Raw genomic sequence first — 72089 nt, forward strand, 5'->3', positions numbered from 1 at the left:
CATTTCCAAATGCCCCTTTGGGAGGAGGACAAAATAATCTTTGGGTGAGAGCTACTATTATAAAGTGATAAGAAGATAAAGCCCAAAGTTAGATATTCACTGAAAGAAGTTCTATGACTCTGCAACCTCACTGAAGCATCAATTTGTTTTTATGCATTATCTTAAAGTTTCTCCCAAGTTTCATATTTTCTCAATGAAATAATTTCTTCAAGTATAAATAACACTCCAGAGACAAGATATATTTATTTTACTGCCCAATTATTTTCTTAAAAAAGCTTAATGTTGGACAAAATAAAACAAACTTTTAGTACCATAGAAACCTTTCAACATGTACAATGACGTATTATTACTATGTACAACTTCAAAAACAAATGCTTCCAGCTCCAAGTAAACTGATGTTGAACATCCTGCCTATATTTCAGCTGTACAAAATTTCCTGGATGGCCAATGGTCTCCTTGGCTTGGAAAAAATTATATAAATAAGACCTTCAATGAGTTGGGAATCATAAAAATGCTATCTGAAATTCAGTCATCTGGATCTTGGGAAGTTTGCAATAGCTGTAAGAGTTCAACAAGCAAAATAAAACCCTGTGGATATTTAAACTTCAGTTGTCCAAGACGTCTTGTAGGTTCACAGTTGGTCTATCAAAAATAAAAGCTATTCCTATCGTGGCAAACAAAACTTGGTATCTGGTTCAAATACCATTTTTCACCAGCTCATGAACTCCATTCTCATCGATGATTAGAGGTGCATGGAATTCTTTATCTGCCACATAACTTTCTAATCCCTAAAAAGAAGATTGAAATGAAACACGATTAGAAAATTTGCACTTGTCATGCAATGCTGGACTTGCTATAATGATGATTTAAAGCACAAATGCCAAAAAAGGTTGAGATGCAGAATATAAAAGTCAAAATCCATTTAACAGACATTTTAGAGTAGACTTAATGACTGACTTGTAAAAGCATAAAACAAAAATATAAAAAGAAAATTACTCTGATCATTTCTACAGTTAATAAGATGATAAACATTTTTCCTATAATCATCTCTCATAGAGTTAACTTTTTTTTTTTTTTTTTTGAGACGGAGTAGTCTCACCCCTCTGCTCACTGCAACCCCCACCTCCCTGCTTCAAGCAATTCTCATGCCTCAGCCTCCTGAGTAGGTGGGACTACAGGCGCCTGCCATCACACCCATCTAATTTTTTGTATTTTTTAGTAGAAACAGGGCTTCATCATGTTGGCCAGGCTGGTCTCGAACTCCTAACCTCAAATGATCTACCTGCCTTGGCCTCCCAAAGCGCTGGGATTACACACATGAGCCACCGCAAGTGGCCAATAGAGTTAACTTTCTAAGCAAGAAAGCTGTCTCCAATGCTACAACAAAGCAATACGAAGATCTCCAGGAAAAATATTACATAAGTAAAAGAGTAGAGACCTCTAAATCCCCAAGTTTTAAAAGTGACAGTACTAAGTACTTGAACAAACTAAACTCCTTGAAAGAAAACTTACATTGCATTTAAAAAAGGCCAGGTGATTTATCTAAAAAACAAGGCTGATTATATATTTTTCAAAAGCCTACTGCATTTCAGTGAGTAGGTGAAATGGACTAGATACTGTAGATGTCTGTTAATGGCAACTAACCCACTTATGGGATAGATGCAAAGCCATAACACTAATTCTCAAAGAGAAGAATTCAGAACAAATGCAGCTTCTCAACTTGTTCCCAGGAAGAGCTCCCCAGGACAGGACCATCAGAAAATGCTGCATCTTCTCTAAGGACATCCCTACTTAAACATAAAACAATGCCAGAATTCTACTTTTTAAAAAAGTTTTATTTCTTTTTTTGTAATTTTTTTTTTCTTTATAAAGACAAGGTCTCACTATATTGCTCAGGCTGGTCTCAAACTCCTGAGCTCAAGCAATCCTCTTGCCTCAGCCTCCCAAAGTACTGGGATTACAGGAGCGAGCCACTGTGCCCAACCTTATTTCATTTTTAATTGACAATAATTGTATATATTTTTGAGATACAATGTGATGATTCAATGCATGTATACAGTGTCGAATAATCAAATAAAGTCAATTAACATATCTATCACCTCAAATACTTATCCTTTCTTTGTGGTGAGAACATTTAAAATCCACTTTTTCATTATTTTGAAATATACAAAGCTTTGTAAAAGAATAGAGGAAAAAGTAAAGCAGACTTACTTCTCCAGCATAGGAGATAAGAGGAGAGATTTCACACTGGATTGGTACATCATTGGCATCCTTCAAGCTAAGAAAAAAACAAGTATGTGTTAAAGATTTTTCTTCCCATGTTACTTGCCAGAGCAAAAGTACAAACCATAACTTTCCTCTGAGAAGTTTGCAGATAACAATTCTTCCATTTAAACAAATGGAACAGATGCTACCCTGATGATCACTAAATTCCCTGAGGATTAAGTTAATATGAAATTCTCAGGTCAGAAGGACACTATTTGGGGCAAGTGCCAATAATTACTGGTAGCTCTTTACAGCACTTCACTAGTTTTTACACACTGTCCCCTTACATACATCTCATTTTTTACCATTTCCAAGTTTCAATTTGATAAAAAGGTGACTACTTACTAGGTATATACTATATGCCAAGCCCAGTGCTAGGTGCTCTGAAGCCTTCATATTGCATTTTAATCTTCACCACTACCTTGGTACTATTAATGTTGACAAACATTCTAAAGCTGTACTATCCAATACAGAAGCCAACAGCTGCACAGGGCTACTTAAATTTAATTAAAATTTTTAAAATTAATTTAAAATTCAGTTTCTCAGTCATAATAATCACACTTCAAGTGTTCAGAAGCCATGAATGGCCAATGACTACAAAATTAGACAACAAAGATATGCAACATTTCCTTCACTGCAGAAAGTTCTATCAGACAGTTAAATTATTTCCCAGTATATTTTTTTTTCTATACAACCCAAATATCCTAGATTAGCTGAGCTAATTTATTCAATATGTTTCAAAGTACTTCTGTTACCAAAAGTCCCTTTTTAAAGAGCTAAGGCAGAATGCACTCAAGCAAAGGCAAGGTCTAAGTCCCTATTTGTTTCATCTAGGTCACAACCTAACATTTATAGCAATTCTGAATTTGTAAGTTATCTAACACAAAAGTAAATAAATTGTCAATGCATTTGCAGTCATCAGACCTCTTTGTTATTTGCCACTTCAAGAATCTTACCAATAAGACACAGGGCACAAAAATATTAGTCTCTTGTCAAACCATAGCTCTTTCTGTGCTTTCCCCAAGTACATAGTTTCAAACTTTGCTGGAGTCAATAAAAATCAGAGGGCTTCTGAGTTTAGCTACAAGTCTACCTTTCTCTAGCATTGAAAGCACTCTCTATCCTACTTCACCTTACTTATCCTGAGACCCTCCACTCAAACCAGACCAGTCACACTCTTGGGATTATTCCAAGTCATTCTCAACTACGGTCCCATAAAAACCATGCTCATCCTCCAAGATTTGGCTCAAGCCCCAATCTTCTCTTGACCACTGCATTTCATAGTGATTGTCTCCATCCAATTATTCATATAAAAAATAAATGTGGCTGGGTGCAGTGGCTCACACCTGCAATCCCAGCACTTTGGGAGGCCGAGGTGGGTGGATCACCTGAGGTCAGGAGTTTGAGACCAGCCTGGCTAACATGGTGAAACCCTGTCTCTAATAAAAGTAGAAAATTAGCCAGGTGTGGTGGCGCGCACCTGTAAAGCCAGCTACTCCGGAGGCTGAGGCAGGAGAATCGCTAGAACCCAAGAGGCAGAGGTTGCAGTGAGCCGAGATTGCACCACTGCACTCCAGCCTGGGTGACAGAGCGAGACTGTCTCAAAAATAAATAAATACATTAATTAATTAACTTAATTAATGTGGCTGGGTGTGGTGGCTCATGCCTATAATCTCAGCACTTTGAGAGGCCGAGGTGGGCAGATCACTTGAGGTCAGGAATTCGAGACCAGCCTGGCCAACATGGTAAAACCCCATCTCTACTAATAATACAAAAAATTAGCTGGGCACGGAGGCAAGCATCTGTAATCCCAGCTACTCAGGAGGCTGAGGCAGGAGAATCGCTTGAGCCCAGGAGGTGAAGGTTGCAATGAGCTGAGATCGCTCCACTGCACTCCAGCCTGGGTGACAGAGCAAGACACTGTCTCAAAAATAATAATAACAATAATAAATAAAAAATAAATGTATTAGACACCTGCTAAGTCACTGCCTCCCAGAGTAATTATTGCTATAGCACACATTTAGCACATAATCACATACTCCCTGAAAATGTTACTTAACTTTTATGTATGTGCATCTTGAACATCCCAGTAGTCTGTAAGAAGTGACTTATTTCTCTTGTATAAGATACTTCAGCACCTAGGATACTAATAGCACCTATAAACCTATGAGCAGGCATACCAATGCTTGTTGTCTGAACAAATAACACTATGAAAATAGATGACAAACTAATGAAGGGAAAAGAAGAGGCATAGTGGGGCACACACCTCTCTACATACGTGCCAGATTCTACCACAAGAGCTCAAGAGGTCTAGTCCAGATCTTCTGGGGCAACTCAAAGTCATACAAAACCAAATGAATTTTGAGTAGGCATGCCAAGGAAAAAATGAGAGCCCACCCCATTAATAAGATGTATATAGCCCAGTCCCACCTAAACCCCTGAAAGATTCAGTGTAGCAGGAACAGAAGGAGGCTGTTAACCCAAGAAACACATATATAGCTGGCCTGAATATATAACTCCATTCTACTACCACAAAGATACCCCAAGAAACTAAGGAGTCAACTTCAGTAAACAAAATTGGACGCCCTTAAGGAGGGAAAACAGAAGCTACCATCACCAAACGTAAAATCTCAGGATACAGGCAAATTAGCCCAATAAACCTACTGCCCCACAATTCTTTAGCCATGCATCCTTTTGGTAGCTAACACTATTCAGTAAGCATTAAGGTGAGAAATAAAAATAATATCGAGTCAAAACTCAGCATGGTTGTTTCCATTCTTTCAGAGTATCTCCTAGCTGCTTCTTCCCTCTTTTACATAATGTACTTCCTTTTCATCTCTCACTATTACATGATGTTCTTCAGTTGTGTAAGGTCGTTCTTTGGTGCTAAGGATTATGCAGGAACTCTTTTTCAGTGCATGGTATTATTTAAAGGCAAACTTTGATTTCACTTTAATTATTCTACAAATGGCTAAAATGAAGTGAACTGGGCGATGGGGGATATTAAATAAAAGAGTAAGAATAATGTTTAAAGCTTTTTGTATCTTAACTAAGATAGCTAGATGCTGTCTTCAGTTATATAACTAACAATCTATTACACTGTTAGGTTAAAAGCTATGGTTCAATGACAAAGAAATTTAGTCAAAGTTTTATTTCTTAAATATAAAAGCAGCTTGCTTTCATATATTAAAAACGGTGGATGAGAGAGAAAGTGACAAAGGGCTCTGCATCCCAGTTCCCAAGGCAGGAGGGACAATAGTCATCTATGGCAGCGGTCCCCAACCCCTGGGCCATGGACCGGTACTACTCTGGGACCTGGATCACACAGCAGGAGATGAGCAGTGGGCAAGTGAGTAAAGCTTCATCTGTATTTACAGACGCTCCCCACCACTCACATTACCGCCTGAGCTCCACCTCCTGTCAGATCAGTGGCCGCAACAGATTCTCATAAGAATGTGAACACTATCGTGAACTGCCCATGTAAGGGATCTAGGTTGTGTGCTCCTTATGAGAATCTAATGCCTGATGATGTCTCCCATCATCCCCAAATGGGACCATCTAGTTGCAGGAAAACAAGCTCAGGGCTCCCACTGATTCTACATTACAGTGAGTTGTATAATTATTTCATTACAATGTAATAATAGAAATAAAGTGTACTATAAATGTAACATGCTTGAATCATCCTGAAACCACCCTCACCACCCCAAGTCTGTGGAAAAATTGTCTTCCACAAAGCCAGTCCCTGGTGCCAAAATAGGTTGGAGACCGCTGATCTACAGCACCTGTAAGAAATCGATCAGATCTTTGAGTCCACTTCCTTGTTTACAGAATCACATCCCAGAAACACTGACACTCACAGGAATTTGGGCAGAGGAATGGCACAGACAGGAAAAAGCACGTGGGTGACACTGATGAAGGTGCTACTCTATTTCTGAGATAACTTCCATCTCCAGATCTTTTGCCCTGCATATATTTCCCAAATTACCTTAAAAGCTTTTTCTTTTTTTTTGTTTTTTTTTGGGGGATGGAGTCTTGCTCTGTCACCATGGCTGGAGCGCAATGGTGCGATCTCAGCTCACTGCAACCTCTGCCTCCCAGGTTCAAGTGATTCTCCCACCTGAGCCTCCTGAGTAGCTGGGATTACAAGCGTGCACCACCACACCAGCTAATTTTTGTATTTTTAGTAGAGATGAGGTTTTGCCATGTTTGCCAGGCTGGTCTCGAACTCCTGACCTCAGGTAATCCGCCTGCCTTGGCTTCCCAAAGTGCTAGGATTACAGGCGTGAGCCACCGCACCCAACCTTAAAAACTTTAACTTTCAAAGTGTAACAATAACATCAAGCTGTCTCTTAAACTATAAAGATAATGGCTTTTCCAAACTCTGTCAGTACTCAGATGGGAGAGGATATGTGTTACTTCTAACTAAAAATGATCTGCCATTAAGATAAAAAGATTCTTTAGAAGCAAGATAGTAACTGACTAAAGTTAATGCAGTGACCAAAACGGAGAGCTATTAGTGTGAGAATAAATGAACAGAACAGTTTTCTCCATATTAAGGACCATCAAATATGACAGGAACAATCAGCCTTTATACTGAGAGCATACACCCAATTCCACAAGACACATCTTCAGAATGGTATTTTTAACCCCGTATAAGCTTATGTTAAAGGTGCAAAATGTGTTCTCCCTGACCTGTAACCTGCTCTGGATCTTACCTATCATCTGAAAATCTGTCAGTTCCAGCTCTAACACCTGTGGTCAGATTCTTTAGTAAAGCATGCTCCCCATTTCCAGCATGCAACAAGATTCTGAGTTAGTGTCATCCAGAGAGATACCTGCCACCAAGTAAGCAGTGCACCCACACCAAAGCTTCAACCATCCTCCCTCCAGACCCCCAAAAGGCAGAGCACTAAACTACGATGCCAGTTAGTATGGAGGGAAGCACAGCCCCATCACCATGCACTGTAGGCAGGCTGGTATATTTACTTGTGATTGACATCAGCTGTGATGGTCTCTGACTTCCCATTTGTAGCACTGCTATGTGGGAATAAATAAGCATTAATGGGAATGGAAGCAAATCAAACAATAACAATGAAATGGAGTTGCAAAATATACTTGATTGAATGGTATGTTTTTATGGTAAATCATAAATTTGTCCCAAGAGACCAAAAGGGGGTAAAAAAATAAAAATAAAAATAAAACTCAATGGCCAAAGATGAAACATGAGGACAATGTGACATGCCAAGAGCAAGCTTGTTGACAATACAGAGCCCAAAAGTGGCCTTGGACTGGGAGATGAAAGCTACCACTGCTGCTTCTTGTAAAACCAGTTATGTACCAGTAAATTCCAATGTTCAGTGTTCTCTAACATTTTATTATTTTTCTTGAGATGCAGTCTCACTCTGTCACCCAAGCCGGAGTGCAGTGGTACAGTCTCAGATTACTGAAACTTCTCCCTCCTGGGTTCAAGCAATTCTCCTGCCTCAGCCACCCAAGTAGCTGGGATACAGGTGTGCGCTACCACGCCCAGCTAATTTTGCATATTTAGTAGAGACAGGTTTTCACCATGTTGGCCAGGCTGGTCTTGAACTTCTAACCTCAGGTAATCTGCCTGCCTTGGTCTCCCAAAATACTGGGATTACAGGCACGAACCACCGTGCCCAGCCCAATATTTTACCATTTATTGAGGCATTCTTGCAGCCAGCCATCTTATCCATTAGGAATATAAATTAAATGGCAGAATGCTCTTTACATAAGTATGGATACACCAGATGATTCAGAAAGGGAAATTTTAGGTGCCAGTGAAGGTTTCATCATAAAATACAAGATTTAGGCTGAGCGCAATAGCTCACACCTGTAATCCCAGCACTTTGGGTAGCCGAGGCGGATGTATTGTTTAAGCCCAGGAGGTGAAGGTTGCAGTGAGCCAAAATCGCGCCACTGCACTCCAGCCTGGGTGACAGAGCAAGACCTTGTCTTAAAAAAAAAAAAAAAAGATTGGATGGACATGGCAGCTCACGCCTGTAATCCCAGCACTTTGGGAGGCCAAAGCGGGCGGATCACCTGAGGTCAGGAGTTCGGGACTAGCCTGACCAACATGGTGAAATCCTGTCTCTACTAAAAATACAAAAATTAGCTGGGCTTTATGGCAGGCGAGTGTAACCCCAGCTACTTGGGAGGCTGAGGCAGAAGAATCACATGAACCCAGGAGGCAGAGGTTGCAGTGGGCAGAGATTATGCCATTGCACTCCAGCCTGGGTGACAAGAGTGAAACTATCTCCAAAAAACAAACAAACAAACAAAAAAACAGATTTAGCTGAAAAGTACTTTATCTTGGATTTAAATAACTACAATACCTTCTTTTTTTAACTTCTCAAAACCAAGGTCATTTCTAAAGTATCAGTGAATGTAATTGACATTTACTTCTCTTCTAGACACCTTCCTCAGTGACCTGAAAGTGCTACAGTGAAAACTGCCATTGGACTACAATTTGTAGGTAGCCTGGGGGTGGTGGGGCTATAAGTGGGTCTCACAGAGAGTACTATTAACAGTAGTGAGGTCGGCCGGGCCCAGTGGCTCACACCTGTAATCCCAGCACTTTGGGAGGCCAAGGCGGACAGATCACAAGGTCAGGAGATCGAGAGCACTCTGGCCAACATGGTGAAAGCCCATCTCTACTAAAAATACAAAAATTAGCTGGGTGTGGAGGCGTGTGCCTGTATAGTCCCTGCTACTCGGGAGGCTGAGGTAGGAGAATCGATTGAACATGGGAGATGGAGGCTGCAGTGAGCTGAGATTGTGCCACTGCACTCCAACCTGATGACAAAGCAAGACTCTGTCTCAAAAAAAAAAAAAAAAAAAAAAGAAAAAAGTGGTGAGGCCACAGATATATGGGCAGCAACAAACAATCCTGTGTGTGTGGCTGAAGGACTTGCCCTGTGGTGTAGTGTGTTACTGATGGGCTTTAACCATATGGCACACCAAAAAATAATATCTTCTGATCATTATTTAGTAGAAGTCTTTTTGCTGTCACAGTGGCAATGTTTCCAAAAAATAAAAATTAAAAAAAGAGAGATTTGAAAGACTCCTCTTCACAAGAAAGTAAAACAATCATTCTCTTTGTAATAGGCAAAGCTACTGTTATTTCACATCAGGAACTGTTCACGCATCAAAACTTTGCTTTTTAAAAAAGATCCAGGAATACAGAGAGAGAGAAAGAAGTCCAAGAGGAAAAGTCCAAGAAAGCATTCATACAAAAGAGAAAAGACACTGACTTACCGTGGAATTGCTGGAAGGCGAGAGCCATTTTCATCTATGAAGTGGCCCCCTGCATTGAGGACCCAGCAATGATGAAGGGACATCAAAGCATGCCTTGCAGTAGTAGGGTTGTCTTTCCCATTCTGACTGTCAGCATTCTTTAGTGGGGAAAACTCATCTTCTCGCAATACTTCATATACCACAAACTTCCTAGAGCGAAACCATATAAAGACCTCTTTATTATGAAACTGCATACACAGCTTCTAACCCTTTAACGTTAGCTAAGGCTTTGGTCTCAACAATAGGCTTTCCTATTCCAATCTGAATGATGAATAAAATATTGCTCACCCTCGGACTAAAGAAAGTTGAAATTTTCTTTTTCAATGCAAAATGAGAAATTATTTCCCCCCCTCAACTATAAAACAGTTCATCCTAAGCCAGAAAGATTAGAAATCTTAATGTACAAACATCACATTAGTATCTGTTCTGGAAAAAAAAAAACAGGCAAAAAAGATGATTTAGAAATGGAAAGATTAATTTCATTTTATTTATTTATGTTTTTTTTTTTTGAGACGGAGTCTCACTCTGTCACCCAGGCTGGAGTGCAGTGGCGCAATCTCAGCTCACTGCAACCTCTCCTCCTAGGTTCAAGAGATTCTCTCACCTCAGCCTCCTGAGTAGCTGGGACTTCAGGCATGCACCACCACACCTGGCTAATTTTTGTACTGTTAGTAGAGACAGGGTTTCACCATGTTGGCCAGGCTGGTATCCAACTCCTTGGCCTCAAGTCATCCACCCGCCTCAGCCTCCCAAACTGCTGGAATTACAGGTGTGAGCCACCATGCATTAACTTTATACAGCTTATTTGTCTTTCTCATTTTTGCACTTGTCAAATTCTGAGACAAGCATCTCAACATCAAATGTGATCTTTATAGAGAGCTATATAATCTAAAAACATGTTTACTGAACATCTATTCACAGGACAGTAAGAAGATATCCTAAATACAAAACGAGACAATTCTTTATCTTAGCCTTTTCAGTTTCTCATCCAAAATAAATGACTTTAACAACTTTACAGGAGACCAAGGCGGGCATAGTGGCTCAAGCCTGTAATCCCAGCACTTTGGGCGGCCGAGATGGGAAGATGCTTGAGGCCACAAGTTTGAGACCCGCCTGCTCAACATAGCAAGACCCCATCTCATTTAACAAATAAATAAATATATATATGAAAAAAAACTTTATAGGAGCCAGAAACTAGTTGATTTAAAAAAAAAAAAAGTTGTACTCATAGGCAACTCAGATCACACTCCTGGTTTTATTCTAGAGAACCATAATGAATCCAGACTACATACTCATAATCAAAATGCCATGTGAGATATGTGCTATCAAATGTTTCCTGAAAACAGTTTCACGCCTAAGGGAGTGAAAAGCAGCATTTTAAGACATTTATTTAACCTTATTGGTACTATTCAAAGCATACTTTGCAAACTGGAAGATGTCAAAGACAAATTTTTCCATCTTTATTCCATTGGGTTTGTCTGGCTTAATTAACTGTCCTTGGGTATCCACATAAGGAATCTTCTTTTGAGCCACATGGTGCTGCAACTGAGGTTCATAAACACTAAGAAGCAGGAGGAGAAAAGATATAATCACGTTCCAGATTTAAAATGCCAGAAAATCTTATAACACTCAGGAGCAAATGTGTCAACAACCAATACTAAGATTTTCAAAGTGAAGAGCATTTAAGTTTCAGTTCATAAATAGTAAATGAATAGCTTTCCCCCAATCATCTCTTTATGTTTAAAAAAAAAATCAAATAACGGTCTCCACTAAAACTGTGTACATGTGCATTTAAACTGTATTCATTACAAATGCCTTAAAACTGTATATGTGTACATTAAAAAATGCATTGTTACTATGGATGAAACAATAACAGCTACAAATGGCATAGAATGGGAAATATTCTGGAACTGAAGTTGATATTCTAAAGTAATGTGTATTAACTTTTTAAAAAGTAGACAGTCATCTTGAATGTCTAAAAGCTAAGTGAAATCGATAGTGAGAATGTCCTTCATTTAAAACTATGGTGGGATAAAATAGCTCTTATTTTATCCTTTGTAGCACTACCCGCTGATTTTCATGCAGGTGTCAAGTAATTTCTTCACTGTTTAGCACACTAGTTTCTAAATGCCAGCCTGGGAATCAGCTGAATTAGAACTTTGTGGGCAGCTTTCTAAAAATATAGATGCCCCAAACCCACCTCCTGAAATTCTAATTCAGTTGGTGTAAGGTGAACATCTGTATTCTTAAAAAGCTCACAGTTGTGGTAAAGAAAGTTTCATTTCTTATGCTTTGCTTCAACAGAACCTAGCACATAGTTGGGGGTGGGAGGGTGAGAAGGGAGAAATGCTTTGGCCTCCCATTAATGCACTGGGGAATGGGCTCCAATGATTCCCACCTTACAATACATCTTACTAAAAACAATCACAAAATGAGATAAATGTCCATTTGATAAGTGATCCTCAGGAAAGATGAATTCTGTGGGATATAGACTTGGGGTGTCTGCATCCCTCTCAAGTGTCTTAGTTTCTGATTAACAATAAATACAATTTTAAAAGGCCCCCATCTTGCCCATACTTGACAACATCTCTCAGAAATGGTACAGTGAAGAAATGGTTGGCAATGTTCCCCGCATTGAACAGCAGTCGTCCATCTGAGCTTCGTTTTTGAGCTGTTGCCAGGGAAATCTCACTATATTCTACCACCTGGTAAACTCCATCCACTCGGCAAACCACTCCAACTGGTTCTGTAGGGTTCGTTTTCTCTACCACCTGTCCACCAAAGAAAGACAACAGTAGAGGAAGAAATCGAATTAAATGTTTCTTTGGAGATTTGCCATTGTCAAAAATGACATTTACAACTTTGCTTACACTGAAAGGTATAAAGCCAAGAAGAATCTTGAACTTTAGACAATCAAGTATCCATCTTTATATACCTTGACAGGCACTTTCCAACCGGAAATGAGGTACATTATTTCCTTCCTACTTATCACCTAACTAAACCTTGGGCTAGAAATTCCATCATATACATATATCTAGCACAGAGTAAATCACACTGGACTGGGAATAATTAAATCAGGAGTCAACATCCCCCATGTACCTTGTACTTTTTATTTAATTTATCCTTAACCACACTCAATTACTTTGATAATAAATAAAATGAAATTTCTCTGGGATTCACAAGACAAAAGACCTAAGTTAGGCATTTTGTCTCTCATTTTGTATTGCCTGATATTTCATCTGAAAATAGCATTTCTTTAATTTTCATTAGTGAATATGGCATTTTCCTTTTTTTCAGGGACCTGAGTAGGAAGTAAAGGGGTTTACAGCAGGCAGGTCCCTAGCCTCCCGCTCCAACTTTAATCAGAAAACCCACCCATATTTATCTGTTTTGTATACTCAATTTTGTTTGAAATAAGTGATTCTATACTTCAAAAAAAATAATTTTGAAAACCAGTGATGTGATAATTTATCAATGGCTCTGGGCTGATGGGGAGCTGAGAAAAGAGGGTACACTAAAATCAGAGGGAAAATGTAAGAATATGTAATTTTTAAAAACCTCACAGGTGATTTTGGTATGCCACCACACTAATCCCACACATCACTGACTTAAGTGTTTAGAAGAAAATTATAAAAGAACTATATGCAATGCACTAACATAAAATCAAGGTTCAGATAAGATAAATATCCAACCGAAGAATCAAACAATAAAAAATATTTGTCAACCTAGGCAACAAGGTGAAATCCTGGCTTCTATTTAAAAAATAAAAAAATTAGCCAGGCGTGGTGGCATGCTGGAGTCTCAGCTACTGAGGAAAGAGGATTACCTGAGTCTGGGGAGGTTGAGGCTACAGTGAAACGTGATTGCGCCACTGCACTCCACTCCAGCCTGGGCAACAGAATAAGACCCTGTCTCAAAAATCCCTATCTATTTGAAGGTATTGTTTTGTTTGTCCAGTCTAATTATCAATTCAGCATGCTTCAAAATATGTTTAAAACTCTGTCCCCAATTTGATAAGTCTATCCTAAGTAGACATGAAATTATATTAATAAAGTTAAAACTTCTCTTCAACAACTGATTTCTTAAAATAAATACAGTTAGTAACAGTCTCATCCAGAAAACTAAAGGCACTATTGAGAACTTCGTTTACACAGCAATTAGAGATATAGGCACTGAGTCCAGCTCAGTGAGGCAGGGCTGCTGGATACGTAAGCCTGCTGTGTGGTTCACTGTTTGCCACCCTGAAAGGAACACAGTTCTTAATGAAAAGAAACTTTCTACCAAGGAAGTAGATTAAACTGAAGGGGAACATTACGCAACAAATTATTTAAATCAATCACGGGCCTATTTACAATTCTTATGTACCAACCCATCACCACCTCTTACTTCATGTACTCTACCTAGAGTAGGTATCTTACTAGGCAGGGAATTTGGGATAGATTTCCCTTATTCTCTCTCTTTTTTTTTTTAATGCACACAGGTTTCTTTTCCAGTCACCACTCCCAACCAGCCATAAAAATAAAAATATGCATATTCACATTTTACATTTCCCAAAGGTTTACTTCTATGGCAACTATTAACCTCTAAATATTTTAAAAGTCTACATTAGAGAAGAAAGCATTTGTAAACTGCATGAAGTGAGAATCCATTTATATTATACAGAAAAGATATAAAGTATAGACCGGGCATGGTAGCTCACACCTATAATCTCAGCACTTTGGGAGGCTGAGGTGGGTGTATCACCTGAGGTCAAGAGTTCAAGACCAGCCTGGCCAACATGGTGAAACCCCATCTCTACTGAAAATAAAAAAAAAAATTAGCCAGGCATCGTGGCAGGCACCGTAATCCCAGAGATTCGGGAGGCTGAGGCAGAAGAATCATTTGAACCTGGGAGGCAGAGATCGCAGTTGGCCAAGATTGCGCCCCACTGCACTCCAGCTGGGGCAACAAGAGAAAGACTCCATCTCCAAAAAAAAAGAAAAAGAAAAGATATTCAGTATAAACTTAAAAGGTTTAATCAATATTTCATAAGTTTAATCCAGAAAAACTGAGTCCAGGGCCGGGCACAGTGGCTCACACCTATAATCCCAGCACTCCGGGAGGCCAAGGCAGGTGGATCACTTGAGGTCAGGAGTTAAGAGACCAGCCTGGCCAACATGGTAAATTAGCCAGGTGTGGTGGCACATGCCCGTAATCCCAGCTACTTGGGAGGCTGAGCAGGAGGATCACTTGAACCCAGTAGGCAGAGGTTGCAGTGAGCTGAAAGAAAAGCTGAGTCCAAAATAACACTTTAACCTCAGAGTTACTATAATTGCTTTACAAAATGATCTTCGATTAACAATGGTTCCTACCTTTTTAACTTTGTACTTTTGCAAACTACCTCATTCTTTCAGTCTTTTCTCATGTTCTTCACTCCATAAAAAGTACTTAATGCACCAAGACAGGGGCCTATTAATGTACTGCAGGCCAGGCATGGTGGTTCACACCTATAATCCCAGCACTTTGGAAGGCTCAGGCAGGCAGATCGCCTGAGCCCAGGATTTCAAGGCCAGCCTGGGCAACATAGCACAACCCCATCTCTACAAAAAATACAAAAATTAGCCAGGCATGGTGCCGGGTGCCTGTAGTCTCAGCTACTCAGGAGGCTGAGGTGAGAGGATCACCTGAACCCAGGAGGTCGAGGCTGCAGTGAAGCCATGATAATGCCACTGCATATCCAGCCTGGGTGGCAGAGTGAGACCCTGTCTCAAAATAAATAAATACAATAAAAATAAAGTACTGCAAATAATTCTACTACCACACTATGAATCATCCCCTAACTTAGGTGTTTTAAAATACATATTTTAATGCTTTGATTTTCTTATTTTAAAAGGGCAGGGGAGCAATTATGTAAACGGCTTCTAACATTTCTAAAAGATTTTAATATATGCCAATGTAGTCATATTTTGGTTCCATCTGAATATTTACTTATTCATTCACTGAATGACTACTACATTACATGCCAGACACAGGACTAAACAGTGAGTGTCTTTGCAAGGAAGACTGGGTCTGAATTTATCCTACAGAGCCCACAGGTAATGGAGAGGAGTGACTTAACACTTGCATCTTTGCGTGATTAGTGTACTCACAAAAGTTAGCACACCAATTTAAAGATTTTTGAACTGTCAGCAAAAACTAATCTAAAGAGTATGGTTCTATAATGTAATATAATGTAAGACTAGGAAGTTGGGAAAGATGAACTCTAATCCTGGCTCTGTTAATGTGATAAAGAACCTTGAGCCCGAGTCTTATAAAGTACTAGAACTCTGGCCGGGTGCAGTGGCTCACGCCTGTAATCTCAGCACTTTGGGAGGCCAAAGCAGGCAGATCATCTGAGGTCAGAAGTTCAAGACCAGCCTGGGCAACATAGTGAAACCCTGTCTCTACTAAAAATACAAAAAGACCCAGAAAAATTAACCAGGCATGGTGCTGCATGCCTGTGGTACCAGCTACTCCAGAGGCTGAGGCAGGAGAATTGCTGAGCCTGGAGGTAGAAGTTGCAGTGAGCCAAGATCGCATCACTGCAATACAGCCTAGGCAACAGAGCCAGACCCTGTCAAATAAATAAATAAATAAATAAACAAACAAAGTACTGGAACTCAGGATTCTCATTTCTGAGATCAAAGGGGTTGACCAGATGATCTCTGGGGTCCCTTCCAGGTTGAACACTCTCTGATTGCATAAAGTTTAAATTGGTTCTGAAGCTCGTAACAGTAAAATTTTAAGTTTCTATTTTAGAAAGAAAGAGTGACACCGGCTGGGCACAGTGGCTCACGCCTGTAATCCCAGCACTTTGGGAGGCTGAGGCGGGTGGATCATGAGGTCAGGCGTTTGAGACCAGCCTGGCCAACATAGTGAAACCCCGTCTGTACTAAAAATACAAAAAAATTAGCTGGGCCTGGTGGTGGGTGCCTATAATCCCAGTTACTTGGGAGGCTGAAGCAGGAGAGAATTGCTTGAACCTGGGAGGCAGAGGTTGCAGTGAGCCAAGATCATGCCACTGCACTCCAGCCCAGGCGACAGTGCAAGACTCCGTCTCAAAAACGAAAAAAAAAAAAAGAGTGACACCAAATGGAAGGCATATGCCTGTGACCCCAGCTACTGGGGAGGGTGAGGCAGGAAAATCACTTGAACCCAGGAGGCAGAGGTTGCAGTGAGCCGAGATCCTGCCACTGCACTCCAGCCTGGATGACACAGTGAGTCTGTGGCTAAAAAAAAAGAAAAAATACAGTTCAGACACTCACAGAGTATTGGAACAGATAGTCTTAAATAAATGAACTAAACCAACTCTTATTTTCAGAGTCCAGAGGAGGCTTATTAGGTCTATCAGCTTAATCTCTCAAAACTTATATCAGTAAATTTAAGATTTCAGCTTCCAATGTGAGTTTGCATAAAATTTCTAGATTAACTTTGAGAGAAATAACTTCTTTAGCAGATCTTCTTTTTAAATACAGATATTTCAAAATAATTTGAAATCGAATTTGTTTTTGCCAGAAGCCTATATGGTTACTGCTTTTGGTAGAAAGGTCTTCCTTTTGCATCACAATTATAAAATTATTCTAATTTTCTTCTAATACCTTTATGGTTTCATTTTTAAATATTTAACTGTGTAATCCACCTAAAACTGATATTTGTATGAGCTTGGACAGAGAGATCTTACTTTATTGTTAGCCAGTTATTTCATTCATTTCCTCCACTGATTTGAAATGCCATCTTTTATAAAATATGTTCTTCTTATACATACACAGATGTGTTTTTGACTGACCTACTCTATTTTCATTAATCTGTCATTCTATTCTGGTTCCAGTACCACACTCTCTAAATTTACAATTCCTTTTAATGCTTGATAGATTGTCTTTGGCCCCCTTTCCTCCCTTATCTTCACCCTTTTTCAACATTTTCCTGGCCACCTTTACATGTTTATTCTAAACTTTGCCATCATTCTGTCAAGTGTCCCCAAAATAGTCTCACTGAGATTTTGACTGGGATTTTATTATACTGTTCTTGATGAAAATGGATACCTTTACAGACTTCTAGTAATGTTTATATCAGTATGTTTAAGGTTTCCAAAGTGTTTTTAAAGGTTTGCATGTTTGCTATTTTATTTCTAGCTATAATATATATATTTTTTGCTACCAGAAAGACATGCCATCATCTATACAACTAAAAACGTGTTGAAAAGTACAATGCCAAGAACAGTCTCATTACGTATCATTACAAACCTCCCTCCAATTTAGTATCAGTCTGTGTGTGGTCATTCAAGCAGTTATTCATCTCTTTAATTGTCCTTATGCCCAACTTGCATATTTCTATCTTATTCAAAAGAACATCATAAGATACCTTGTCACCTAACTTATGAAGTCTAAATCTGTTATTTCTACCACATTCTCCTTACCTACTCCAATAACTTTGTCACAGGAAAAGAGGGGTTAATCTGATTGAACACAATTTGATATTAATGAATCCAACCCAGGTCTAGTGATGACCACTTTCCCAAGTACTTACAAATCCTCCTCACATAGTTTAAACTCTTACCTGTGATAAGTATACAACATTACTTCTAGAATCAAGTCTTGCCAATTTAAGAAAAAAAGTGGGTGTGGGACCCTTTAGTTACTTTAGAGAGATAAATGGTTCTAAAATATTCAAATCACCCTAACAAACTTGATTTGACTTCTGGAATGCATATATGACAGAGAAAGACCATCAAAAGCCTCACCATAGTTGAGGAAAGCATTACCTTTGCTCCACAGTCTGCTCCTTTCTGAATGCAAAATCCAATGAACCGTGGGTCTGCCACCTTTACTAATATGTTGTCAACACAATAGACATGAATGCTCCAAATGCCTCTTTGCTCCATATCCTCCACAATATTCTGGGCTGCAAGTGCCCGATAAAGACCACCATTCCCATCTGAAAAACAAAATAGCCCATTAGTAGCACATCAAAATCCATTATAAAGGTAACACAAAGATTGTTTCCAAACTAGGGTTAAGATCCCTAAAAAACAAAATTCGCTTTACAAAGGCAAGAAAACTGAATATCCATAAGGAAGGAATCAGGTGTCAAAAAAATTAAACCATAGGATTTTGAAGGTTACTTAGCATTAACTATCCAGAGAATAACACTATCACTGTAAGATCAGGCAACCCCAAAAACCATATCTTTCTTTTTTACTCAGCCCCTTTTAGTAATATATTGTATGATATAAAATCATACAATATATTTTATCAGGCAATGATTATTTCATAACATTTCAAGTTTCATTAACATTTGTATGATTCAAGTTAGCTCTGTATTTATAACCCCAACACTGACAATTTCACCCATCTCAAAAATAAAAATACGTATTTTGTATCAAATCATTTGTTAAAAAAACAGATTGATATGAAGGCCTAAGGTGATTTAAACTAGATATAAATAAAGCCTCTTCTTTCTCCATCTATTTATAATGCTGCTTTAATGTACTTTGTCCAATAACAACCTTAACCATAGCTTAAGTGATGAAAAATTAGACAACTTCACAAAATACAGCTAAGAATAGTAACTCTTCCATTAACCAAAAGAATTAAGATGAAATAAAAGCCTACATCTAGAGAGCACCACTGCTAATATTATTAATTTCTTTTCAGCCTTTCCTCCAAGTACAGATTCTCATAAATATAAATCTGTCAGTAGGTCTATTTTTATATATTGAGGTTGTACTCAGGGTCACTGAACGTGGCTACACAGTCAATACACTGTTCAATTCTAGTGGGTCCCATTAACAAACCATGATGTGTATGCACTGGAACTGTGCAAAGCAGTGGCCCTAATCATAGACTGTATGCAGTTTTTCATTTTGCATTCTCTTACTTAACTTGCTGAAATAATGTTTAGCATTTAATGCCACCAATTATTTTAATGCTATTTAAGAATTAATGCTATTTATAAACTATAATTTAGCCTCTCATTTATTAAATAGCATATGGTTTCCAAGTTTTCACTATAATAAACAATGTAGCCATGAACATTGCAGTATACATAAAATATTTGCTATATGGCTGGGCACGGTGGCTCATGCCTGTAATCCCAGCATTTTGAGAGGCCAAGGCAGGTAGATCATTTGAGGTCAGGAGTTTGAGACCAGCCTAGCCAACATGGCAAAACCCCTTCTCTACAAAAAAATACAAAAACTTAGCTGGGCGTGGTGGTGCGTGCCTGTAATCCCAGCTACTCAGGAGGCTGAGGCAAGAGAATCACTTGAACCCAGTAGGCAGAGGTTGCAGTGAGCCGAGATTGCGCCACTGCACTCCAGCCTGGGCAACAGAGTGAGACTCTGTCTCAAAAATTTAAAAAAATAAAAAAATAAAATACTTGTTATAGAGAAAGAATACCCTGAATGCTCCTCAAATTGCTCCATAGAGCAGACACCCACAACAAGCATAAAAGTGTATCCATTACACCAACAGGCATTTTCATCTTTTTAAATTATTTCCAAGCTGCAAAAAACACATATATATTAATGTTTAAATATCCAAATCACCATGTTAAAAAGAAAATCAACATTTGATGATCTATGTTGTTATCCTTTCTAGTCACCATTAAATAAGGATGATTACAAACCTGGAGCCATAGAAACTTTGTTCTTCTCTTCCAAAATAATTTTCCCATCAAAACTCATGGCGGGGAGCATTCCTTGCTGAAAAAAGATTACATTCTCTTTTTTTAAACCAAAGTACTTGTGCTTGGTGAAGAACTCCTTTGTAGATTCCATTGTTCTGCCACTGGTCATTATATACCTTACAAGAGAAAATCAGATTTTCTAAGCAATCATGCTAGGTGGACTAGGGCAAAATAAAGTTTCGTCTATTTCCTAAGCTAAAGATACCTTTGAAAGCACTTGCTTATTATTTTGACTTCCTTCATATTTTTCCTGGGTAAGACACATTCATTCATTAGCTGTTACCCAAGGGGAATTTCTTTCAGTAATTTCATCAACTCTTAGGTATGAAATAAATCTACTTACAATATTAAACATACTAAACATACCTCCTTCAAGAGAACCTATAAAATGGCTTAAGTAAACATTTTAGAACTCTGTGAAAGTGTATTTTAAATTTGAAATGCCTATTCTGAATAAACAGGAAGAAAAGGGTAACTGTAATACAGTTTAATGATCTCTTGGGGTTCTTTTTATTGAAATTTGAAATGCAATCTGGGCTCTGCTAACCCTCCATTTAAAAATCATAAAAGTATAATTATACTTTCTGTTGTCACAAAAATCCAACCCATGCTAGTGTGGCAAAAAAGAAAAAAATTATTTCTAAAACTATAATTAGTGACTCTGGTAGCTTTTGCCCTTACTAGAATGTAAACTACATATAAGAAGGGATTTTTGTCTGTTTGGGTTACTGACTTATCCTCAACACCTAGAAACAGATACTCAATTAATATTTGTTAAATGAATAAACCAAATGGTATAATTTCATACCACAGGAGGTATCTGTCTATTTAACAAATTTTCCTGGATATTTTGAACTTTAGGTACAAAAGGTTTGGATATATTTAGAAGATGACAGAAGTGGCTAAACTTCTCTGCATAAGAACAGAAATTCTGAGTTGTGAAGAGATGGAAGAAAGAGAGAGAAGAAAATTCAACATGATAGTAGGAGGCCAGGGCTGTAAGTAGAATGTTGGCCACTTAGAACACAGACATTCCTCCAAATTCCCCACAGGAATCAAGATGAACAAACCAGCTCACAGCAGGCCAGTACTCGTGGTGAGAAGAGCTAGAAAAGCTACGAAAATTACAAAAAGCAGTTTTTTAAAGGCATCAGAGAGCTTCAGAGGCAAAATAGATTGGAACTATAAGTCCAGAGACAGAATCTTTCAAAAGGGAACTGAGGCTATACAGTTGCCTTGTCCTGAGGGCATCTGCTGACTTGGGGTACAGGCTAGTGGTGAATATGGCTTGGACCAAAGGCTGCTGCTAGGGGACAGAAACTAGTAGAGCTTTTGTTGATCACATGGGACTGAAATAACAAGATAGGGACTTGGGGGACCTCAAACACACAGCTGATTTTCCCCTCAAAACATGCTAACTTCCAAAACTGCTCGGGGAAAGAGATTAAAGAGCTGAACCAAAAACTTATAAAAAGCAGAGCAGGATCTTCTGTAATCTCTTGGTTCTTAGGAAACTAACACTGGCTGGACACAGTGGCTCACACCTGTAATCCCAGCATTTTGGGAGGTCGAGGTGGGCAGATCACTTGAGCTCAGGAATTTGAGACCAGAACCCTGTCTCTACAAAAAATACAAAAAAAATAGCCGGGCGCGGTGGCTCATGCCTGTAATCTCAGCACTTTGAGAGGCTGAGGCAGGCAGATCACGAGGTCAGGAGTTCAAGACCAGTTTGACCAACAAGGTGAAACTCCATCTCTACTAAAAATACAAAAATTAGCCAGGTGTGGTGGTGCACACCTGTAATGCCAGCTACTCAGGAGGCTGAGGCAGGAGAACCGCTTGAACCCGGGAGACAGGGGTTGCAGTGAGCCAAAATCGCACCACTGCACTCCAGCCTGGGGACAGAGCAAGACTCCCCCTCAAAAAAAAAAAAAAAAAATTAGCCAGGCATGGTGGCAGGTGCCTGTATTCCCAGCTACTGGGGAGGCTGAGGTGGGAGGATGGCTTGAGACCAGAAGGCAAAGGTGACAGTCAGCTAAGACTACACTACTGCACTCCAGCCTGGGTGACTAAGACAGACCCTGTCTCAAAAAAAAAAAAAAGGGAAGGAACTAACACTGACCAAGGTGGAGGCCCTGAGAACCTGAGAATACAGCATACTAGTAGAGGCTGAGGACACAAGTATGGCCCATAGCACAGAAGTCAATGCAGCTTTCACCTGGTGTGAATGTGGAAGAGGCACATGGGTGTGGGAGAGCTAAATAACCTGGTACTTGAAAATATGAGTTTCTAGATGCAGAGAGCTCACTGAGTACTTTAAGGTACTCAGTTAGGAATGTAAAAGTTGGCAGTGAGTATATATTGCTTATTAAGTCAATAGTAGTCATCTATCAAGCAATAATATATAGTACTTTTAACATATATAGTAAATTATACCTCCCAAGAAAATCAACAGTAACAAGAAATATGTCTGTGAGTGAATAAAGTATATATGCATTTTGAATATTATAAAACAATATATGTTCAGACATACTCCAATAATGAGACATATCTTACCATGGAATAATGCATTTGTTGCCATAATATTTTTCAGCAACCTGTTGTAGCTTCAGGATACGCTCTGCTTGAATCTGAAAAAGTGTCTTACGGGATGGCAAACCAACATCATACATCCCCTTAGGATATGCAACGCCGAGTCTTGTCCCCTGCCCACCAGCTAGAAGAAGAACTGCTACTTTATTCTGAGAAATCTGGAAAAGTCCTAGAAAAGAAAACACTTGTATCACAAAACCTCTACAATTCAACACTTTAGTATTAAATATACATAGGTAGCAGCAAAGACTCATCAAAAGCGAAGTAAGGCTATACAGCTGCCTTGTCCTGAGGTCATTTGCTGATTTGAGGTACAGGCTAGTGGTGGGGAATCTGGCTTGGACAAAAGCCTGCTTGCTGCTTTTATTGATCACACGGGACTGAAATAACAAGACAGGGGCTTATTGACATAAGGCACAGAGAACACAGAATCTACACAGAATTGTGGATGACTACCTTGCTAATAAAAACATTTCTATTATTAAAAAAATTAAATTTATATAACCCAACCGAACACCAAACAATGAACGATGCATTTTAATGAACTAAATATTTTTTGCTGATAATGTCAGGAGGTAAGAACCGAGAGATATAATAAATGTTTCGCAAAAACTTGATGACTAATTCATGTGGCAAGTCGAGAAAAACATAGAATAAAGAAAATACCAAAGTTTCAGGATGAATGATGACACTATCAAATTACCTCCAGCCTATAATAAATAATCAATGAGCATACAAATATAGCAGGTAAGCTACATAAAGAAAATAAATCTTCAGTTAGGAAAGTAGTAAAGTAGAACGGGTGAGAACTCAGGCTCTGAAGTTAGGATTTCTAGTTTGAAACCCAACTCAACAGAATGAGCTTGGGGTATCACCTGCAAACGGCATCAGAAGTCTTTGTAGGGTGATGGAAATGTGCTTATGTTGATTGGGATGGTAGTTATATGAGTATACATTTGTTAAAACATAAAATTGGCTGGGCACAGTGGCTCAATCCAGCACTTTGGGAGGGCGCGGCAGGTGGATCACCTGAGGTCAGGAGTTCGAGAGCAGTCTGGCCAACATGGCGAAACCTGTCTCTACTAAAGATACAAAAACTAGCCGGGAATAGTGGCACACACCTGTAGGGTGAAACGGGAGAATTGCTTGAACCCAGAAGGCAGAGGCTGCAGTGAGCCGAGATCGCGCCACTGCACTCCAGCCTGGGTGACAGAGCGAGACTCAAAAAAAAAAAACAAAATACAAAAACGTAAAACTACGAGACAGGGAGATCACGTGAAGCCAGGAGTTCAAGACCAGACCAGGCTGGCCAACATGGTGAAATCCCATCTCTACTAAAAATACAAAAATTAGCCAGGCATGGTGGTGCATGCCTGTAATCCCAGCTACTCAGGAGGCTGAGGCATGAGAATTGCTTGAACCTAGGAGGCAGAGGTTGCAGTGAGCTAAGACTGCACCACTGCACTCCAGCCTGGGTGACAGTAAAACTCTATCTCAAAAACAAAACAAAACCAAAAGGCACAACTAGTGCATTTTATTATATGTAAATACATATTAATTTATTAAAATGCCTTTTGTAGGCTGGGCACAGTGGCTCACACCTGTAATCCCAGCACTTTGGGAGGCCAAGGTGGGAGGATTACCTGAAGTCAGGAGTTCAAGACTAGCCTGACCAACATGGCGAAACCCCATCTCTACTAAAAATACAAAAATTAGCCAGGCACAGTGGCAAGCACCTGTAATCCCAGCTACTCAGGAGGCTGAGGCAGGAGAATCACTTGAACCCGGGAGGCGGAGGTTGCAGTGAGCCGAGGTCGTGCCACTGCACTCTAGCCTGGACGACAGAGCGGGACTCTAAAGTCTCAAAAATAAATAAACAAAATGCCTTTTTAAAAAATTGGCCATCTATACCAGCTAAGAAGAATATAAGACTCAGACTGTCTTCATTACTGATTTATTTCTTTGGTCTGGAAGCCTGTCAATTTTTGCCAGTTGAATATTCAGCAATAAGTAGTCATCAAGCATAATGTTTGAATAAAAATGTTACTCTTCGAACCAAAATAAATTCAAGATGATTTGAGATCCAAATGCAAATAAATGTAACCATAAAAGCTACAAAAGAGCTCTCAGTCAGAATTAAAAAAAAAAAATCTTGCCATAATCCATTCTTAAGACCCATCTTATCATTCAAAAGTGGACAGTCTCAGTACCACAAGGCAGAGTAGCTTGTGAGACGAGACTATGTGGAAATTGGGTCTCTGGTAAGCTAGAAAAACTATAAAATTAAAGCCATGGTAAACAGTTTTGTTCTTGTTTTCTGAGTTTCATACTTTCATTAGAATTCTTAGAAATTTTGTGAACAAACCTGGCCACTGGCCACAATTGTAGGCTAAGCCAGACGACGCAGTCAGTGATGGCAACTATCAATTATTTTAAAATCCTTAGGTAATGTGGGTTTATTTCATTTACCAACTTTGTGCTTTATTTGTTTTTGACATATTGGGTTTTCTTAAAGCTAATACACTAGTAGGTCAACAACATAAAGAAAAATAAACCCGGCCAGGTGCAGTGGCTCACACCTGTAATCTCAACACTTTGGAAGGCCACGGTGGGCGAATCACCTGAGGTCAGGAGTTCAAGACCAGCCTGGCCAACATGGTGAAACCCCGTCTCTACTAAAAATACAAAAATTAGCTGGGTGTGGTGGTGCATGCCTGTAATCCCAGCTGCTCAGGAGGCTGAGGTAGACGAATTGCTTGAACCCGGGAGGCGGAGGCTGCAGTGAGCCAAGATCATGCCACTGCACTCCAGCTTGGGCAACGGAGTGAGACTCCATCTCAAAAAAAAAAAAAAAGAAAGAAAAGAAAAAAATAAACCCATTATAAATTTAGAGCCAGTTCGGACTCTATTCTTCCTTTATTAGTAAGTATAGTCCAAGAACATTATTCAGCAATCACTCCAGCTATTTCTTCTTTTTTTTTTTTTGAGACAGATCCTCACACCGTCACCCAGGCTGGAGTGCAGTGGCACAACCTTGACTTACTGCAACCTCTGCCTCCTGGGTTCAAGTGATCCTCCCACCTCAGCCTCCCATATAGCTGAGACTACAGGTGCATACCAACACACTTAGCTAATTTTTGTATTTTCAGTAGAGACAGGGGTCTCACCATGTTGCCCAGGCTGGTCTTGAACTCCTGGGCTCAAGTGATCTGCCCACCTCAGCCTCCCAAAGTGCTGGGATTACAGACATGAGCCACCCTGCCCGGCCTATTCCAGCTATTTTTTCAATTTAAAAACCCAACAGCACATTATATATTTTCATAATTTTCACCTTTGATATGAAGCTGACCTTAGCTATCTGAGAGTTAAATCTTCTTTCTTCCTTCCCTAAAACCAGAATTGTCCTCATTAACTCCATAGCATTTAATTGTACCTCATCAGAATTTGAAAATAAGAACATAAAATCAGGTGTACCAAAATAGAACCCAAAATAGTAACTATAATCTAAGAGGCAGTAACTGTGTAATTTTCACCACTTTAGAGATAATAAACTCAGAGAAGTTAAGAGTCTCGCCCAGGGTCACATAGCTAGTAAATGTGAATCAGGATTAGGACCTGACTCCAGGGCCTCTTCACCACCACACCACCCTGCCACCAAAGGTTGTGCTGCCTTTCTTTTTAGTCTATCTTACCCACCATCCTAAATGAAAAAGCTGTTGAGCAAGAAGAGCCAACATTCTCCAAAACTTCCCAAACACTGAAATTTTTAACAGCCATTCTGAGTTTGTATTTGCCTTAAGCAAGATCCATAACCACTATATAACAAAAACTGAGATGAAGAAATTTAAAGGGAACAGGGAACCTTTCAAGACATTTGAAAACTGTTTTATATTTGGTTATTCCTTGAATTATATCAAATAAACTATGGCTTCTAGAAAATAAATTTAATTCTGCTGTCACCTACAAAGCACTGTTTTAAAATACAAGTCCACAATCTCTTACCTAAATCCATGGGTCAGATTTGTTTCAGAATGCATAACTCTTCAAAATTTATAAAAGGACTATAGTACATATATAATATGCTATATTATAATTATATATGTCCCCAGCAGATCTGAAACAGCACCCTATAATCACATTAAGTGGGATAAATAAAGTTGACAAATAGTCTCATGTCTATTCAGGTCAGGTTTTGTACCATTTTAGAAATGCAGATAAAGAACTGCTGTCTGAACACTTGCATACCATCAAAGGTGTTAGAATAAAAAATATTTCTGAACGTTTTCAAAAAAAGCGCCAAATATCTACATTTTGGACACAGAGATCTTTGTTCTTTTTATACAGTACATTTCCTTCATATGGCACATGTGTTTTAAGTTGTTTTACTCTTAACATGGTGCTAACCTTCTTCCTGACTTCTTACTTTCACTCTCAGTCCCAGGTAAGTTATTTCCCTCAGCTAACTGACCTGAAAAAGGTAAAAGCTACACTCCCACAGCCAGCTCCATGTCTCAGCCCCTGCTCACCTGATGGCATTCAACATCAATTCGGTGCTTTCTATAGGTCTAACCAGGTATCAAAATAGCCCTGTATAAACTTTTCTCTTCCCTAGATGGGTTCCCTAAATTACTGCTTCATTCCTACTCTCCAATTGTTTCACACTTAAAGTTTTGCTAACCAGCAGCTCACAGTGGCCCCATTCTTTATTCAGATAAATGGCATGTGTTTGTTTCCTAAACTCCTGTTCACTCTTCAGTGCTTCTTTCCATCTCCGAACCTGATAACCAGTCCAGTCACCAATTAACAGTGGCACTGAGATGATGCCAACCAGATGTACACTACCAGGTAGATATCCATTTACATCTCATCTCTATTTAACCACAACTGTTATAATGAATTATAACACAATCCACATATATTTGCAATAAAAAGGTTTTTCATTAACTTCTTCCTGTTTACACATCTCACTTATGAGCAAACAGCGAAAAACAAGAGAAAAGGCAGCAGTCCCTGGAGAATCAAGGCCAGCTGTAATTCACAAATGAAATACAGCTACAGCTATTGTTCACAGTATCAAATTGTGTGTACACTGGCTGAAGTACTCAGTACTCATCTACTTCAGCTGTTACTACGATAAAGTTGCAATGTTCATCAAAAGTATATAACACATAAATTAGTATTTGTTTTATGATGACAGATAAAATGCTGTTTTGAATTAAGTGGACCAATAAAATTCAAAAAGCTTTTTGGTTATACAGCAATTATACATTATTTCAAACTGCTTTTGTCATAACATAAATTTTATATGGGCAGCACAGCACCTACCTGAAAAATGTTAACTAAATATAAATGTATTTAAACCCATGTGACAATCAGGAAATTATAAATTTCTATCCTAAAGCTACCTCTGCAGAAATACTGAAAAACACTGAAAAGTTCAACACTGTATCACCCTATCTCTCCATGATAAGACATAAGGGTTAATAATTTTCCTACACAAAGGAACTCAACACAGGCAAAACTGAAATTGAAATTTTAAAAAGCGGCCAGGTGCAGTGGCTCACACCTGTAATCCCAGCACTTGGGAGGCAGCTCACACCTGTAATCCCAACACTTGGGAGGCCAAGGCAGGCAAATCACTTGAGGTCAGGAGTTCAAGACCAGCTGGGCCAACTTGTTGAAACCTTGTCTCTACTAAAAATACAAAAATTGGCTGGGTGTGGTGGCAGGCGCCTATAATCCCAGCTACTGGGGAGGCTGAGACAGGAGAATCGCTTGAACCTGGGAGGCAGAGGTTGCAGTGAGCCGAGATCGTGCCATTGCACTCCAGCCTGGGCAACAGAGTGAGACTCTGTCTCAAAAAAAAAAAAAAAATCAGAAGTTGGAAAAAAAAAAAAAATTAAGCCAGACTGACACATTTCCAGGGCTGGAGTATCTCTCTCCTCGGAGAGTCACGCACTGTAGGCCCAAGAGAATCTAAGCACTTTTTCTGATAACATTCACAAGAAACAGAGAGAAAAGTTTACAGTGGCCTGTCAGAGGTCAAATGCTTCCTGGATAACTTCCTTCTTAGACTAGTTCCTCCTATACACTTTAACAAGGAAGATAGCACAGGTCCTTTTGAAGTAAAGCACTGTCAGAACTTTCATTTAAATTATCAGAACTCCAGGACGAGTGGAGTTGGGTAAACAGGCTATTCAACTGGTAGGAATAAAGGAAAGCTATCCAAGAAAGTTAGAGAGAATAATTTAAGTCTTTAATTTTTAATCACGTTATAGCTGAAACTACAATATTTCCCCAAAATAGTAAGCACAAAAGGCAGACTAATCAGGAAAATCTCTATCTGAACTAGTTTTAGATAGCAGAGATTACATTAGATGAATTTCATTAGGTATAATAATGGCATGTGATTAGTAAGAAAACGCCCATATATTTAGACATGGATACCAAACTGTATGAGGATAAAAATAACATGATGTTTGGGATTTGCCTTAAAATACTGCAGCAAAGGGGGGGGAAAAAAGAGGGAGAGAGAAAGCAAAAGGAGCAAAACTTTCATAATTTTTAATCAAGATGGCTTATGTGGGGGTTCACTATACTAAATTTGCCACTAAATATTTGTTTCAAAATATCCTTGACATTTTTCATAATAAATTCTTGTGCAGGCTACAAAACTATACACAAACCACAATCCCAATATACGCACATGTGTGTGTGTGAAAGAAAAGACTGTAAAATATTACTAGTGAGTATCTCTGTATGGTGGAATCACAGAGATTTGTATTTTTTCCTTTGTAATTTTTAGTATTTCCCAATTTCTCTAAAATAATTTTTTTTTTTTTTTTCTGAGATGGAGTCTCGCTCTGTCGCCCAGGCTGGAGTACAGTGGCGTGATCTTGGCTCACTGCAAGCTCCACCTCCCAGGTTCAAACCATCCTCCTGCCTCGGCCTCCTGAGTAGCTGGGACTACAAGCACCTGCCACCATACCCAGCTAATTTTCTGTATTTTTAGTACAGACGGGGTTTCACCGTGTTAGCCAGGATGGTCTCTATCTCCTGACCTCATGATCCTCTTGCCTCGGCCTCCCAAAGGGCTGGGATTACAGGCGTGAGCCACCATGCCCGGCCATATTACTTTTAAAATAAAACAAATCTATAAAAACATCAGTACCCTAGATTTCAGAAAATGTAGAGGAGATAATGTTAAGAATGCATTTCCTCTAAATAATCCACTTACTTTACTATAGTGCTATATGGTAGAGAAGCACCATTATGATTAATAGGAGAATGTCTCATAGGCAAAAAAGGCTAAGACTGAATACTAATTAGATATTATAATATAAAATTGGTAGATTTGTGTTCAAATAAGCATGCATTTGTTTTAATAAAGAATGGGAATAAAGAATGGGAATAAAGCAAACAGGTTTTCCCAGTGTATCTTTACTAAAATAGCATTCTCAAAGCTTATAATTACTTCTCTTTCAAGATCTCAGCTTTGTAAAATAAAGATTTTCTAGTTGCTCCTTTACATTCCATTTTCTACAACTGGCCAGAAAACTTCAAGAAATAAAGCAAGATCTCTCTTCAACAAGGAGTACAGTGGTCACTTATATTCAACCTTCAGAAATAAATAATTTTCCACTCTAGTTGTAAAAATGTCCATTATCATCTGAATAACCACCAGATACTTTGCAATTACTGGACAATGCTTTCATTCCCCCATTCTGAGGAGGTGGGGGTGTGGGGAAGTAAAAACTGTCCCTGATACAATTACCAGGATCTTCCTACTACCTGAAATAGAATGTCATGATCTTCATAATGGCTTCTCTTCCCTTTGATAACTTACTGCAGAAACTTCATTTTGTCATGAATTTGCAGACACATGGTAGTTTCTGGCTAAGTGAAAAGGATATAATGTCAACATAAAGTCTCCTTCTCCACCCTTACTGTTTAAGCTACAGATAAATATCTTTCCCTTGACACTAAGCCAAAAGGAAGTTTGCACCGTGTTATGCTATACTTGGTTCTAATAGTTCCGGATTTTAGTTTACATGAAAAGTCATAAATGTAGACTAGCTCCACACAGTCCAACAAAAAGGCCATGAAGAAGACTCAAATTATAGGATATCTTAATTGTGGCTTATGTTCCCCATTACACAAGGTCAAAGTTTTGACTTTCCGTAAGAGTTACTACTAAGACTTCATCCCCTTAAAATCCCCAGGAAAAATATAGGCAACTGGAATACTAGAGGGTAAAGAAAGGCCTGTGTGGCTTTTGGTTTGGAATAGTAGCCTTTTTGAAACCCAGGGAAGAAGGGAACGATTAATGAATCCAAAGTAACAGAAGTCATGGTATCACTGAAACTCTTCATTCACAAGGACACATCTAGGCATCATTCTCTCACATCTTAGTGGCAGAGCCCTATCCTAAGTAAAAAGCTGGGTTAGCTACTACCAAGCATTTTACATCTGAAAAGCACCTCCTTGAAGAAGATCCAATTATTTTCAAACTGTTTTTAAACTTCTAAACTCTTTTAAATAAAACCTCATGTAAAGATCAAACACACAGAACAGAAAAAGGTAGAACTACTCATAGCAGAGGATAAATGGGTTGGAGACCTACCAGTTTAGTATCTGCTCCCTCCCTCCCTATAAGAGGCAGCTTCCCCAACAGTGAAAACCCTTGGGTTCTTTGGAACACCCTTTGAAAATCAGTAAATTTGTCAGCCTGGAGAAAGACAGAGAGAGGTATACAGCAGGTTGATAATGCCAGTAATCTTTCTTTTTACAGGGGGTGAGGGGATGCCAGAGTGGAAAACAAAATAAAAATAGCCATGCCATAAATATAGACTATAAGATTGTATGTATAGTATTACTACACATCTATGAAATCAAATATATATACAATCTGCCCGGGCACGGTGGCTCATACCTGTAATCCCAGTACTTGGAGAAGCCCAGGTGGGCGGATCACTTGAGGTCAGGAGTTCGAGACCAGTCTGGCCAACATGGTGAAACCCCATCTCTACTAAAAATACCAAAAACTTAGCCAGGCATGGTGGTGCGCACCTGTAATCCCAGCTACTCGGGAAGCTGAGGCAGAAGTATTGCTTAAGCCTAAGAGGCAGAGGTTGCAGTGAGTGAGGATCACACCACTGCACTCCAGCCTGGGCAACAAAGCGAGGCTGTCTCAAAAAAAAACCACAAAGAAACAAAAAAATACGTATACAATCAAGTACTGGGTGGTAATGTGAGCAAATAAAAATATAGCTTTGATGAGATTATGGGCAATCTGTTATTTCAATATTATTTTTGCAATAAAATAATGTCTTTTAAAAAGTTAAGGAAAGTATTTGCCCAAGTTCTCATTCACAGTTGAGAAAATGAGGCCCAGATTTGACAAGGATCATGTACAAACACTGAGGGAATCAGCTACAATATTTAGTCAACATTTTACTTACAGAGGAGTAATAGATTATAAAAAACACAGCTTTCAACTCCACCAAAAGCTACAGTTGAGCTATTTTGCCATTCTCAAAAGCACGAATTAGTATTAGGTTAAGGGGACAGATTTTTTTACATGCTTTAGAATGAAAAGCATTGGGGCAATTCAACACTTATTGATCAACTTAAACTATAAAACTCTTGTTCTAAATGCTACATAACATACAGAGACAACTAGTACATGGGCTGCTCTTCAAGAATTTACAATTTATTGAGGAAGACAAACAACTCTTATGATAAGCTAGAATGAAATAAAAGCATGAACAACTAATTCTAACTTGGGACACAAAAGAAAAGGTCATAGATAAAATATTATGTGTGGTGAACCTTAATGAATGAGTGTAAGTTCCCCAAGTGGCAGAACTACTGCACTGTACAACTCCAAGAAACGACCTTACAAGGTGACCTAGCTAGGTAGAGAAAGAGCAAAGGGCACATCAAGCTAAGGATAAACATGAGCAAAAGCAGGGAAGGCATGGTATCATGTTCAGGGAAAGGTGAATTATTTGGTTCAGCTAAAATGTTGATTGGAAATATGGGTTAGGGTCAGGTTAGGGCAGGTTTAAAGATTAAGCCAGCTGGGCTGGGCGCAGTGGCTCACACCTGTAACCCAAACACTTTGGGAGGCCAAGGCGGGCGAATCACTTGAGGTCAGGAGTTCAAGACCACGCTGGCCAACATGGTGAAACCCTATCTATACTAAAAATACAAAAACTAGCCAGGCGTGGTAGTGCATGCCTATAATCCCAGCTACTCGGGAGGCTGAGGCAGGAGAATCACTTGAGCCCAGAAGGTGGAGGTTGCAGTAAGCAGAGATCGCCCCACTGCACTCCAGCCTGGGCAACAGAGTGAGACTCTGTCTTAAAAAAAAAAAAAAATTAAGCCAGCTTAAACACAAGTATTTAACTTGTGCTTCAGGAAAAGAAATCTAGCAGAAGTATGGAAATTGAGGAGGGAAAGAGACTGGAGGCAAATTAAGACTTGAGTGAGAGAAGCCTTAAATGGAGCATCAAAAATAAAAAGACAATTTTGTCACTTTCTGCTAGGTCACCTGGTTTAATGTAGTATGAATCAAAATATTGGTGACATGATCCAGCTACCTGAACAATTTTAGTATATCTCAAATAAACTTCAGTAAGAAATATGTACATGCCCAGTACCTTCACTTTCCCAGGATTGGAGCTGATCTTGATCCCTTGTAGCACTGCCTAATACCTCTCGAGGCACAGGTTCCATTCGTGCATCCACATTCTTTTGGTGAGAAGACTGGTTAAAACCTTCAATGGCCTTTTGGAAAAAGAAGTTCAGCTCCTCAAAGTTCATGGCCTGGAGCTCTGCATAAAGTTCTACCTGTTGGGCTTCTTCAAGCTCATTCCAGTAACGTAGTAGGTGCTCTTGCCCAGCTTTGGACAACGTGAGTTTGAGGTCATTAATGTTCATAATGCTCTAATAGCCAAGCTTTGTAGAAATAGGGGTGTAATGTATGTACCTGTAAACCTAAAAGAGAAAAGTAATTAATGGCATGTCAAAATCCAACCTCCAAAATTGAGGGCTTTTCTCCCCTCTAAAAATATGAATATTTTTAAAATTTGATGTTAAAAAAATTAACTTCTGCTTTTCCATCACTCAACATTTGTAAGAGATTAAACCTGTAAGACAATATGTACCAGGCGCTTCTAAGTACTTTACCTTCATGGTCTTGTTTAATTTTCAACAACTCTATGGCATAGGCACCATTATTACCACTCCTTTACAGTTGAGAAGACAGGCAGAGAGGCCAAGCAACCTAATCAGTGAGTGGAGCTGGGACAGGAACCCAGGCAGCCTGATGACACGGTTCACACTCTTTACCACGTTTAGTTGTCTCTGTATTAGTCCTCTGACCACTAAGCTACCATTGAAAGAACACCTGACTGCTTAATACTTAAATGTTTTCCTTGTATCTCTAATGATAGAAATAGTCAGTATACTGAAATATTCAGGAAGACAGAACAACCTATAATAAGGAAAAATACATTTCATTTCATTAGCAACTTCTGCAAAGAAGCAATAACACATCTATTTTCTCTACTCACTAAAAACTTGGATCCTCCTTAAAGAGACAAGCAATACATATAACAATCAGTGAATAAGACAAATGTTTTCTAAAGAGCTACATTCTGTGATAATATAGTAAAATGTTAAACTTCATAGTGCTAAAAAATAAGAAAATGAGGAAATATTTAATCTACTTGCCCAATATAGACAAATGCAACAGGAGATAGGTGCTGTCTAGAAAGTTCACAAACAGGCACGATCTAGCCACGTGTTAAGGGTTGGGCAGACTACACAGATAAGATTAGAGGCCAGGCATGGGTAGCTCACACCTGTAATCCCAGCACAGGCCTGGGCTCAGGAGTTCAAGACCGGCCTGGGCAACATGGCAAAACCCCACCCCTACAAAAAACACAAAAATTAGCCAGATGTGGTAACATATGCCTGTAGTCCCAGCTACTCGGGAGGCTGAGGTGGGAGGAACACCTGAATTCGGAAGGTCGAGGCTACAATAAGGCGTAATCATGTCACTCCAGCCTCAGCGACAGGAAATTCTATCTCAAAAAAATAAAAGATTAGGAAACAAGCAGAGCCTGGTGGCCATGATGAGCAAGCATGTGTGGGATGGAAAGCAGTAAGAAGGTTAACGTATGACAAATGATATAAAATGGCCTGGGGTAGGGCTAGGTCATGAAAAGCCTGAAAACTAACCAAAAGAATTTAGACTTCAGAGAATAAGGAATAGAAAGCGAACAGTAGATTCTCAAACAGGGCAGTGTTACCATGCTTTAAAGAGATGAGAGAAAGGAGCAATGGCATACAATAGATTGTTAGGAGGGACAACTAGAAGCGGGAAAAGAAGTTAAAAGACAATTGCAGGTATGAAATACCAAAGGTCTGAACCAGATTAGTGGCAGAGAAAATAAGAGTGAATGGAATAAATTTGAGGGTCACTGTAAAGAATCATCACTGCATTATAATTGCTTCGATGTGAGGGACAGAGGGAAAAAATAGGTACTAAAAGACACTTACCTTCTCTTCCTATAAGAACAGTGAAAAGTAAAACACATGGTAGTTCAGAGCACAATTCTAGACTAAGCTGAGCCACTTAATCTCCCCATGCCTCAGTTACCTTATCTGTAAAATGAGATTAATAATAGTATCTACCTAAACATCAAACACCATTTACAAGCTCAGGTCTAGAGAATCTACATTTGTGTGTTCCCTGAGGTGATAATAACAACACTTAGCTTTTATGTTCATTATGGTATTAAAAGGCATTCCTGGCCGGGCGCAGTGGCTCACGCTTGTAATCCCAGCACTTTGGGAGGCCGAGGCGGGCGGATCACGAGGTCAGGAGATCGAGACCACGGTGAAATCCCGTCTCTACTAAAAATACAAAAGAATTAGCTGGGCGTGGTGGCGGGCGCCTGTAGTCCCAGCTACTCGGAGAGGCTGAGGCAGGATAATGGCGTGAACCTGGGAGGCGGAGCTTGCAGTGAGCCAAGATTGTGCCACTGCACTCCAGCCTGGGCCACAGAGCGAGACTCCGTCTCAAAAAAAAAAAAAAAAAAGGCATTCCCATTGATTTATATAGGTTTCAAGAGTCATGATGCTATTATTTTTTAATTTTAAAAAAATCACATTAAAAAAGACACTTGAGAGGAACAGATTTATATTAAATTATTTTCCAAGGAACGCAGTTTTTCCCAAGACCTCATTTATGCTACTGCTTTGCCTCTGATTTAAGGGAGTACATTGTAGTAGGAAGATCAGCAAGGAACCAGATAACCAAAGAATAGGAAGTCCCTGTTCTTGGTCTTTCTTCATCATTTGATCCTATGCAATCATTTTACCTCCCTGTGCATAGATTTCCTCATGAATATAAGACAACCAACCTTTCTCACATGCCTTCAAGAGAGTCAAGAGTACTCTGTCTGATAAAAGGCATACACAAACAAATTATTATAACATTTGAAGATATAAACCAAACTTTTCCTAAAAGATCATTAGATACTCCTCCACCTTCAGACACTTGGGAAAATGAATCCATGCAAATAAGATACCTCATAGGGCCGGGCGCAGTGGCTCACGCCTGTAATCCCAGCACTATGGGAGGCCGAGGCGGGCGGATCATGAGGTCAAGAGATGGAGACCATCCTGGCCAACATGGTGAAACCCCATCTCTACTAAAAATACAAAAATTAGCTGGGCATGGCGGCGCACGCCTGTTGTCCCAGCTACTCAGGAGGCTGAGGGAGGAAAATCGCTTGAACCAGGGAGGCGGAAGCTGTAGTGAGCAGACATCACGCCACTGAACTCCAGCCTGGCGACAGAATGAGACTCTCTATCTCAAAAAAAAAAAAAAAAAAAAAAAAAAAAAAGGGACCTCATAGGTTAAACTTTGATATCTAGGCCTAAACCACTGGTAACGTGTTCATTTACATGTTGTATAATGTTCATAATGTAACGACCATACTTGAGTTTTGGACAAGCATAATTCATCTATTATATTTATTTGAGGCAGATATAAGCACCTTCATGCCACAAAAATAGTACCATGTTTCCCATTAACGATGTTTAGAGGCATGTGTGTGTAATGGTAAGCAGCAATGAACAGAAGAGTTAAAAGATACGGATTTTTATTTTGACAACCGAAATCTGAAAAAGTTGAAAATCTGCTCTAGAAATTATGACAAAACTTGGTACATGCCCACAGCCTAATCCATCTGCATCAAAATATATGACAAATTTGGTAATAATCTACCATTATCAAATATATTTTTATTAGAATTTAAATACCAGTATTAAAGAAATCCAGTATTTCTCCCTCCTTTTCTGGCCTCCCCCACCCGGCCCCTCTCTCTGCTGGTATACGTATGCCCTCGAAATGAATAAGTAAACCTCTTAAAGCTTTTGAAAAACAGTATCAGAGTTGAGACATAACCACCAACTGAATCCTATAAATGCTTGGCAGCACAGCCTATGAAGTCTTTCTTTGCTCCAGCTAAGTGAGCCAACTGACTAACCGTGAAGGAATAGACAACTGCCTTGAGTTTCCGGCGAACTCTTGGGTCCACACCCAGTGAATTTCACCTAAAAGCCCTTAAACTTTTGCAATACCAAATGACACACACATATGATCATAATCCTATTACCTGATTTCAGATTTCATAAACCATGTAGAAGTAAGTGTAGCACAGCGACAGGCCAAAGTTCAAGCAGCCATATGTTCAGCATACGTGTGCTCAGCCCTCCAATACCATCCTTCTGCTTGGCCAAGAGGGGAAACCCAGAAATTTCAATTCTCTCTCACTACCAGTATCATGGCAAACCAAACCAAAAAAAGAAAGAAAAAAGTGGCAAGCAAACCGGTTTTGTCCCACTGTCCTGTCCTCCAAATGTATCCCCTGTCTTTCTCAGAGCTCTCAATTCTTTTCCTCATATATTCAAGACACACCAACTCGCTTCCACCTGACAGTTCCAACGATCTCCTGTCCCACTACAGGCCCCCACACTTGGTATAACTGTCCACAAGGCCCTAGCCTGAGAGCCTCGAGGTCTCTACTGCCCACCCGGGAGAAGCCCCACTCCCAACCCCACACACCTACACAACCCCCTAGGACTCAGACACTGGCCCAGACCTCCTCCCACAACGCCCCCAGTCCATCTGGGGCGCGCTCATTCCATCCCTGGCCTCGCCATCCACCCGGCTGCCCAGCCCACACACCCTCTCGCGGGGTGGCGGAGGATGGGGTGCGACTGCGGGGCGCACGGGCTGGGGTGTGTGTGCGGGCGAGCAGGAGGCTCCTCGGCGTGTGCTCGGTTGCCCGTGCTGTGCACGTTCGTGCGACGCGTGTCCACGTCTGAGCGCGTGGCCGTGTGTGCGGTGGCGCCAGGCCCTCCGCCCGCTCGGGTCCCGAACCCCGCCGTCCCCTCGCTGGGCTGGGAGCCCCTCACCTTCCTCGGCGCGACCGCTGGTACGCCCGTCTCCAGCTCCTTCCGCGCGGCCACTCATCGGCGTCCCGCGCCCGCTCCGAATATATACCCTCATCCGGGGGGCCGCGGCGGCGGGGCGGGCCGGGAGCGGGGGCCAAGGGGAGTGCCAGCCCCGGCCACCCCGCCCCTCTCGCCACGACTAGTGGCTGCCGGCGCCTGAAGGAGTGGAAGCCGACCGCCCAGACACGTCAGCGCCGGGAGCGCAGACGACGACGAGGACGCGGCTGCGGGCAGGGGCGCCGGGGCGGGGCTGGGGATGGGGGCCGGGCGTAAAAGGAGTAACCCGCCGGGGCGGGGAGGGGCGGGGCCTGGTGCGTCACTCATTCTCTGGCCCAATGGGGATAGTCCTGGAGCGCAGTCGGCTGGCGGCCCCGTCCCTCCCGCGCACTAGCTGAGGCTGAAGGATGTCAGTTGGGTCTGCTAGGAGGGGCCAGGCCCGGGCCGTCAGAGAGCGCTTCGTGGGTCCCAGGACCCCTGACGTCCCTAGGTTGTACTGGGAGCTGCGAGCCCAAGGGTCTTAGTCGGCCCAGCGGCACGGGGCACAAGTGGGCCACAGAGATGGGCAGGGAGCTGTGTCCCCAGGGTGGCGGATTTCCGAGCCACCCACGCGGGTGGTTGGGAAAGAGCGGCGGATTTTACTGCAGAGAAACTTTCAGGGCGGGCCTGGCGCGCTCTCTGACCTTGGGCTAGTTATTTTGTGTGCAGTTCACAAGATGCCTGGCCGGACTCCAAACTCGCTCTCTGTTTGGTTGTGTTTTGGCTCCCAAGAAGGCGAAGCCAGGCCTTTTTTCTTTTGCACAAACAGACAGGAAAGGAGAGAGGAAATGCAAGCAAAGGTATTAGGTAACCTAAGGTGGTATAAGCCCGGGGTCATCTTTGTGAGTCTGCAGACTTAACGTCGCTAGGCCTCAGTACTCTGCAGAAAGGTAGTGGAGGACCTAGATGACCTCCCAGGCCATTCCGGGACCAGTGTTTACAGTCCTGTTACATAACCTAGTGTGGGTGTGCACACACAGGTTATTATATGTTCAGCACTGTGCCCTTGGAAGCTATGTTTACATTTAAAGTTGTGTTGCATTTTGCAGCTTTTGCAACAAGTGGAATATGTTGAAATACGAAAACACCTAGATTTAACATACCACCTATCATAAAAACATTCAGACGCCGTTCTTCTACTTTCTTGAGTGCAAAGGCCTTTTCATTCCCTTTACCAATTGCATAATCACCCACTGCCTCAAGTAACAACAGAAAAACTTAAACTTGGTAAGTAATGCTGGTAGATTTACATTCAGGAGGTTGAATACTCTCCATCTCTCATGATCCTAGAACTTCATTCATTTCTTTGAAAGAAGAATAGTGTAGTGATTGGTTTACAGTGTAGTGATTGGTTTCTTAATCATGGGATCTGAAGACAATTTCAGCTTCTTTATTGCTCGTGATCTTTGGCAAGCTACTTGTGCAATCAGTTTTCTCAGCTATAAAAAACAGACAATAAAGATGAAAATGCCATTTGGTGGTTGTATTAAACCAATCGATATAAATGAAGTATGTAAAACAGTAAACACTAAATAACTTTTAGTTATTATTTATTATTGAGTACTTATTAATTCAAACTGGGAGACCCAGATTCAAAATCAGTCTATGCTTACTAACTGTGTGACTTTGGGTAAGTCATTTAACCACTCCAAACTCCAATGTCCTTTTGTGAAATGAAGCTAATACCTATTTCACATGGGTATAGTAAAAAATGAGAAAGAACCGGCTGGGCGCGGTGGCTCACGCTTGTAATCCCAGCACTTTGGGAGGCCGAGGCGGGCGGATCACGAGGTCAGGAGATCGAGACCATGGTGAAACCCCGTCTCTACTAAAAATACAAAAAATTAGCCGGGCGTGGTGGCGGGCGCCTGTAGTCCCAGCTACTCGGACAGGCTGAGGCAGGAGAATGGCGTGAACCCGGGAGGCGGCGCTTGCAGTGAGCCGAGATTGCGCCACTGCACTCCAGCCTGGGGTGACAGAGCAAGACTCCGTCTCAAAAAAAAAAAAAAAAAAAAATGAGAAAGAACCTAAGATAATGTCTGGAATATTATAGGCATTCTGTAAGTCTTAGATGAATGACTGAGTAAAGAGCAAAATTATTAGTTAGAAATCCTTTAAAGAAAAAAGGTAGAACTGAGGTCCAGCTCAATGTTTTTAATGAACTACTATAAAATTTGTACTTTAACCCTTTTTTGCTGAAGTTTCATTTGTTTGTTATTCTGGTTACTAGGCATAAGAGGGGCCATAATCTCATCTTGCCAGCTAAATGTTCAGAAATTTCTAACACTAGAGTTATTTCTGTCCTTTGAAATACTTTTTATATACATGGTCTTTTAAGAGCTGATTGAAGAAAACAAGGCAACGATGCTCACTCTACCTATGATTTTTTGACATTACACCAAAGGTATCAGCTAATGAAGTTAGACAACAGAAATCCTAAGAGGCTTATAAATTAGAAAAAATATATAAGAATTAAAAAATTATTTTTTAAGAATTTTAAAAAGTCGTAAAACTACTTCGACTTGCAAATGACAAGAAAGAATACCTGGAAAACCCTTGAGAGTCAACAATAAGACTAAGAAACCACAGAAAAATTTTGGTTAGTGTATTAGTCTGTTTTCACACTGCTATCAAGAGATACCCAAGACTGGGTAATTTATAAAGAAAAGAGGTTTAATTGACTCACAGTTCTGCATGGCTGCAAAGCCTCCTCAAGCAACTTACTATCCTGGTGGAAGGCACCTCTTCACAGGGCAGCAGGAGAGAAAATGAGTGCTGAGCAAAGGGGGAAGCCCCTTACAAAACCATCATATCTGCTAGGCGCAGTGGCTCACGCCTGTAATCCCAGCACTTTGGGAGGCTGAGGCGGGCGAATCACAGGTCAGGAGTTTGAGATCAGCCTGGCCAACATAGTGAAACCCCGTCTCTATTAAAAATACAAAAATTAGCTGGGTGTGGTGGCACACGCCTGTAGTCCCAGCTACTTAGGAGGCTGAGGCAGGAGAATCGCTTAAACCTGGGAGGCAGAGGTTGCAGTGAGCCTAGATTTCACCACTGCACTCCAGCCTGGGTGACAGAGCGAGACTCTCTCAAAAAAAAAAAACAGATCTAATGAGAGCTCACTATCACGAGAACACAATGGCAGAAACCACCCCAGTGATTCAATTATCTCCACCTGGTCTGGCCCTTGACACATGGAGATTATTACAATTCAAGGTGAGATTTGGGTGGGGACACAGAGACAAACTATATCAGTAAGGTAGCAAGTTATAAAATGAACATATAGAAATCAACAGCTCTCATATACACACATTATAACATTTAGAAGACACGATGATGGAGAAAATCCCATTTATAACAGCAACAAAAAAAATTAAGTATAAATTTAGTGCAAAATGTGCAAAATCTGTATCAGGAGAGTTATAAAAGATGCCTGAAAGCCACACAAGATACTTGATCAAATGAAAAAATTCTGGAGCTATATCATGTGTGTTGTGGATGTGAACAAATGACTAAATAAATTGATTTTGGTCATTGTGCTGTGGTTATGTAAAAGAATGTTTATGTTCCTAGGAAAGACATACTAAAATATTTAGGGGTAAAAGAATATGATGTCTGTAATTCTTAAATGGCTCAGAAAGATCAGGAGTGATGGCTCACGCCTATTATCCCAACACTTCGGGAGGCCAAGGTGAGAGGATCACTTGAGCCTAGGAATTTGAGACTAGCCTGCGCAACATGGCAAAACCCCATCTTTATTAAAAAACACAAAAATTAGCTGGGCGTGGTGGTGTGTGCCTGTGGACCCAGCTACTCCCAAGGCTGAGGCAGGAGGATCACTTTAGTCCAGGAGGTTGAGGCTGCAGTGAGCTGTGATCATGGCACTGCACTTCAGCCTGGGTGACAGAGTGAGACCCTGTCTCAAAAAATAAATAAATAAAAGGCTCAGAAAGAAATATATGTGCATACATACATGGCAGTAGGCAAGAAAGAAATTTGGGAGGCAAAGTAAATAATAATAAAGTAAATGGAGGAAAATACAATTAGTTAATTTAAAGGGTATTTAGAACTTCTTTATATTTTTCTTCAAGTAAGATTGAAATTATATAAAATTTTAAAATACAACCAACAGTGGAGTTGTTCATTACCAGTCCAACACAAAAGAAAATCTTTAGAGGGGTGGAGCCAAGATGGCCGAATAGGAACAGCTCTGGTCTACAGCTCCCAGCCTGAGCGACACAGAAGACGGGTGATTTCTGCATTTCCATTTGAGGTACCGGGTTCATCTCACTAGGGAGTGCCAAACAGTCAGGGCAGCACACTGTGCGCGAGCCGAAGCAGGGCAAGGCATTGCCTCACTCGGGAAGCGCAAGGGGTCAGGGAGTTCCCTTTCCTAGTCAAAGAAAGGGGTAACAGACGGCACCTGGAAAATCAGGTCAGTCCCACCCTAATACTGCGATTCTCCAATGGGCCTGGAAAACGGCACACCAGGAGATTGTGTCCTGCACCAGGCTCAGAGGGCCCTATGCCCACGGAATCTTGCTGATTGCTAGCACAGCAGTCTGAGATCAAACTGCAAGGCAGCAGCGAGGCTGGGGGAGGGGCACCCGCCATTGCCCAGGCTTGCTTAGGTAAACAAAGCAGCCAGGAAGCTGGAACCGGGTGGAGCCCACCACAGCTCAAGGAGGCCTGCCTGCCTCTGTAGGCTCCACCTCTGGGGGCAGGGCACAGACAAACAAAAATTCAGCAGGAACCTCTGCAGACTTAAATGTCCCTGTCTGACTGACAGCTTTGAAGAGAGTAGTGGTTCTCCCAGCACACAGCTGGAGATCTGAGAACGGACAGACTGCCTCCTAAAGTGGGTCCCTGACCCCCGAGCAGCCTAACTGGGAGGCACCCCCCAGTAGGGACAGACTGACACCTCACTTGGCCAGGTACTCCTCTGAGACAAAATTTCCAGAGGAACTATCAGACAGCTGAATTTGTGGTCTCACGAAAGTCCGCTGTTCTGCAGCCACTGCTGCTGACACCCAGCCAAACAGGGTCTGGAGTGGACCTCTAGCAAACTCCAACAGACCTGCAGCTGAGGGTCCTGTCTGGTAGAAGGAAAACTAACAAACAGAAAGGACATCCACACCAAAAACCCATCTGTACATCACCATCATCAAAGACCAAAAGTAGATAAAACCACAAACATGGGGAAAAAACAGAGCAGAAAATCTGGAAACTCTAAAAAGCAAAGCACCTCTCCTCCTCCAAAGGAACGCAGTTCCTCACCAGCAATGGAACAAAGCTGGATGGAGAATGACTTTGACGAGTTGAGAGAAGAAGACTTCAGACCATCAAACTACTCCGAGCTATGGGAGGAAATTCAAAACAATGGCAATAAGTTAAAAACTTTGAAAAAAAATTAGAAGAATGGATAACTAGAACAACCAATGGAGAGAAGGGCTTAAAGGAGCTGATGGAGCTGAAAGCCAAGTATCGAGAACTACGTGAAGATTGCAGAAGCCTCGGTAGCTGATGCGATCAACTGGAAGAAAGGGTATCAGTGATGGAAGAGGAAATGAATGAAATGAAGTGAGAAGGGAAGTTTAGAGAAAAAAGGATAAAAAGAAATGAACAAAGCCTCCAAGAAATTTGGGACTATGTGAAAAGACCAAACCTACGTCTGATTGGTGTACCTGAAAATGACAGGGAGAATGGAACCAAGTTGGAAAACACTCTGCAAGATATTATCCAGGAGAACTTCCCCCATCTAGCAAGGCAGGCCAACATTCAGATTCAGGAAATACAGAGAACGCCACAAAGATACTCCTCGAGAAGAGCAACTCCAAGACAAATAATTGTCAGATTCACCAAAGTGGAAATGAAGGAAAAAATGTTAAGAGCGGCCAAAGAGAAAGGTCGGGTGACCCACAAAGGGAAGCCCATCAGACTAACAGCGGATCTCTCAGCAGAAACTCTACAAGCCAGAAGAGAGTGGGGGCCGATATTCAACATTCTTAAAGAAAAGAATTTTCAACCCAGAATTTCATATCCAGCCAAACTAAGCTTCATAAGTGAAGGAGAAATAAAATACTTTACAGACAAGCAAATGCTGAGTGATTTTGTCACCACCAGGCCTGCCCTAAAAGAGCTCCTGAAGGAAGCACTAAACATGGAAAGGAACAACCCGTACCAGCCCCTGCAAAAACGTCCCAAATTGTAAAGACCATCGAGGCTATGAAGAAACTGCATCAACTAACGAGCAAAATAACCAACTAACATCATAATGACAGGATCAAATTCACACATGACAATATTAACTTTAAATGTAAATGGGCTAAATGCTCCAATTAAAAGACACAGACTGGCAAACTGGATAAGGAGTCAAGACCCATCAGTGTGCTGTATTCAGGAAACCCATCTCACGTGCAGAGACACACATAGACTCAAAATAAAGGGATGGAGGAAGATCTATCAAGCAAATGGAAAACAAAAAAAGGCAGGGGTTGCAATCCTAGTCTCTGATAAAATAGACTTTAAACCAACAAAGATCAAAAGAAATGAAGAAGGGCATTACATAATGGTAAAGGGATCAATTCAACAAGAAGAGCTAACTATCCTAAATATATATGCACCCAACACAGGAGCACTCAGATTCATAAAGCAAGTCCTGAGTGACCTACAAAGGGACTTAAACTCCCACACAATAATAATGGGAGATTTTAACACCCCACTGTCAACATTAGACAGATCAACGAGATAGAAAGTTAACAAGGATATCCAGGAATTGAACTCAGCTCTGCATGAAGTGGACCTAATAGACATCTACAGAACTCTCCACCCCAAATCAACAGAATATACATTTTTTTTCAGCACCACACCACACCTATTCCAAAATTGACCACATAGTTGGAAGTAAAGCTCTCCTCAGCAAATGTAAAAGAACAGAAATTATAACAAACTGTCTCTCAGAACACAGTGCCATCAAACTAGAACTCAGGATTAAGAAACTCACTCAAAACCACTCAACTACATGGAAACTGAACAACCTGCTCCTGAATGACTATTGGGTACATAATGAAATGAAGGCAGAAATAAAGATGTTCTTTGAAACCAACGAGAACAAAGACACAACATACCAGAATCTCTGGGACACATTCAAAGCAGTGTGTAGAGGGAAATTTATAGCACTAAATGCCCACAAGAGAAAGCAGGAAAGATCCAAAATTGACACCCTAACATCACAATTAAAAGAACTAGAAAAGCAAGAGCAAACACATTCAAAAGCTAGCAGAACGCTAGAAATAACTAAAATCGGAGCAGAACTGAAGGAAATAGAGACACAAAAAACCCTTCAAAAAATCAATGAATCCAGGAGCTGGTTTTTTGAAAAGATCAACAAAATTGATAGACCGCTAGCAAGACTAATAAAAAGGAAAAGAGAGAAGAATCAAATAGATGCAACAAAAAATGAAAAAGGGGATATCACCACAGATCCCACAGAAATACAATCTACCATCAGAGAATACTACAAACACCTCTATGCAAATAAACTAGAAAATCTAGAAGAAATGGATAAATTCCTCGACAAATACACCCTCCCAAGACTAAACCAGGAAGAAGTTGAATTTCTGAATAGACCAATAACAGGCTCTGAAATTGTGGCAATAATCAATAGCTTACCAACCAAAAAGAGTCCAGGACCTGATGGATTCACAACCGAATTCTACCAGAGGTACAAGGAGGAACTGGTACCATTCCTTCTGAAACTATTGCAATCGATAGAAAAAGAGGGAATCCTCTAGAAAAAGAGAGAATCCTCCCTAACACATTTTATGAGGCCAGCATCGTCCTGATACCAAAGCCTGGCAGAGAAATAACCAAAAAAGAGAATTTCAGACCAATATCCTTGATGAACATTGATGCAAAAATCCTCAATAAAATACTGGCAAACCAAATCCAGCAGCACATCAAAAAGCTTATACACCGTGATCAAGTGGGCTTCATCCCTGGGATGCAAGGCTGGTTCAACATACGCAAATCAATAAATGTAATCCAGCATATAAACAGAACCAAAGACAAAAGCCACATGATTATCTCAATAGATGCAGAAAAGGCCTTTGACAAAATTCAACAACCTTCATGTTAAAAACTCTCAATAAATTAGGTATTGATGGGCCATATCTCAAAATAATAAGAGCTATCTATGACAAGCCCACAGCCAATATCATACTGAATGGGCAAAAACTGGAAGCATTCCCTTTGAAAACTGGCACAAGACAGGGATGCCCTCTCTCTCCACTCCTGTTCAACATAGTGCTGGAAGTTCTGGCCAGGGCAATCAGGCAGGAGAAGGAAATAAAGGGTACTCAAATAGGAAAAGAGGAAGTCAAATTGTCCCTGTTTGCAGATGACATGATTGTATATCTAGAAAACCCCATTGTCTCAGCCCAAAATCTCCTTAAGCTGATAAGCAACTTCAGCAAAGTCTCAGGATACAAAATCAATGTACAAAAATCACAAGCATTCTTGTACACCAATCACAGACAAACAGAGAGCCAAATCATGAGTGAACTCCCATTCACAATTGCTTCAAAGAGAATAAAAGACCTAGGAATCCAACTTACAAGGGATGTGAAGGACCTCTTCAAGGAGAACTACAAACCACTGCTCAGTGAAATAAAAGAGGATACAAACAAATGGAAGAACATTCCATGTTCATGGGTTGGAAGAATCAAAATCGTGAAAATGGCCATACTGCCCAAGGTAATTTATAGATTCAATGCCATCCCCATCAAGCTACCAATGACTTTCTTCACAGAATTGGAAAAAACTACTTTAAAGTTCATATGGAACCAAAAAAGAGCCCACATCACCAAGTCAATCCTAAGCCAAAAGAACAAAGCTGGAGGCATCATGCTACCTGACTTCAAACTATACTACGAGGCTACAGTAACCAAAACAGCATGGTACTGGTACCACAACAGAGACATAGATCAATGGAACAGAACAGATCCCTCAGAAATAAGGCCGCATATCTACAACTATCTGATCTTTGACAAACCTGACAAAAACAAGAAATGGGGAAAGGATTCCCTATTTAATAAATGGTGCTGGGAAAACTGGCTAGCCATATGTAGAAAGCTGAAACTGGATCCCTTCCTTACACCTTATACAAAAATTAATTCAAGATGGATTAAAGACTTAAATGTTAGACCTAAAACCATTAAAATCCTACAAGAAAACCTAGGCAATACCATTCAGGACATAGGCATGGGCAAGGACTTCATGTCTCAAACACCAAAAGCAATGGCAACAAAAGCCAAAATTGACAAATGGGATCTAATTAAACTAAACAGCTTCCCCACAGCCAAGGAAACTACCATCAGAGTGAACAGGCAACCTACAGAATGGGAGAAAATTTTTGCAACCTACTCATCTGACAAAGGGCTAATATCCGGAATCCACAATGAACTCAAACAAATTTCCAAGAAAAAAAGAACCCCATCAAAAAGTGGGCAAAGCACATGAACAGACACTTCTCAAAAGAAGACATTTATGCAGCCAAAAAACATATGAAAAAATGCTCATCATCACTGGCCATCAGAGCAATGCAAATCAAAACCACAGTGAGATACCATCTCACACCAGTTAGAATGGCCATGATTAAAAAGTCAGGAAACAACAGGTGTTGGAGAGGATGTGGAGAAATAGGAACACTTTTACACTGTTGGTGGGACTGTAAACTAGTTCAACCATTGTGGAAGTCAATGTGGCGATTCCTCAGGGATCTAGAACTAGAAATACCATTTGACCCAGCCATCCCATTACTGGGTATATACCCAAAGGACTATAAATCATGCTGCTATAAAGACACATGCACACGTATGTTTATTGTGGCACTATTCACAATAGCAAAGACTTGGAACCAACCCAAATGTCCAACAACGATAGACTGGATTAAGAAAATGTGGCAGATATACACCATGGAATACTATGCAGCCATAAAAAATGATGAGTTCATGTCCTTTGTAGGGACATGGATGAAACTGGAAAACATCATTCTCAGTAAACTATCGCAAGGACAAAAAACCAAACACCACATGTTCTCACTCATAGGTGGGAATTGAACAGTGAGAACTCACGGACACAGGAAGGGGAACATCACACTCCGGGGACTGTTGTGGGGTGGGGGGAGGGGGGAGGGACAGCATTAGGAGATATACCTAATGCTAAATGACGAGTTAATGGGTGCAGCAAAACAATATGGCACATGGATACATATGTAACGAACCTGCACATTGTGCACATGTACCCTAAAACCTAAAGTATAATAATAAAAAAAAATAAAAAATAAAAAATAAAAAAAAAAGAAAATCTTTAACCCACAGAGCACACAGCTCTGAAGGAAAATGATCCAGGAAAGGTGTGACAGTGCACAGAACAGCATATCTGTACCATGTCGCAAGCCTTCTGGCATCTAGTCAGAATGCCACATCACCTGAGAAGCTATAAATGCCACCGGTAAGTGCTGTTTATGGTGGCAACTGTGCCTCCTTAGTACGGGAATGATGATAGGAAAATGTTTTCCTGTGGTTCTCAGCCTTCTTGTTGGATACAGTGGAGGCTTAGATGAAGAGCACAGAAACCTGTACAGAGTGGGCATTGCCTGGAATCCCTCCATGTTTATATGTGGATGTCTCTGAAGTTGAACTATTAAGTGCAAACTGGCACGTTTTCAGCATTCAAAAAAGAACAAACTAATGTTTGCTCAAAATATGTTTATTTGGCTGCTCTGTGCTAGACTTTGGAAATCAAAAGATTCTGTGTCTTAAGGGCTTCATAGTGCAATAATAGAGATAGGAGAGATGTTTCTTTTTCAATGCAGAGTCATAAGCGCCATAGTGAATGCACAAATAAAGAATTTCAGAGCTCAGAGGAGGGAAAGAATGAAGGAATGAAGAGGTTTCCCAAAAGGACAGCCAGAAGGTTTGGGAAAGAGGCAGAAGGAAAGGGACAGCCTCTCTCCTCATGGGAGGCTGCCCTTTGATACTCAGCCTTGGGGATGGAAGCTTTCATGTGTTTCCCCCCTTGTAACACCATCACCTTCTCTAACTCCTGCTGCCTCCTTAATGAAAAAGACCAAGGAATTTGTACTCAGGTTAAGAACTTAGAAAGTAAGACATCTGGCCGGGCGTGGTGGCTCATGCCTGTAATCCCAGCAATTTGGGAGGCGGAGGCAGGCAGATCACGTGAGGTCGTCGGGAGTTTGAGACCAGCCTGACCAACATGGAGAAACCCTGTCTCTACTACAAATACAAAATCAGCCGAGTGTGGTGGCACATCCCTGTAATCCCAGCTACTTGGGAGCCTGAGGCAGGAGAATCACTTGAACCCGGGAGGCAGCGGTTGCGGTGAGCTGAGATGGCGCCATTGCACTCCAGCCTGGGCAACAAGAGTGAAACTTCGCCTCAAAAAAATGAGATACCTACTTAAGGGTTGCTATTAAATAAGCTGTAAAATTTGAAACACCAAAAATGGACGATTTACCAAAAGGTATGTATTTTCAGCAATGTGTTATGATCTCAGCTTGGTTTTCCAAAAGATAATATTTCATCTACTAGATGATAGATGATAGATAGATAGATAGAGCCGGGCACGGTGACTCACACCTGTAATCCAAGCACTTTGGAAGGCCAAGGCAGGTGGATTGCCTGAGCCCAGGAGGTCAAGACCAGCCTGGGCAACATGGAGAAACCCTGTCTCTACCAAAAATACAAAAAATTAGCTGGCGTGCTGGTGTGCACCTGTGGTCCCAGCTACTCGCGAGGCTGAGGCAGGAGAATCACTTGAGCTGGGAGGCAGAGGTTGCAGTGAGCCCAGATTACACCACTGCACTCCAACCCACATCTAAAAAAAAAAAAAGAACAGGTATATAGAAGCGGTGAGACCTGGAAAAAAATCACCTAAATTCCCTGAACTTCAGTTTCCTCATCTACAAAATTGAAATATGGAGCTGGAAAGAGAATTAAAAGAGAAAAAGCCTAGCACATAGTAGCTATTCAATAAATATTAGGTGAATACAAGGTCAGGAGTTCGAGACCAGCCTGACCAACATGGTGAAACCCCGTCTCTACTAAAAATACAAAAATTAGCTGGGCGTGGTGGTGCGTGCCTGTAATCCCAGCTAATCAGGAGGCTGAGGCAAGAGAATCACTTGAACTCGGGAGGTGGAGGTTGCAGTGAGCTGAGATGGAGCCATTGCACTCCAGCCTGGGTGACAGAGCGAGACTCTGTCTCAAAAAAAAAAAAAAAATAAATAAAATAAAATAAAATAAAATAAAATAAAATAAATAATAAATAAATGTTAGGTGAATAAATGAAAGACAGAAGGAAAGAAAGAAAAAAGTGAAATAGAATAGTCCTCTATTAAAAATATAGAATCAGGCTGGGCTAGGTGGCTCATACTTGTAATCCAGAACTTTGGGAGGCCAAGGTGGGTGGATCACCTGAGGTCAGGAGTTCGAGACCAGCCTGACCAACATGGTGAAACCCCGTCTCTACTAAATACAAAAAATTAGCCAGGAGTGGTGGTGAGCACCTGTAATCCCAGCTACTTAGGAGGCTGAGGCAGGAGAGTTGCTTGAACCCAGGAGGCGGAGGTTGCAGTGAGCCAAGATTGCACCATTGCACTCCAGCGTGGGCCACAAGAGTGAAACTCTGTCTCAGAAAAAAAAAAAAAAAAAAAAAAAAAAAACAGAATCATACAGCGATTACAGGAGAGATGTTTTAAGTGGGCCATTACTACAAACAAATTAAAAAATTCAAGACATACAAGAGTAGGTTTTGTGTTTTGTCTTTTATGGATGATAGAATTATGGTGATTTTTATATTCTTTTGGATAATTTTGAGGGGTTATTTTCTAAATATGCTACAGAGGAAATTGTTTTATAATTAGGAGAATTTTTTTTTTTTTAATTTCAGAAGAGCAGGTATGCTAACAACTTAAAAAGCTGCTTCTTTGATTGTTCTTCTCTGAAGTCATGACAGATATGTGCCAGTCTGGCCACATTCTCCTGCTTAGTACAACTAGTAATGATCCATCACCCAGGGTTTTTTGTTTTTGTTTTGTTTTGTTTTGTTTTCGAGACAGGGTCTCCATCTGTTGCCCAGGCTGTAGTGCAGTGACATGATCTCAGCTCACTGCAACCTCCACCTCCCGGGTTCAAGTGATTCTCATGCCTCAGCCTCCCAAGTAACTGGGGTTACAGACGTGCCACCCTGTGTGGCTAATTTTTACATTTTTAGTAGAAAACGTGCGTTTTGCCATGTTGTCCTGCTGGCCTCAAACTCCTGGCCTCAAGTGATCCGCTCACCTCTGCCTTCCAAAGTGCTGGGATTACAGGCATGAGCCACTGTGCCTGGCCCCACCAAGACTTTTTGAACAGTAGGCTGGTATTAGCAAGTATACACTAGAGGAGCTTTCCCTCCATTGTCCTGAGCGCAATGGCCTCAGCTAGTCCACTGAACTTCTACAAATGTCCAGATTATTTCCCAGCAGTATAGACAACACACCAGGAGAAAGTCTGGCTCAACTCAAGGCTCTGTTCAAGGCAAGGCCTGAGCATTCATGAGATCACTGTTTCTGAGAGCCTTCAAATAAATGGGTGGGGTGGGATTAGGGTTTTGACTTTCCTGTTGACTGTTTCCTAGGACATGAGTACTTCATTCTCCCAAGAGATCATCCTGACTTAGCTTACCACTTCTTCCACACTATAAATTTTCTGTACTTCAAAGTGTGTTTTGAAATTCTGTGGAATGATGAGTACACTCTATTAAACGACAAATTTATTTTTTTTACCCAGTGTTTCCCACACTCTCCTAAAGTATATGCTGTCCTTCAGAGGGTTAAGTTGTCAGAAAAATATTTGTGCATCTACAGTGTGTGGGATGCTGGGGATGATATACAAAGATGAGTAAACGTACAACCTCTCAAAACTGATTATAACCTAAGAATCACATAAATAACAAAATGGAATGAACAGGAGAGAAAGTGGGCAAGAAAGAATTGGTGTGCCAGGTGTGGCTCACATCTGTAATCCCAGCACTTTGGGAGGTCAAGGCAGGCCAATCGCTGGAGCTCAGGAGTTTGAGACCTGCCTGGGTAACATGGCAAAACCCTGCCTCTACAAAAAATACAAAAATTAGCCAGGCATGATGGCACATGCCTGTGGTCCCAGCTACTCCAGAGGCTGAGGTGGGAAGATCACTTGATCCCAGAAGTTTGAGGCTGCAGTGAGCCATGATTGTACCACTGCACTCCAGCCTGGGGAACAGAGCCAGACTCTGTCTCAAAACAAAAGAAAATAAAAATTGAGAGTATCAGTGTGTGATAATTACAGGAGGTACACAACCTCAGGATTCCACACTGAGGTATGGTTTTTATAGTGTAGAGGAGTGGACTTGAAATTGTATTCCTGTGTTGTTGACTGGAAATTACCTGTTTTACCTCCCTTAATTCATAGATAAGGAGACAAAATTTCTTATAAGTTAAGAGATTAACTGAAGGAAAGAACAAGTAGTTAAGAAAAAACAGAAGGATCAGAAGTCAATCTATTGCCACATAACAGAGATCCTCTGAAGGTAATGAGTGTAAAAATAATCCAGTCATTAAAAACCTCGCCGGGCGCGGTGACTCAAGCCTGTAATCCCAGCACTTTGGGAGGCCGAGGCGGGCGGATCACATCGTCAGGAGATCGAGACCATCTTGGCTAACACGGTGAAACCCCGTCTCTACTAAAAATACAAAAAAATTAGCCGGGCGTGGTGGTGGGTGCCTGTAGTCCCAGCTACTCAAGAGGCTGAGGCAGGAGAATGGTGTGAACCCGGGAGGCGGACCTTGCAGTGAGCCGAGATCGCGCCACTGCACTCCAGCCTGGGCGACAGAGCGAGACTCCGTCTCAAAAAATAAATAAATAAATAAAATAAATACATAAATACATAAATAAATAAAAACCTCAACCACCATAATCAATTATTCCAATATATTTTCTTCTCTTAAAACTAAATGGCTTGTAACCATTATGAGTCCTAGGTCAAATACTTAATGCATACTCTTGAGAGCCCACTTGGCTGAATCTTTCTTTTTTTTTTTTTTTGAGATGGAGTTTCACTTTGTCACCCAGCCTGGAGTGCAGTGGCACAGTCTCAGCTCCCTGCAAATTCCGACTCCCAGATTCAAGGAATTTTCCTGTCTTAGCCTCTCAAGTAGCTGGGATTACAGGTGCCTGCCACCACGCCCAGCTAATTTTTTGTATTTTTAGTAGAGACAGGGTTTCACCATGTTGCCCAGGCTGGTCTCGAACCCCTGGCCTCCAGCGATCCACCCACCTTGGCCTCCCAAAGTGTTGAGATTACAGGCGTGAGCCACCACACCCGGCCTTGGCTGAATCTTTCTAATGCAGGCAGCCACACGGTGTTACTCTCTGCAAGGGAAATTCCTCAAAAACCTAGCCTAGAATGGCATCTGACCTACATTGAAACCAGAAGGGCAGCATACTTTATTCTAAACCTGCCTCTCCACCTATTTGGTCATTGTTCAGCCATCCATCTCTGCTGGGCTGTTGACCTTCCATAAGATGGTTTCTCAGATGTGGATGATTTCTCAGAACACAATTTTCGTAATATAGTTTTTCAGCTCTACTCTAAGTGAACATGTCTGAATTTACTGTGCATTTTATCTCTTATCCTTCTCACACATACGATATACCACAAGTTATTTTTGTTGGAGATATCTCCTGGTCACCTATTCCTTCTTTGTGAATAGACAACAAATTAACTTTGTTTTAATTTTCCAGGTAATATCTTAGGCACAGCAAAAACTTCCTCAACATTTTTTGCTCCAGACCTCATATCTCCCCTTGGCCTGCATTACTGAATATTAGTGGAAGAAAGAACCGATGTTGCAATAAAAGTCTCTGGCAGTGCTAACTGGCTTGACATCAAAATTGAATTACAAAAACAAAAAAAGAAAAAAATTGAATTACAAAAGTATGGTTTCAAAACTTACTTGGGTTCTCAGAGCTGCTGGATAATTATTTCCTGTGTCCCCCCAAAGCATTTATTTATTCATTTAATTTGTCATTAACTGCTTAGCATAATAGGTAAGAATATGAACTCTGAAGCCAGACTACAAGAGTTGGAGTCTTGGCTCTGCAGTTACTATGACCTTCAACAAGTTAACTGATGTCTCCATGCCTTGATTCCCAAATGCAGACATAAATAAAACCTATCAGGCCTGGCGTGGTGGCTCACACCCATAATCCCAGCACTTCGGTAGGCCCAGACAGGAGAATTGCTTGAGCCCAGGAATCCGAGAACTAGCCTGGGCAACATAGTGAGACCCCATCTCTACAAAAAAAAAAAAAAAAATTAAGGTAGAAAAAGAAATAAGACCTACTTAATAATAAGACCTACCGACTAGAGTTGCTGTGAGGATTCATATTTATAAAGTGTTTAGAGGAGTTTCTGACACAGAATAAGAGCTCTGTAAGTTTTTGTTTAAAAAATTATATTTGTTGGCTGGGTGCAGTGGCTCACGTCTATAATCCCAGCACTTTGGGAGGTCCAGGCAGAAAGATCATTTGAGGTCAGGAGTTCAAAACCAGGCTGGCCAACATGGTGAAACCCCGTCTCTACTGAAAATACAAAAATTAGCCAGGCGTGCTGACAGGTGCCTGTAGTCCCAGCTATTTGGGAGGCTGAGGCAGGAGAATTGCTTGAACCCGGGAGGCAGAGGCTGCAGTGAGCCGAGATAGTGCCACTGCCCTCCAGCCTAGGCGACAGAGCAAGACTCCATCTCACTATATACACATATATACACCTATATATGTGTGTATGTGTGTGTGTGTGTATATATATATAAATATATACTCGCAAAGCTAAACTTAGCAAATATGTGTGTGTGTATATATGTATATATATAGTATATATATGTGTGTATATATACTATACATATGTATATATATACTATATATATGTACATATATAGTATATATGTGTATATATACTATATATGTACACATATATATCATATATGTATATATACTATATATGTACACATATATATCATATATGTATATATACTATATATATAGTATATATGTACCATATATGTATAGCATATATATACTATATATTTACATATATATACTATACATATATGGTGTATATATATACTATATATATACACCATATATGTATATATATACTATATATATAGTATATATGTACCATATATGTATAGTATATATATACTATATATTTACATATATATACTATACATATATGGTACATATATACTATATATATAGTATATATATACATATATGGTGTATATATACATATATACTATATATATACATATATGGTGTATATATATAGTATATATATATATAAAACTTCATGATGGAAAGAAAGGAGAGAAAGAAGGGAAGGAGGGAGGGAGGGAGAGAGGGAATAAGGAAGGAAGGAAGGAAATCACCTTTTGGGCCTGGCACATAAAACAAATCCTATATGTGTGTGTATACACACACACACACACACACACACACACATATATTTGCTAAGGTTGGCCTTGTGAGTGTCAGGTATTGAGAATAGAATGCTGTGCATTTGGAGGGGGTTTGTGTAAGCCCTCTCCTTAAGAGCAGGCAGGACCTGTGACTTGCTTCTAACAGAATATGGAAAAGGAGATATTCACTCCCCTGAATACATTATGCTATTTGACAAAAGTGAGTGGATGTCACTCCCAAGATCATGTTACATTATGTAAGACTCCTTCTTGCCAACAAACTATTTTCACAATTCGGCTGGCCTTGAGGAAACCAACTGCCATGTTGTGAATGGCCTGTGGAGAGGACCACATGGCAGAGAACTGCATGCAGCTTCTAGGAACTGAGAGTGGCCTCCAGCCAACAAAAACACAAACAAACAATAACAAAACAACAACAACAAAACCCTGAAATTTGCAATCCTGCAAATGCAAGGAAAGAGAGGGTGCTTGGAATTGGAGTCTTCTCCAGTCAAGCCTCCAGGTGAGAATGCAGTGAAGCTGACATCTTGACTACAGTCTGGTGGGACCTTGAAGCAGAAAACCCAGGTAAGCCCTGGGCGAACGACACCTTAATTGCAGCCTTGTGAGAGACCCTGAACCAGAATACTCAGGTAGATGAACATATTGGAGAAAAACATGCAATCATGCTGACTGGTCTGACTTTAAGTTCATGAACACCACAGAAATATGATATGCTATATTTCTCTAGTCTACTCTAGAGAAATACCATTTTACCATCCTCCTACATGACTATTTCACATCTTTTTTTTTCCCTCAGGCCTCTATCATCTTCTCCCCCATGCTCACTCTCAACAGATAACCTTGCTTCTTTTATTGAGAAAACAAAAGCAATCAGAAGAGAACTTTTACAAGTTCCTACCACCACACCCTCCCATGTACTTGTATCTGCACCTGTATTTTTATCTTATCTCTATGTGCTTAGGATAAACTGTCCATGGTTCAACCCCTCTACCTGTGAGCTAGATCCCATCCTTTCATGCCCACTCAAGGACATCACTCTGGGGCTTGAATTACTTAATTTTTTAAAATTTAATTGAGATGGGGTTTCGCCATGTTGCCCAGGCTGGTCTCAAGTAATCCACATGCCTCAACCTCTCAAAGTGCTGGGATTACAAGTGTAAACCACCATGCCCGGCCTTGAATACTTACTTACACAATTAACATGTCTTTAACTGAATTCCCAAATGATTCCTATACACCTCCAAAACTACCTGCTTCCTTCCCTCAGTCTTCCCTATCTCTATGGTTTCTCAGGCCAAAAATCTTAGGGTCGGCCGGGCGCGGTGGCTCACGCCTGTAATCCCAGCACTTTGGGAGATCGAGGCGGGCGGATCACAAGGTCAGGAGATTGAGACCATCCTGGCTAACACAGAGAAACCCCGTCTCTACTAAAAATAGAAAAATTAGCCGGGCGTGGCAGCGTGTGCCTGTAGTCCCAGCTGCTGGGGAGGCTGAGGCAGGAGAATGGCGTGAACCCGGGAGGCGGAGCTTGCAGTGAGCCGAGATTGCGCCACTGCACTCCAGCCTGGGCGACAGAGCGAGACTCCGTCTCAAAAAAAAAAAAAAAAAAAAAATCTTAGGCTGAGCTTTCACTCCTTTTTCTCATACCAGATCCAATCTACAGCAAATCCCATAGGCTCTATCTTCAAAGTACATCTAGAATCTGACTAATTCTCACTATCACTTTCTCCCATCATCATTTCTTACCTGGATTACATAACGGCCTCCAAACCAGTCTTGCTTCTACCCTTGCCCTTGTTTTTATCTTTTCTTTTCTTTTCTTTCTTCCTTTTTTTTTTTTAAATTGAGATGGGGTCTCACTGTTGCCCAGGCTGGTCTCGAACTCCTGGGCTCAAGTGATCTTCCAGCTTCAGCCTCCCAAAGTGCTGGGATTACAGGCGTCAATGACCACACCCGGCCCCCTTGCCCTTCTTAAAGCCATTCTCAATACAACAGCCAGAATGATGATCTGTGGATTTATAGTACCCTTGTGCTCAAAACACTCTGATGACTTCCTATCTCAACCAGAATAAAATGCAAAATCATGAAACGACCCACAAGGTCATCTATGCTGTCCCACTCCACCTGGCCTGCTCCTTCTCTAACTTCTCCCTTTTATGTTCTCCATAGCCTGCCGTGGTTCACCAGACTCCAGCCACACTGGAGCTTAGAATTTGTCCTGAGGGCAGTGAGGAATCCTTGAAGGGTTTTTCTTTTTCTTGGTTTTTTTTTTTTTTAAACAGAGTCTCGCTCTGTTGCCCAGGCTGGAGTCCAGTGGTGCGATCTCGACTCACTGCAACATCAGCCTCCCAAAGTGCTGGGATTACAGGTGTGAGCCACTGTGCCAGATCCCCTGAAGGGTTTTTAAAAGCCACCATTTTGTCTTCTCTGCCTATAAAGTGGGATAAAATACAGACAGTTAATATCACAGGCCTGCACCTCCTACACTACCAGCCCCTTATGTGATAAAACTGTTCTGATTGGCCTTGCTGACCCAGCAGGGACACAAAGGGTTCCTTAGTAGCCAAGCTGGTGTTACTTGAGACTCCTTTTTTATTTTCCTTTTTGTGATGAAAGAAAGATTAAAAGCAAAAAAAAAAAAAAAAAAAAAAAAAAATCAGTTAAAGACCTGAAGCTTTTAGTATTTTTAAAAGAAAAAAATAGATTATTTTTTAATTTTACAGATATTATAAACATTAAAATTTGAAACATACAAAGGAGAGAAAGAAGGGAAGGAGGGAGGGAGGGAGGGAGGGGGAATAAGGAAGAAAGAAAGGAAATCACCTTTTGGGCCTGGCACATAAAATAATTCCCATTAAAGCTAGTATTTTTCCTTATAGAGTAGAACGTCTAAGTACTCTTAAAAGACTATTTCCTATCCTTGGCAGTGTTCCTCCCCAGGGAGAGAGAGGAACAGTGTCTTCTCTGAAATCTTGACTTCATGTAGCACACCACACCCTGCTCCAGTTGAGCTCATTTCTCACCCACAAGTTTTTGAAAAGACTCCCTGGGGTTTGCTCATGAGCCCAGACCTTTCCGGCATCTCACTGAAGTAACTTCTGACTAGATTTGTCATGACCGTAAGGCTGTTTTAAAGAGACAATCTCGATTCTTCTTTTGACAGAATATATTTCATTGCACTGTATTCTCAACAGTTAAAATAAATGCATGATAAAATATAAACAGGCCACCCAAGAATAAAATAAATCCTTTTGATCGAAATTAACATACAGACTTTTTTCTTTTCCTCGCCAGATTATCTCATTAAATTACATCATGATGGAAATCTACAATTTTTTTTTTTTGATATGTGGTGTTTGTTTGTTTGTTTGTTTTTGAGACAGAATCTCTCTCTGTTGCCAGGCTGGAGTGCAGTGGCGTGATCTCGGCTCACTGCAACCTCCACCTCCCAGGTTCAAGCAATTCTCCTGCCTCAGCCTCCCGAGTAGCTGGGACTACAGGTGCATGCCACCACACACAGCTAATATTTGCAATTTTAGTAGAGACAGGGTTTCACCATGTTGGTCAGGATGGTCTTGATCTCTTGACCTCGTGATGCGCCTACTTCGGCTTCCCAAAGTGCTGGGATTACAGGCGTGAGCCACAGCACCCGGTATTTGTTTGTATTTTTAAAGATTAATTGGTACTTTATTTATTTGTCATTGAACATTATTCCATTAGTATTAGGTTTTATGAGGTTCTACCGTAACTCCTAAAAAAAAGTTGTGATAGTTTGTTTGGAGGTAGCCATTTTGTTTAAATAACTGTCTAAAATTGTTATTTATTATTAGGCATAAAAAACATGACTTTAGGCCACAATTTAGTACACAATAGTAAATTGCTAAAAAGTAATTTAGGAATATGAAAATACACAGTAAATGGAACTTTCCAAATGACAGTTGTGAATTTTTTTTTCTTGTTCTATATCGCCCACGTCAGAGTGCAGTGACTCAATCACAGCTCACTGCAGCCTCAAACTCCTGGGCTCAAGTGATCCTCCCACCTCACCCTCCCAAGTAGCTGAGACTCCAAGGGCATGCCACCAAGCCTGGCTAATTTTTATTTTTTTATTTTTTGTAGAGAAAGGTATTGCTTTGTTGCCCAGGCTGGAGTGACTCTTCGATATAGCACCTGATTATAGCTGATTTGGATAATTATTAGAATAAGGAAAGCCTATATTTAAATTAACAATGTAAAATATTTTCAATTATGTGCTCTAATTTTTTTTACCACAAAAGTTAAGGTAATTTTCTAATAATTACTTTGATTTTTTTTTTTTTTTTAGACAGAGCCTTGCTCTGTCACCCTGGCTGGAGTGCAGTGTGCAGTAGCATGATCTCAGCTCACTGCAACCTCCGCCTCCTGGATTCAAGCGATTCTCTTGCCTCAGCCATCTAAGTAGCTAGGACTACAGGTGTGCGCCAACACAGCCGGCTAATTTTTGTCCTTTTAGTAAAGACAGGGTTTTGTCATGTTGGCTAGGTTGGTCTCAAGCTCCTGATCCACCTGCCTCAGCCTCCCAAAGTGCTAGGATTACAGGTGTGAGCCACCATACCCGGCCCTGATATTATTTTCATCTTATATAGTTCAATAAACTGAGGCTGAGAAATGTTAAATAGCTTTTTCAAGGTCTCAACCATGGCAGATTTTGAATATGAACACATATCTCTTACTACAAATTTCATACTCTTAATCACTGCATTCATATAGCCAACCATTTATTTTCCAAAATAGTAAATACTCTGTCCAGCACCCATTTAGATAAATATTGCAGAGTAACATCTCAAAAAGACAATCATGGGCCAGGCGCGATGGCTCACGCCTGTGATCCCAGCACTTTGGGAGTCCGAGGCAGGTGGAGCACGAGGTAAAGAGATGGAGACCATCCTGGCCAGTATGGTGAAACCCCATCTCTACTACAAATACAAAAAAATAGCTGGGCATGGTGCCATGTGCCTGTAGTCCCAGCTACTCGGGAGGTTAAGGCAGGAGAATTGCTTGAACCTGGGAGGTGGAGGTGTATTTTGTATTTTTAGTAGAGACAGGGTTTCTCCATGTTGGCCAGGAGGGTCTCGATCTCCTGACCTCGTGATCTGCCCGCCTCGGCCTCCCAAAGTGCTGAGATTACAGGCACGACCCACTGCACCGGGCCCCTGGAAGACACTTTCGAAGTCATCATATCCTACCTCCCAACCAATGCGTGAATCATTTCTTCAACATCTCTGACAGATAAAGAGCTAATGAAATCATGAATTAGGTATTGTCAGATAGAAATATTATAAAATCTCTTTGTTCTATGGATGGATGTATTCGTTTTACATGGGTGCTGTAACAAATACTACAAACGTAGTGGCTTCAAGCCACAAAAATTTGTTATATCACAGTTTCTCTGGATTAGGAAACTGGGTAAGTTCAATTGGGTCCTTTACTTAGGGTACAAAAAGGCTAAAATCAGCTGGATGCTGTGGCTGACACCTATAATCCCAGCACTTTGGGAGGCCGAGGCGGGTGGATCACCTGAGGTCAGGAGTTTGAGACCAGCTTGGCCAACATGGTGAAACCCTGTCTCCACTAAAAATACAAAAATTAGCTGGGTGTAGTGACAGGCGCCTGTAATTCCAGCTACTTGGGAGGCTGAGGCAGGAGAATAGCTTGAACCTGGGAGGTGGAGGTTGCAGTGAGCCAAGATTGTGCCACTGCACTTCAGCCTGGGCAACAGAGCAAGACTCTGTCTCAAAAAACAACAACAACAACAACAAAAAAAAATGCTTAAATCGAGGTGTTGGCAGAGGGCTGTGCTCCTTAATGGAGGCCCTGGGGAAGAATACATGTCCAGACTTGCTCAAGTTGTTGGCCATATTCAGTTTCTTGAGGTCCCTGTTTCCTTGCTGCTGTCAGGCCAGGGCCAGGCTTTGCTCTTAGAGGGTGACCACATTTATTTTCATGCTTTCCATGTGGCCTCTTCCAACAATGGCAGGTAGAGTTCTTTTCATGATTTGAATCTCTGACTTTCCTTTCTGCCACCTCTCTCTGACTCCAGCTGGAGAAAGTTCTCTGCTTTTTATTTATTTTATTTTTGTTTTTTTGAGACGGAGTCACGCTCTGTCGCCCAGGCTGGAGTGCAGTAGCGTGATCTCGGCTCACCGCAACCTCTGCCTCCCAGGTTCAAGCAACTACTCTGCCTCAGCCTCCTGAGCAGCTGGGACTACAGGCACGCGCCAACACGCCTGGCTAATTTTTGTATTTTTAGTAGAGACGAGGTTTCACCATATTGGCCAGTCTGGTCTCGAACTCCCAACCTCACGATCCGCCACCCTTGGCCTCCCACAGTGTTGGGATTACAGGCGTGAGCCACCATGGCCAGCCATAAAAGTTCTCTGCTTTGCCAGGTGCAGTGGCTCATGCTTGTGATCCCAGAACTTTGGGAGGCCAAGGCAAGTGCATCACATGAGGTCGAGAGTTTGAGACCTGCCTGACCCAACATGAAGAAACCCCGTCTCTACTAAAAATACGAAAAAAGGTAGCCAGGCATGGGGGCACATGCCTGTAATCCCAGCTACTCGGGAGGCTGAGGTAGGAGAATTGCTTGAACCCAGGAGGCGGAGGTTGCGGTGAGCCAAGATCGTGCCATTGCACTCCAACCTGGCAACAAGAGTGAGATTCCATCTCAAAAAAATAAAATAAATAAAAATAAAAGAAGAAGAAAGAAAAAAGAAAAAGCTCCGCTTTAAGGGCTCCTGTAACTGAATGTTCCCCACATCCCCATCCTGAGGAATAATACAGAATCACCTCCCTATCTTAAAGTTTATAACCTTAGCTGGATCTGCAAAGTCCCTTTTGCTATGTAATGCAACATGTTCCTTGGTTCCAGGGATTTGGGTATGGACAACTGAGGGGTGGGGGTGGAATATCTGCCTCCCTTGTGATTCTGCCCATTTTTCTGAATACTACCACTTGAACCACCCATTCCTTGCTCTAAAACCACCTTTGCAAAAATCATAACAGTGAAAAATTATGACAGTAAAAAAGATCTGATCTAACCAACTCCACCTTGCCTTAACCTCCAAACTGCCCTTGGTCATTCCTGGGCATGGGCCAAGCTAATTTAGGGAGAATTTTAGTTTATAGTTTAAATTATAATAGCCCTTCCCTAAACTAAACCACTTTTGTAAAACCAATGAAAGGCCGGGTGCGGTGGCTCACGCATGTAATCCCAACACTTTGGGAGGCTGAGGCAGGCAGATCACTCAGGAGTTCGAGACCAGTCTGGCTAACATGGTGAAACCCCATCTCTACTAAAAAAATACAAAAATTAGCTGGGCGTAGTGGTGCTCGCCTGTAATCCCAGCTACTCAGGAGACTGAGGCAGGAGAATCGTTTGAACCCGGGAGGTGGAGGCTGCAGTGAGCCAAAATCGCGCCACTGCACTCCAGCCTGGGTGACAGAGCGAGACTCCATCTGAAAAAAAAAAAAACAATGAAAATCCACCGGATTACAAGGATGAGAAGAGCCTGAATTCTGCTAAAATGTTAAGTATAATTAAATGATTACCAGCCATTATTCTGGAGGTCACAAGATTTGCAACTTCCCCAGTCACTCCTGTAAATAACTTCACTACTGTAGAACCTAAGATTGGCCTTTCGAGACGTCTTTTCAGACTTTTGCATTTCTGACAACCAGATGGCCCCGCCTAGACCAGGGGCTCCTCTGTGGCCCCCACCCAGAAGCAGACTCAGAAAAAGACTGTTTCCTACACTCCTATGATTGCATCCCCAACCAATCAGTATTCCCTCTTCTGAAGCCCCATGCCCAGTAAATTATGCTTGAGAAGCACTAGCCTCTGAATTTTTGAGTTTTCAGGGAGGTTGATTTGAGTAATAATAAAACTCCAGTCTTCCGTTTAGCTGGCTCTGTGTGTATTAAACTCTCTTTATTGCAATTCCTCTGTCTTGATAAATTGGCTGTATCTAGGCAGTGGGCAAGATGAGCCCATTGAGTGGTTACATATGCACTTGACAAATAATTATTGGGCTCTTACTGTGTATCAGGCAACATATTTGATACAGGGGATATAATGGTGACCAAGCCAGAAATAGTTCATGATCAAATGAAGCTAGAGGAGAGGCCATATTCAAATGTACTTACACTAATAAATGTTAAGGTACAATTATAATCAAAGTACGTATCTGTACCTTGAGACTGCTATGATGCTATGGTAGTACAAATTATGAAGTTGACATCACTTGGAGGGTGTAGTTCAAGAAAGACTTCCTTAAAGAAGTGAAATCCCCGCACATATTTGAAAAAGAGCCATTACATCTCTTAAGTATTTTTTTCAAATATTCCTTATCTTTATATCATGTCAAAACAAATAAATGTAGTGTGAGTAAGGGATATTAGTGTGTGTGTGTGTGTGTGTATGTGTATGTGTATGCGTGTGTGTTTTAGGGGGTGTCAAAGTGGCCTACCATTTACTTCTCCTTGCCTCTATCCAGCAGAAAACGTGTTAGGGCAATTTAGGCAGACAGAATTTCCCAATTAAATAAATATTTCATTTTATTTTATTTTATTTTTTGAGAAACAGGATCTTACTTTGTCACCCAGGCTGGAGTGCAGTAGCGCAATCACATCTCACCTCAGCCTCAACCTTCCAGGCTCAAGCAGTCTTCTTGCCTCACCCTCCTGAGTAGCTGAGCCTACAGATGCATGACACCACATCTGACTATTTTTTTTTTTTTGGTATCTTTTGTAGAGATGGGGTCTCACTATGTTGCCCAGGCTGGTCTTGAACTCCTGGGCTCAAGTGATGCTCCCACCTCAGCCTCCCAAAGAGCTGAGATTACAAGCATGAGCCACTGTACCCCACCTAAAATTTTTTAAAAAATATAAATACAAATCGAGATTGCTTTGCTCTTAAAAATTGTTCTTGACAGTAGGACAGCCTTCTATCCGGAGAAAATTTGGAATACAAAAGAGAAGAATGCTAATTTGAGATGGTGTTTCCCTTCTTTTATGAGAAATAAAAAGTAATGTATGGCCAGGGTGTAATGTAAGACAGGTCTAGGAAAGAGCAAATGCTTCAATGACCAGGATGTGTTGTTTAAAAGGAACAGCCAGGGGGAGGGGGGAGGGACAGCATTAGGAGATATACCTAATGACGAGTTAATGGATTCAGCAAACCAACATGGCACATGGATACATATGTAACAAACCTGCACATTGTGCACATGTACCCTAAAACCTAAAGTATAATAATAAAATAAAATAAGAAAAAAAAAATAAAGCTGAGGCTATGCTTTGATCCTCAAGAAAAAAAAGCCAAAAAAAAAAAGAAAAGAAAAGAAGGGTTTTTTTGCCCTCGAGAAACTTGAAATCTAAATTTTCTTCTAAACCCAGATTTGCTTTAAATGACTTGTCTAAATAAACTTATCTTTCCATGTCAAAAAAAAAAAAAGGAACAGCCAAACCATCAGCAATTTCTAATGTTTTGTTTCTTAACTTTGAGATGTAATGTCCCAAAAGGAAAAAAAAAAAAATTGCCCTTCTTGGTTAGTATGAGTTGTACTTGTTTTCTGTGAAGTCAGTAGGAAATCATTGCTGCTCTCAATGATGAGTAAACTGAATTGCAAAGGGAGTACCTGCCCCACCCGACTCCCTCATAATCTTCTCTCCAGAAAGTAGAGCTGCTTTCTCTTCCTCCAGGAGCTGACAGGAACTGAGTGGAAGAGAGCCAGCATCTGAGCAAAGCCAGAGGCATTTCCCTTGAATGCTTACGAAGAGACTAAGAAAAAAAAATCCTTCCCCGTTAGTTGGGATTACAATTTCCCAAGGAACAGTGGCCATAGGGCCACTCAATGGACAGATTTTGAAGGCAGAGGCTGCAAGAGAACAGAGAACTGAGGGAAGAGGGGAGTGTGTGGATGAGATTAATTGAACAGTCTGAACTCTGAAAATCCATTTGGTAGCTGCTCTTGACTCAATCCTTGGGGAAGTACCAGTCTAAGGTGCATGTAGATCCTGTACCAGGGTTCCAAACTATCTCAGCCTCAAAATGGCTGGCAGGCCGGCTGTTGCGGCATCAGTGGCTGGATGGTTTTTGAAAGTGTATTATAATGCTGCAGGATTCCATAAACTGGGGTTAATGCCAGATGATACCATATATAAGGATGAAGAAGTAAGAAAAGCCATAAGAAGCCCTCCTGTGAACCTTTATAATAACAGGATGTTTCACATCGACTGCACTGGACCTGACTATGAGGCAGCAGATCTCGCCTGAAGAACAGTGGACCAAATATGACAGGATAAATTCTACCTTGAACCATATCTGAAAGCGGTTACTCGGGAGAGAAAAGACAGAAAAGAATGGGCAAAGAAGTAATCATGCAGTTGAAATCTATGGATGCAGCTGTCCTCAACGTATTTTTATGAAGATGTTGGTTAAAGCCAAAACAACTTAATAATTTAGGCCGGGCGCAGTGGCTCACACATGTAATCCCAGCACTTTGGGAGGCCGAGGCGGGCGGATCACCTGAAGTCAAGAGTTCAAGATCAGCCTGGCCAACATATCGAAACCCTGTCTCTACTTAAAAAAATACAAAAATTAGTCGGGCATGGCGGCGGGTGCTTGTAACCCCAGCTACTCGGAAGACTGAGGTAGGAGAATCGCTTGAACCTGGGAGGCGAAAGTTGCAGTGAGCCGAGATCGCACCACTGCACTCCAGCCTGGGTGACAGAGAGAGACTCCGTCTCAGAAAAAAAAAAAAAGAAAAAAAGAAAAGTATTTAGTCTGCACGTTTTCCTTTAAATAAATGCCTATAGTAAAAACAACAACAACAACAAAAAACTGTCTCAAATGAATCCAATATGTACCCCAACTTTACCAAGTTGGTTGATGTTTGTTTTTATTTTTGGCCTCCTGAGATCACTGTATTTTATTATCCAGATAAAATAATTCCAATTACAACCGGGCACGGTGGCTCACGCCTGTAATCCCAGCACTTTGGGAAGCCGAGGCAGGCGGATCACGAGGTCAGGAGATCGAGACCATCCTGGCTAACACGGTGAAACCCCGTCTCTACTAAAGATACAAAAAAAAATTAACCAGACGTGGTGGCGGGCGCCTGTAGTCCCAGGTACTCGGGAGGCTGAGGCAGGAGAATGGCGTGAACCCACGAGGCAGAGCTTGCAGTGAGCTGAGATTGCGCCACTGCACTCCAGCCTGGGCGACAGAGCGAGACTCCGTCTCAAAAAAAAAATAATAATAATAATCCCAATTTCATGTCTTTGGATTCCCCACAAGCAGAAAATCAGGTAATCACTTGATTGTCTCTGTACCCAAGGAACAAAATCTTTAATATACAGAGAGGTTTGGCCCCTTCTTATTTCCACACACTAGTCTGTGAGTACTGTCCTTACATCACCCAAAGACTTGTTGAATTGCTTCCCCAAACAAAAGATGAATTCTCTCTGGAGCTATAACATGCAGCTTGTAAAACTGTAATATTTTTGCAATCTGCGACTACCACCCAGAAACCATTTTAAAATGACAAAGATTTTCTGCTTTCTTTTTTTTTTTTTTTTTTTTGAGACAGAGTTTCGCTCTTTTTGCCCAGGCTGGAGTGCAATGGCACAATCTCGGCTCACTGCAACCTCTGCCTCCCCGGTTCAAGTGGTTCTCCTGCCTCAGCTTCCCGAGTAGCTGGGATTACCAGCATGCACCACCATGTCCAGCTAATTTTGTATTTTTAGTAGAGATGGGGTTTCTTCATGTTGGTCAGGCTGGTCTCGAACTCTCAACCTCAGGTGATCTGCCCACCTTGGCTCCACAAAGTGCTGGGATTACAGGTGTCAGCTACTGCCGCTGGTGTTTTCTGGTTTCTTATTCAGAGATTATAGTCAGGATCTTAATGATCTCATGTAGAATATTTCTCTTTAAAATTTGGTACAGTTTATTATGAACAATGTCTTTGTATGAGAAAAATATAATAATCATATGTAATACAAATTCTGTAGGCAAGAAAGAAAAGTATGTTATCCTGCAGGCTCAGGCTGGACTTTTTTTTTTTTTTTTTTTTTTTTTTTTTTGAGATGGAATCTGGCTCTGTCACCCAGACTGGAGATCAGTGCCGAAATCTAGGTTCACTGCAACCTCCACCTCCCAGGTTCAAGCGATTCTCCTGCCTCAGCCTCCCGAGTAGCTGGGATTACAGGCACCTGCCACAATGCCCAGCTAATTTTTGTATTTTTAGTAGAGACAAGAGTTTCGTCATGTTGCCCAGGCTGGTCTTGAACTTCTGGACTCAAAGGATCCACTTGCCTCAGCCTCCCAAAGTGCTGGGATTGCAGGCATGAGTCACCACCCCTGGTTCAGGCTGGGCTTTTAATTCTGCTGCTCACCCAGTATGGTCAGGCAAACCTGCCCTCTCCTGTATGTGAGCTTTGAGCATTTGTTGGGCTGTTCTAACAGAGATCATAGCTGCCATACCTACCTTCATTGAGAACTGTATTTTTCCATAAAGAGGGTGCTGCTTCAAGTTATGAAGGAACTTCAGAAGGGCTTAATATGAAGTGATGCAAGAATAAGAAAAGGTCTCTCAATTTAGGCAACTGAAAGTTTGAGACACAGAGTCATTCAACTGATATGCTCTGAGATCAGTCATTATTAGCCTGTATGTGTGGTTTTTGTTTTCCTGTACAACCTGGAAAATTAATCTATGGTCATGTTCCTGGAACTCAAAGAAATATCATGAGCAATGAGTTAAGTATGTATTTTATCTAAGAAATGTAGTCTACCTATTATATGGGGCATATGTATGTGAGGCACATATGCAAAATTATTCAGCTTTGTCGAAGCCAGTAGTGAAAAGCATAATTAGAGATTTAAGGCTTGAAATTCTGGTGACACAGGGGATAGGCTGCTTGAATTCAGCCACAAAACCTTATTTCTGACATATTAAACAAACAGATTAAGAAACAATTGGCCCATATAGGCCCATGTCTATGTTAACAGTAAAATATTCCTTATGAATTAATCATCAGTCAACTTACTGAGTTTTGCATCCAAGTAAGAATCTCCTTTTACCTATTCATACAGCTATAAACTACAAGCAAAATTAAGATCTTGTTATCTGTGGAAGGAAAAGATATTGCTAAAATCTCAGACAAAAATCCACCCCCCATCTTCATTTAAACATGAAAGTGAAGTTGTATTAAGGAGGTTAAAAATTATATATAATAATATTTATATGAAATAAAAATATTGATGGTGGCAGTATTATTTTTCCTACACAATATCAAAGGGTAGAGAATATAGTCTATATTTAATTATTCCTTGACAAGCTTAATAACCTATTTTTTTTTTTTTTGAGACAAAGTGTCATTCTGTCACCCAGGCTGGAGTACAGTGGCACGCTCTCGGCTTCCTGCAACTGCCTCCTGGGTTCAAACAATTCTCCTGCCTCAGCCTCCTGAGTAGCTGGGATTACAAGTGTGCACCACCAAGCCCAGCTGATTTTTTGTATTTTTAGTAGAGATGGGGTTTCACCATGTTGCCCAGACCGCTCTCAAACTCCTGACCTCAAGTGATCCATCCGCCTCGGCCTCCAAAGTGCAGGGATTACAGATGTAAGCCACCGTGCCGACCACCTAATGAAAAAAATAATAACAGTAATAATAGAAAAAAAGCAAAAAGTATTAATAACTATGTTTCTGGATCCACTGTAGATGACATATTTTTCCACAGTTGCAAGTAAAAATGAGTTTTCCAAATGTAAAGTTGTTAGAAACAAAAAGTATGGGCATGCTAAAAAAAAACCTGCTATGAGGGAGTTTCCTTACATTAAAAATGATCAGAATGAGTTAGGCACTAACCCCAAATGATGAGAAAAATGGAGATAACATTGAAGGGAAAATGTTTTGAAAAGCTCAACTTGCAGGCCAACATAAGAAGAGAAATTTGGATGATGATGAGAACAAAAGGGAGGGAAAGACACCTCAGAGGTGTTTCATGTGAATAAGCTCATTTAGTCTTCACAGCAATTTTATAATGTAAATATAATTATTATCTCTATGTTACAAAAGAGGAAACCAAGTCTTGTAAAGTTTAAGCAGCTTACTAAGGTCATATCGTTACTGTGTGAGGAAGTCTCTCCAACTTTGAGAGTGCAAGGAGAGTCATACAAGTCCCTGGAACACTCCAACTTGCCTTTCTGTTTTTATTTCCTAGCTGCCTCCTTTGCCTGGTCCTGAAATCTCTAATTCTCTCCTCTCTCTCTCTCTCTCTGTCACACACACACACACACACACACACTTGGCATCTCACCTCTTTTACCCTAATTAAAATTGGCCTTTGTCAGCAGGCAACTGGTTCTGATGCTCTGCCAATGAAGATAATGGAGAAATATGGTATTTTTTTTTTTTTTTTTTGGAGATGGAGTCTCGCTCTGTCACCAGGCTGGAGTGCAGTGGCAGTCTCGGCTCACTGCAACCTCCGCCTCCTGGGTTCAAGCGATTCTCCTGCCTCAGCCTCCCAAGTAGCTGGGATTACAGGCTACTGTGCCACCACACCCAGCTAATTTTTGTATTTTTAGTAGAGATGGGGTTTCACCATGTTGGCCAGGCTGGTCTTGAACTGCTGACCTTGTGATCCAGCCGCCTCAGCCTCCCAAAGTGCTAGGATTACAGGTGTGAGCCACTGCACCTGGCTGAAATCTGGCATTAAAATGGAACCTTCTGTTCCTTAACCCCAGACTCTCTATGTCCACTTGTGATACAAACCAATGTAGTAACATAACCAGCCCTTGCCATATCTTCCTTACTGCTTAAGGGTTAGCCAGTTAGCTAATTTCCCTTGCCTATTTCTTTGGGAACAAAGAAAACAATTGTGTCATGTACATGAACAGACACATGAACAAGTAGGTGGAAGCCATTTTGAATGGTAGAATTTCAGTTTGCCGAAACCATAAAAGTGACTCTCACAACACCACTTTCAGGCAGCCTAGGTCAGGGGCTATAGCTCCATATGTTATTTATCACCAGAGCCAACCTCCAAATTCTGTTTCTTGGCTATAATGCAAAGTCAGATGCTTAGGCCTTTGATGAATGTGCAGCAGTAATAACAAGGGAGTGCTGGCCGGGTGCAGTGGCTCTTGCCTGTAATCACAACACTTTGGGAGGCCAAGGTGGGAGGATCACTTGAGCCTAGGAGTTTGAGACCAGCCTGGGCAACATGGCAAGACTCTGTCTCTACATAAAATACAAAAAAAAAAAAAAAAAAAATTAGCCAGGCGTGGTCATGCATGCCTGTAGTCCCAGCTACTAGGGAGGCTGAGGTGGGAGAATCACTTGAGCCCAGGAGGTCGAGGCTGCATGAGCCATCAGCATGCCACTGCACTCCAGCCTAGGCAACAGAGCAAGATCGTATAAATAAATAAATTAAATAAATAAATACAGAAATACATAAATAAATAAAGAGTGCTGCTGGGAGCGGTGGCTCACATCTGTAATCCCAGCAATTTGGGAGGCTGAGGCGGGCAGATCACCTGAGGTTGGGAGTTTAAGACCAGCCTGACCAACATGGTGAAACCCCATCTCTACTAAAAATACAAAACGGTTAGCTGGGCATGGTAGTGGGTGCCTGTAATCCCAGCTACTCGGGAGGCTGAGGCAGGAGAACTGCTTGAAGCCGGGAGGTGGAGGTTGCGGTGAGCCAAGATCACATCACTGCACTCCAGCCTGGGTGACAGAGCAAGACTGTTTCAAAAAAAGAAGAAAAAAAAAGAAAAAAAAAAAAAGACGTGGTTCAGAGGCGAGGAGTATAATTTTTTTAGCTCTCTTATTCCCTGGCAGAAATAATGTAGCCTTCTTATTATAACACATGTCCTTTTAGCTGTAAGATAGATAAGATGAGGTCACTGCTTTTACAGATCTCACATGCAAAGGGAAGAAAGAGAAATGTTATTTAGTGTTAAGAATTTATAAATATTCACAAAATTTCTTGGAAACATCAAGGAAGGAA

The 72089-nt window shown here is 41.0% G+C and overlaps 1 protein-coding gene across 2 annotated transcripts; it reads right to left on the reverse strand.

The window, feature by feature from the left end:
* Nucleotides 1-220: 220 nt before the first annotated feature.
* Nucleotides 221-38706, reverse strand: UAP1 (UDP-N-acetylglucosamine pyrophosphorylase 1). Of its 2 annotated transcripts, XM_030824043.1 has the most exons (11): nucleotides 38377-38706; nucleotides 33543-33879; nucleotides 22843-23047; nucleotides 20227-20402; nucleotides 18362-18534; nucleotides 12160-12353; nucleotides 11003-11143; nucleotides 9544-9732; nucleotides 7252-7302; nucleotides 2212-2278; nucleotides 224-788 (listed from the first exon to the last, which is right to left on the reverse strand). In XM_030824043.1, the coding sequence occupies exons 2-11, from the start codon at nucleotides 33820-33822 to the stop codon at nucleotides 696-698; spliced, it is 1569 nt and encodes a 522-aa protein (XP_030679903.1). In that variant the 5' UTR covers nucleotides 33823-33879; nucleotides 38377-38706; the 3' UTR covers nucleotides 224-695. The 2 variants fall into 2 exon arrangements, with proteins under 2 accessions (XP_030679904.1, XP_030679903.1); XM_030824044.1 differs by lacking the exon at nucleotides 7252-7302 and having other exon boundaries at nucleotides 221-788; nucleotides 38377-38645.
* Between the last annotated feature and the right edge of the window lie 33383 nt (nucleotides 38707-72089).

This window comes from Nomascus leucogenys, chromosome 12 (assembly GCF_006542625.1).
Source record: "Nomascus leucogenys isolate Asia chromosome 12, Asia_NLE_v1, whole genome shotgun sequence".
Lineage (NCBI taxonomy): Eukaryota > Metazoa > Chordata > Mammalia > Primates > Hylobatidae > Nomascus > Nomascus leucogenys.

Coding starts and splice junctions, on each gene's coding strand:
- UAP1 (XM_030824043.1), bottom strand. CDS start 33,822: ATGAACATTAATGACCTCAAACTCACGTTGTCCAAAGCTGGGCAAGAG. Junction 18,535..20,226: donor CAAAGTTTCTATGGCTCCAG/GTTTGTAATCAT, acceptor TTTGTTTTTCAG/ATGGGAATGGTGGTCTTTAT. Junction 7,303..9,543: donor CGCCTTCCAGCAATTCCACG/GTAAGTCAGTGT, acceptor ATTCCCACATAG/CAGTGCTACAAATGGGAAGT.